This window comes from Helianthus annuus, chromosome 13 (genome assembly GCF_002127325.2).
Source record: "Helianthus annuus cultivar XRQ/B chromosome 13, HanXRQr2.0-SUNRISE, whole genome shotgun sequence".
NCBI lineage: Eukaryota > Viridiplantae > Streptophyta > Magnoliopsida > Asterales > Asteraceae > Helianthus > Helianthus annuus.
In genome coordinates, this window is record NC_035445.2 from 111,653,804 (window position 1) to 111,725,892 (window position 72,089).

The following is a 72,089-nucleotide window of genomic DNA, read 5'->3' on the forward strand; positions in this document are numbered from 1 at the left end:
CCGTGGTAATTTCGCTGTGGAAAATTACACGGTCACCAAAGTCGCCTTTGGATTTAATTTCGCAGATCAGTCAATTTCGCCAGTCAGTCAATTTCGCCAGTCAATTTCGCCAGTAACTAAGGAAACTCAATCTGTTCGAAATTTTTGATGATTTTCTGATTTTCCTAACAACTTTCTGCAAAATCAAAACAAGCAAATTATCAGTGATTTTCGAAAATCAACAAGAAACAGAACGAAGAACGCGAAGAACAATCTTCGAATCTTCAAGTGTTTCCAGCCAAAATCCTTCAAACAATCAACCAAAAACAGTCCTGCAAACCCTAAAACCTTCAAAATTTTCGAAAATCTCCAAAAGAACCCGAAAATCCACCCTTTTCTGCAGCAACAAATTCTGAACCGAGCTTCTTCAAGAGCCTAATGCTCTGATACCAATTGTAGGTCCCCTTGATGTGTATGGATCTTCACTGAATCGTCTTTCCAATAAAGAGTGGGGAATCCTCTTGATCAGAATTAGCAGAAAACGTGTAGAAACTGAAACAGCAATTCACTTTCAAACTGGGTTTTCTATTGATTATCAAACTCAAAGTATTACAATCAATCAAAACCCTAACCACCAGAATTTCGTCCAAACCCTAGAGCAATCACGAAATTCTATCTCTCCAAAATACTGTTTTGGCTGATTAACTGATTAACCTTAAACCCTAATGTCTAACCTTGTTTATATAACACAAGGTTTACAACTAACTATTACAAAGCTAAACCCGCTAACCGTTTATCGTTTAACTAATTACAAGATATCCAAAGACCAAATCTAAGCTGTTGTCACAAACATGCACCAACAAGTGTGTCTTGCGCCCGCTCATGCGCGCATGGACCTGAGTGAGTATGGTGCACGCGCGCATGGCAGTGAGCCAAGTGGACGCACCGCGCGTGAGGTTGCAGACCTGCGCGCGTGGCAGTGTGTCTTGCGCGTGCGCGCACGCGGAAGCTTCCTGCTGCAGTTAATGCTAGTGCAGTTACATTCAGCATTTGAAACTGACGAAGTTAATGCGTTTGACTGAGAATTAAATGACGAATTAAAGTGCATTAAAGACGTTTAATGCAGTTTAATTCCCCCATTTAATTCATTTTCAGTTTCTTCAAGACTTGCAAATATAAATAGGAGCATCCTATGAAAGACAAAAACACACCGAAATTCTCAAGCTCTCTACAATCTTCTAACAGCAGATCTCTTCACCTTTCTTCAAACTTTCGAGGTACACCTTCGGGTTGGAGTCAAGACCGGCAGTGCAACTGCTTACGGCTGTTGTATCCTGGAAACAAACGTGTTCTCCTGGGAGACACGAAATTTGTTTTAAGGGACCCGTGTCTAACACGATCCTCAGCCAAGAACAGTTTCGTCTGTTCGAGTTTTCTGTCTTTGTTTTTCGCTTTTTCAGTTGTAATTGTATTTACTTTTCAGTTGTAATTCTGTTATTGTTCTTGTATTTCAAGTTAATAAATTATTTTATTTATTTTACACGAACGGATTCCTACAATCTTAAAACAAATTTTAAAACACCGTTCGTGTAGAATCACAAACTTCTCTGCTGTGAATTCAATTTTTTTTTTCTCACAGCGGGTTGTGTTTTAAAAGGTTTTTCTCTGTTTTGATTCAAAGTAGCGACTTTGTCAAAACAGAACTCTGTTCTTCTACTCCTTCTTCGTCTTTGGGTTCTAAGATCTTCTCTTGTAGTCTTCAAAGTTGGACTTAGAAGCTACGAGGCTGATTTTGTTACTCATCGATCTTGTTAGTAAATAATAAATCAGCACATTTATTATTCTAACAGTTTTATTAACTTGGTTTTGTGGAATTTTTCAGAATGTCGACTGAAAATACCAACGTCAACGTTGTTGTCGGTACCCCAGCCAACACTGTGGGAGCGTCCACAGTGGCGAATCATGCTGAACGACCCGAGAAGTTCTCGGGTCTCCACTTCAAAAGGTGGCAACAGAAGATGTTCTTCTACTTGACCACCATGAACCTTGCGAGGTTCTTGACGGAGACCGTTCCCCAACCTGCGGAAGGGGAGACCGATGCTCAGGCTCTGAGCGCGGTAGAGGCGTGGAAGCACTCGGACTTTATATGTCGAGGCTATGTACTCAACGGTCTCTCGGATGCGCTGTATAATGTGTACCATAATATCAAGACTTCCAAAGAATTATGGGAGTCTTTGGAGAAAAAGTACAAAACGGAGGATGCGGGAACAAAGAAATTTGTTGTCGCCCGTTTCTTGGACTTCAAAACGGTTGATAACAAGAGTGTTATGAACCAAGTCCAAGAGTTGCAAATTATACTAAATGACATCCACGCTGAGGGAATGGTACTTAGCGAAACATTTCAAGTGGCAGCCATGATCGAAAAATTCCCTCCTGCTTGGTTGGATTTTAAGAATTATCTTAAACACAAGCGAAAGGAAATGTCGATCGAGGACCTTGTTCTTCGTCTTCGTATAGAAGAAGAAAACAGGGTGGCCCAAAAAGGCACCATTTTGCAAGCTTCGGCTAAGGCAAACATGGTGGAAGTTGGGGAGTCCTCAAAGGGCAAGAAAGGCAAGGGTAAAAAGGACAGCAAATGGAAAGCAAAGGTTACCTAAAAAGGGGGCTGTGAAAAAGAAGTCTGCGCCTTTCCAAGGTACTTGTTACAATTGTAACGAGACGGGGCACCGTGCTAACCAATGCAAGAAACCCTAAGCGTGAGCGTGCGCACATGGTTGATGAGGATGGTATGCCTATGATTGAAGAAGTGAATGCAATGGGTGAAAACCCAAAAGGATGGTTCGTTGACACGGGTGCAACCCGCCATGTTTGTGGAGATAAGGCTCTTTTCTCTACATTCAAGGAAGATTCAGGTGAAGAAAAGCTTTATATGGGAAATAAAGCTACCGCAAGCATCAAGGGGGAAGGCACGGTCGTCTTGAAGATGACTTCGGGCAAGGAGCTTACCTTGACAAATGTGCTTTATGTCCCAGAGATAAGGAAGAATCTCGTGTCGGGATGGATGCTCAACAAGTTTGGATTTCGTCTAGTGTTTGAATCGGACAATTTTGTTCTTTCTAGACGTGGAATGTTTGTTGGAAAGGGCTATACCTTAAATGGGATGTTTAAAATGAATGTAATGGCTGTGAACCAAAACAAGAAAATGAATGAAAGTTCTTCTTCTACTTACATGATTGAGTCTTCTAATGTTTGGCATGGTAGACTAGGACATGTAAATTTTAATTCATTACGACGTTTAATTAAATTAAACTTGATACCAACATTCCATATCGAGTCCAATCACAAATGCGAGACATGTGTTGAATCCAAACTTACGAGATCATCGTTTAAATCGGTTGAACGAATAACCGAACCCCTTGATTTAATTCATACCGACGTGTGTGATTTAAAAGCGGTTTCCACGCGTGGAGGAAATAAGTACTTCATCACGTTTATTGATGATTGTACTAAATATTGCTACGTGTATTTACTTAAGAGTAAAGACGAAGCAATAGAGAAGTTTATCTTGTACAAAAATGAAGTTGAGAATCAACTTAAAAAGAAGATAAAAGCTTTGAGAAGCGATCGAGGAGGTGAATATGTTGCACCTTTTGCCGATTTGTGCGCAAAAAGTGGCATTATACATGAGTGTACACCTCCTTATTCTCCACAATCAAATGGCGTGGCGGAACGAAAGAACCGCACATTGAAAGAAATGATGAACGCCATGTTGATAAGCTCGGGAGTGAACCGAGAAATGTGGGGGGACGCCATTCTCTCAGCAAAATATCTTTTGAACAAGATACCCTTGAAAAATAGGGACGAAACTCTATATGAGTTATGGAGGTAAAAGAAGCCATCGTACAAATACTTGAAAGTGTGGGGGTGCCTAGCTAAGGTGATTGTACCACCTCCTAAGGCTCTTAGGATAGGACCCAAAACTGTTGATTGCATTTTCATTGGATATGCACATCAAAGTAGTGCACATCGTTTTCTTGTATATGAATCCAAGAATCCCGATGTACACAAACACACTATCATGGAGGCAAATTCTAATATCGTCTCATATTTTGAGAATCTGTTTCCTATGTTAGGACAAACACATGAACCTTTATCAAGAGCGGTTGATGAAGCCGGTCCAAGTTCGTCTACATGGTTAGATGAACCAGGACCAAGTTCATCTACTAGGATAGATGAAACACATGAACAACCTGATGTCGAGGAGGGTGAGCTTAGACGAAGTAAACGACAAAGGGTTGAAAAATCCTTTGGTCCTGACTTCATGAGCTACATGGTTGAGGGTGAGCCCAATACCTACCGCGAGGCGGTTACCTCCGCAGAAGGACCTCAATGGCAAGAAGCAATTAAGAATGAAATTGATTCTATATTGCAAAATCATACTTGGGAGTTAGTAGATCTTCCACCTGGTTGTAAACCACTTGGATATCGTTGGATATTCAAAAGGAAGATGAAAGCTGACGGGAGTATTGATAAATACAAGGCAAGGTTAGTAATCAAAGGATTTAGACAAAAGGAGGGTCTAGACTACTTTGATCCTTACTCGCCTGTGATGCGAATAACCTCTATACGATTGATTCTTGCAATTGCGACTCTAAGAAATTTGGAAGTTCACCAAATGGATGTAAAGACCGCATTTATAAATGGCGATTTAGAAGAAGAAATTTACATGGAACAACCTGAGGGTTTTTCCGCCCCTGGAAACAAGGGTAAAGTATGTAAATTGGTCAAGTCTTTGTATGGCTTGAAGCAAGCTCCAAAACAATGGCACCAAAAGTTTGATCATGTCATGATTGACAATAGTTTCAAAATAAATGAGTGCGACAAGTGTGTTTATTTTAAAGACACACCAAGAGGTTATGTGATTTTATGTCTTTATGTAGATGATATGCTTATCATTGGGAGTGATGATAAGATGATCAACTCAACGAAAGCCATGTTGAAAGCGAGGTTTGACATGAAAGACATGGGTCTCGCGGATGTGATTCTTGGAGTTAAAATCACTAGAACCCAAAATGGTCTTGTGTTGAGTCAATCTCACTACGTGGACAAGATCCTTGGGAAATTCAATTCAGATGATACGAGTGTAGCTCGATCTCCAATTGATAATACCCAACGCCTAAGGAAGAATAGAGGCGAGAGTGTTTCTCAGTTAGAGTACTCAAGGATCATTGGTAGTCTAATGTATCTAATGACATGTACTAGACCCGACTTAGCGTATGCTGTGAGCAGGCTAAGTAGATACACCAGTAATCCGAGCGAGGATCATTGGAAAGCTATCACGAGGGTGCTCAGATACATAAGATACACGAGAGACTATGGATTGCATTATACCCGTGATCCAGCAGTGATCGAAGGATACACTGACGCGAACTGGATATCGGATATAAAAGATCATAGATCGACAAGTGGATATGTGTTTACACTTGCTGGCGCAGCTATAGCTTGGAAGTCTTCCAAGCAAACGGTTATAGCTAGATCTACGATGGAATCCGAATTCGTCGCTTTAGATAAAAGCGGGGAAGAGGCGGAGTGGCTACGTCAATTTGTGGAAGATATTCCAAGATGGCCAAAGCCGTTGACGGCGATCTGCATACATTGTGACAATCAGTCTGCTCTTGCTAGAGCACAAAGCATGATGTACAATGGCAGATCAAGGCACATTCGACGTAGATACAACACGGTACGACAACTTATCTCAACGGGTGTTATCTCAGTTGACTATGTGAGGTCAAATGAGAACATTGCGGACCCGTTAACAAAAGGCTTAAGCACAGATAAGGTGTATAGGTTGTCAAGAGGAATGGGACTAAAGCCCATAGATGAAGGGAATATGAGGGAAACCTAACCTAGTTGACTGGAGATCCCAAGATCTAGGTTCAATAGGCAAACTTAATCATAAACCCAAAAGGAGTCACTGTGGGGGGGTGCCCCAAAAATCAATAAAGGGAGTTTGTATACTTCCTAGTCCATTCCAATCAGTGACATGAAGGAAAGGTTAAGCATTTTGAGGTTAAGGATTTTGAGGAAATCCAAATTAACCATGATGCTTTTAATGATTCAGAGGAATCACCTATGTTAGAGAGAAGTGGGGTCGCTTCGAACGGATTTGTGGGGAGGCGCAAATCCTAGAGCTCTCGCAGAACCAGGAACATGTTCCATGACCATAAACGGACACAACCATGAGGTCTTGACTCGACTAGGGAGAGTATTGTGTGAATGTATATTGTCGCCTACATAAATGGGGGATTGTTCAAGGACACCGCGTCTACAAGACCCTAGGAGGCTAAGTATGCTTCACAAAAGGAGGTTCAAAGGTTACACCTACCTATCTTGCAATGCTCAACTGTTGAACGTGTATCGTTGAAACTTGATAGATCGATTTCTATTCATGTGGGGGATTGTTGGAAATTTTGTTAGGAAAATGATTTTTTCCTAATTTTGGACTAAAAATAAATATAATAAAATGAGCGGGTTTTATGTATTTATTTGTGGGTTTGTGTTCTACGTTGGAAGGGCTTCGCAACGAACTAAACCACGTCCAAAACGGAGCTAAGATGAATGAGATATCGATGATCAAAGTTTGGTGTTTGAAACTTGAATGCTGAAATAAGTGGGAAAGTGGCACCTTGTCCCACATAGGAAGAGAGATGGAACTTAAAGGGGTATTTAAGTAAGATCTCTCCATCCTTATTGTTTCATGGAAGCACACACTAGTGTCCTCGCGAAGGGTGCGGAGCACCCTAACTCGCACTCGCACACGCTCGCGCGCGCGTGGCGTGGGCGATGTGGCGCACTTTGCACTTTGCACTTTGCACTTTGCACTTTGCACTTTGCACTTTGCACTTTGCACTTTGCACTTTGCACTTCGCACTTCGCACGCTCGCATCGCCGCGAGCCGCTTGAGAGCCGCCTTTGTATTTTTGATCGCGCGCGCGTGGTGGAGCGCACAAGGGTTGCAAGGACCAAGTGGTAGGTGATGCGGCGCATGACGTGGCAGTCATGCGCATGCGCGCGCGAGTACACATGGCACGGAGGCGCGCGGTTGCGCGCATGGTGCATGGGTCCTGCTGTGTCGTGCGCCGCGCACCAGAGTGAGCCAATACGGCGCGACTGTGTGGCGCGCTCGTATAGGCTCACAGGTGACGTGGCGCACGCGCGCATGGACTTGAGCCAAGTGGACGCACCGAGCATGCGGGTGCAAACCTGCGCGCGCACCAGTGTGTCTTGCGCGCGCTCATGCGCGCATGGACCTGAGTGAGTATGGCGCACGCGCGCATGGCAGTGAGCCAAGTGGACGCACCGCGCGTGAGGTTGCAGACCTGCGTGCGCGGCAGTGCATCTTGCGCGCGCGCGCACGCGGAAGCTTCCTGCTGCAGTTAATGCTAGTGCAGTTACATTCAGCATTTGAAACTGACGAAGTTAATGCGTTTGACTGAGAATTAAATGACGAATTAAAGTGCATTAAAGACGTTTAATGCAGTTTAATTCACCCATTTAATTCATTTTCAGTTTCTTCAAGACTTGCAACTATGAATAGGAGCATCCAATTGAAGACAAAAACACACCGAAATTCTCAAGCTCTCTACAATCTTCTAACAGCAGATCTCTTCACCTTTCTTCAAACTTTCGAGGTACACCTTCGGGTTGGAGTCAAGACCGGCAGTGCAACTGCTTGCGGCTGTTGTATCCTGGAAACAAACGTGTTCTCCTGGGAGACACGAAATTTGTTTTAAGGGACCCGTGTCTAACACGATCCTCAGCCAAGAACAGTTTCGTCTGTTCGAGTTTTCTGTCTTTGTTTTTCGCTTTTTCAGTTGTAATTGTATTTACTTTTCAGTTGTAATTCTGTTATTGTTCTTGTATTTCAAGTTAATAAATTATTTTATTTATTTTACACGAACAGATTCCTACAATTTTTTAGTTAGCATGCAGTTTTTTTTTTGTCTTTTTCTTCCCTTTTAATGAATGGCAAAATGGTCATATTTTTTAATTTCTTATAATAAAACGTTAAATGACCATTTTGCCTTTCATTAAAAGGGAGGAAAATGACAAATAGTTGAATGCGAACTAAAAAATCTAACTATATTTTGATTTTAGATGAAAATGACAACAAAACAAAATTGAAACCAAAGGGACCCAGATTCAAAAAGTTTGAGTTTTGGACTAAAATAACTAAACCACAGGGACCATTTTGACAATTTACTCTATTATTAATTAGTTATCTAATTTAGAATTTCGAAGAAATAAATAAAGTTGTAGTATCATTAGCTTATCTTTGAAGTTTTTTTTTAAAAAATAAACTTCATTAAAACATGCCAAACCTCAAACTGAGGCGGCCGCAAACAACGGAAGTTACATAATTACAAATTTACATCATTCCTTCCAAGAAACCCTCAACGATTTCGATCTGCTATTTAACCATAAAAAGCCCACCGTCTTTATTTCACTAATAATCCCTCCTAAACTTATAGTCTTATTGTGTTAAACTTCGCATCTTTTCTTGCTCTCCATAAGCCCCAACACACGATTCTTATAATTCCTTTGACAACTTTTTTCATCCCACCTTTAATCCCATTGTGCTCATGAAAATGCAGCAAGTCTTTAACAGAAAACACAAGAATATTAGGTATTGAACACCAATTGCTAACATGCTGCCACATAACAGAAGAGATATCATAGGCTGTGAACAAGTGTTCCATCGTTTCATCTTCATCGCCACACAAAATACACCTTGAATCATTCACCACGATATTCCTCCTTTTCAGAGCATCAAGAGTAGCAATTCTGCCCCAAGCGAGCCTCCAGATGAAAACATTACATTTTCTCGGAAGCCATTTATACCACTCGCACATACTCAACTGTGGAAATGTAGCCATCATCAAGGAGTCTTTTGATTCCTCCCACACTGAACTCTTTATCCGCAGCCCCTATCGAGTAGGGGTGAGCATAAGTAGGTCTGACCCGACTAGAACCCGATAACCGAACCGATTAATACCCGAAACCGACCCTAACCGAGTAATTTGGGTATTTGTTCGGTTCCTATAATTCTAGTTTATCGGGTATCGGGTCGATTCCGGGTCGGGAACTAATAAAAACTTATATAAATTGCTTGGACCAATAAACAACTGTACAAACTAAACTAAACTGGGCCGAAGCCCAACAATATAAGTTAACCTAAACAACGATTAATAACAAACATATATAATGCACAGTTCGATCAAAACATGTGATTCTTCAATAAATCTTCAATGATTTTCATCACTTTTGCAAGTTTTGCTACTTCACGGGTGCATGGTTTCCTGAAACTCTACATTAGTGAATAACGAATAGTTTATAAAACAATACAATGATCAATGTCGAATACAACAAACAAAATAGCATGTTTTTATGCGAATTATATTCGTTTTTTTTAATGTTGAGTAAACTTGTCCAATTTAGTATACACGACACAAAGAATCGAAAACCATTAAAGATACAAGATTCACATACCTTCTAGTTTAAACATGGTGTAATTTGGTAGATAGAAGTGAAATGGGAACTAGAGATTGTAGATGAAATACATTGTTGCAGCCTGCAGGATTGAATTCGATGCTGAAAAACACTTGCTTGAAGATTAAACTGTGCTTCACTGCAATGGAATTTTGATAGCTTATTAGGTTCGGGTAATGACCCGATGTTTACTTGAAACCGAGTTTAAAAGGAACCGGAACCAACCCTATATACCATGGAGCAAGCTGCACAGACTGACCATCTCGTTTACCTCCTGCCCAGCCATTATCTTTGAAGTTTGAATTAATATAGACGCTAGAAGACTTTCACCCGGAATTTGTGGCAGATAATGTCATTAGTGAGGTGAAGTCGGTTGGGTATTTTTGTGCTAGAAATAGAACTAAGTTCAAGAATTTATCTTGAGAAAATTGGTGTAAATTTGTAATTATGTAGTTCCGTTGTTGTGCTTAACCTCCTGGTTTTCGGATAGGTTGTTTTTTTTTGAAGTTTACGCTTTTTTTTTAAAAAAAGCCGTCGATAACAATATTGGTAAGAATGCTAACCGTCGGTGAAAGTTTCACTGGCATGGGTAATATCATTGCTGAGGAATCAATGGCAGATTTTAGCGAAGAAAGTTTCATAAAGCCATGGGATATGGGGTTTAGGTTGGGGCGTGGGTTGGGGGAAAACGCCCAAGCCACCATCCCGGGTGGGCCTGGGTTGGGGCGTGGCCCTTGGGGCTTGGCTTTCAAGCCGGGTGTGGGGCAGTATGGCCATGCTAGCTGGCTGCCTTCCATTCGCTCACCCGCCACGTCATAGCGGACATTCAAAATTTGAATTTAAAATTCAAACGGTTTGGGGACACCAAACCGCCACCCGGTCACCCAACCACCCCCTATATATTGTAACCCCAACCCACTGGTCCCCCCATCCCACGAACCCAACCCCACCGGCTACCCACTTCTCTCGAATCCGCTAACCCACTGGTCCCCCCCATCCCACGAACCCAACCCCACCGGCCAACCCATGCCCCGCCATACCCCGCGGACACGTAACCAGGCGGTGGGGGGCTCCCATTCCACGTGTCAACAAATGCCCAAACCCAACCTAAGCCCCATCATACCCTACGGTCTAAATCGATGTTAAACAAATCAAAATGATGAATTGTAGATAGGTAACCAACATATTTTACTGATAGATTTTTGTAAGAATAAAATATTTTTTTTCGGGCTTACAAATAGGGGTGTTCAAGATCGGATAATCCGCTTTTCGGATATCCGAAAATCGGATATCCGAAATTTCGGATAGTGAAATATTGACATCCGAACCCGAATCCGAAATTTCGGATATCCGATTTTCGGATATCCGAAATTTCGGATTCGGGTTCGGATATCTAATCGGATATCCGAATATCCAATTTTTTATTTAATTTTTATTTTTTTATTATTTTTTAATATTTGGAACCAGAATTTTCGGATAGTTTCGGATATCCGAATATAAATTTCGGATATTTTCGGATATTTCGGATATTTTTTTCGGATATTTTTCGGATACTTCGGATATTTTTCGGATATTTCGGATATTTTTTCGGATATTTCGGATATTTTTCGGATACTTCGGATATTTTTCGGATACTTCGGATATTCGGATATCCGAAAAAAATAAAAATTAAATTTTCGGATATTTTCGGATAATCCGATTATCCGAAAATTCTCAAAATCACTATCCGAATCCGAATCCGAATTTTCGGATTATCCGATTTTCGGATATCCGAAAATTCGGATATCCGAAAATTCGGATATTTCGGATACGGGTTTTCGGATATTTCGGATTCGGTTTCGGATTCGGATTTTTTTGAACACCCCTACTTACAAATATATGCAGATTTCCAAAACGCCAATACACACACAAAAAATACAAATCAAACTAAAGCTTCATAAATTTTTAAATTTGTATGATTTTATAAAATATAATACAGTAAAATATCTAAAACTACATTTGATAGAACTATTAGACTATCTTCAATGGGTTTTTGGAGATCTAACCCTTAGAGATCCTTATTATTGGAGTTCATCCATCATGTCATGCCCTTAGGTGAAATGTCCATACATAAGGGCATGGGTTTGCCTCGGTTCATACTATGAGATGGGCTCAAAGTAAAAAAAAAAGGAATATTTTATTTAAATATTGTGTGTAATAGATAGGTGATGAGGTTGAAATTAAAAAGGGTAAGGATATTTGTAGAGTTGGAGATGAAATTGAGGTTTTTAAGGATTTGTAAGGATATTATATGGCAGATAATGTAGCAGCTAAGAGCGCATCTAGCATTGGAGACAGTCTTAGGGGGCGTTTAGTTCGCGTAATGATTTGGAATTGGAATTGAAATTGGAATTTGTAAAGAAATTAGAATGTGAAGGAATTAGATTTGAAATTTAAACATTTCACATGGAATTGGAAATTGTTGGAACTGGAATCTCAATTCCATTTTTGTTGTGTTTGGTTGTCAAATGAATTGGAATCCACCCCGGCACCCACAACCACCAGTTTGGGTCGAAACGATACGGGTTGAAACGGTTCGCGTCGAAACGGTACTGGTCGAAACAGTACGGGTCAAAACAGTTCGCGTCGAAACGGTTCGATTCGAAAGAGTACCGCTTGAAATGGTTCGCATCGAAACGGTTTGGGTTGAAACGGTTCGCGTCAAAACGGTTCGATTCGAAAAGGTACAGGTCGAAATGGTTTGCGTCGAGACGCGAACGCGTCAAAACTGTTCAATTCGAAAAGGTACGGGTCGAAACGGTACGAGTCGAAACGGTTCGCGTCGAAACGGTACGGGTCGAAACGGTACGGGTCGAAACGGTTCGCGTCAAAACGGTTCGCGTCGAAACGGTACGGGTCGAAACGATACAGGTCGAAACGGTTCGCGTCAAAACGGTACAGGTCGAAACGGTACGGGTCGAAACCGTTCGTGTCGAAACGGTACGAGTCGAAACTCTTTGCGTCGAAACAGCACGGGTCGAAACGCTTCGGATCGAAACCAGTATGGGTCGAAACGGTCCAAGATTCCAATGAATTTACTTTAATTCCTTCACATATTGGAAGGATTTTGAATTCCTTTAGTTAAAGGAATTTGAAAGAATTCTTGCTTAATTCCAATTCCAATACCATTATCAACCAAACACACGAAGATTGGAATTGGGATTCCAATTCCATCAAATTATGTGAACCAAATATCTTAAGACACGGAATTCAAATTCCAATTCCCTTAAATCCATTGAATTCCTTCGAACCAAACGACCTCTTAGTTTATAAACTTACATAACTTTGTCTAGTGAGGTGCCAAGAAATCCGTTTCACGTACTAATTTGTAAGCCGTTATAAAAGAAGCTATAAGGGGCGTTTGGTTTGCGGAATGATTTGGAATTGGAGTTGAAATTTGTATAGGAATTAGAATTTGAAGGAATTGGATTTGAAATTCAAACATTCGAATTGGAATTGGAAATTGTTGGAATTGGAATCTCAAACCATTTTTTGTTGTGTTGTCAAATGAATTGGAATCCATCACCCCGGCATCGACAACCACCAGTTCGGGTCGAAACGGTTTGCGTCGAAACGGTACGAGTCAAAACTGTAACACCCCGTGTTACGAAAGTCAAAGTCAAAGTCAAAGTCAAGATTGAAGTCAAAGGAAGAAAAGATTGCTAATTGCGATATGTCACTCCTTGCTTAATTATTGATTTGACTTCTTTGACTTGTAATCGAATCTTTTATTTTAATCGCATTAGTTGTATTATGTGGAGTATCTATTAATAATCAAGGTTTAATCGATGTTTGTCGCATGTCTTATTGCTTTATCGCTAATCGCATCGCAATCGCATTCGCGCTTTAATTGGTAGATTCTGAATATTTTTTTACGTGTGTGTGTGTTACTTATGTGTTACTTGTGCATGTTTACTTTATGTTTGTGGTGATTAAACGAAACGCAATCGAAACTCTATCGCAACGCAATTTAATCGCAAACGCTAAACGCAATTTATTTAGGATGATTGTATGTTAGATATAGCGAGTTTCGATTAAGCTAATCATAATTATTGTCTAATTCTATTGCATCACAAACTCAATTAAACGCATCGCAACGCTCAACACGCGAAACGAAACGTCGAAACACAACTCGTTGGAGCCACTCGATCGAATCGCCATCTGATCGGATCGCCATCCGATCGAGGTGCATCATGTTCAACACTTACCCTCCTTTCCCTTTTTGGCAACCTATAAATACCCCTCCTGTCACATCACTTGATGTGACAGCTCCCTCACTCGACCAGCAGCGTTCCAAGCCTTCTTTCTCTCGATTTCTCGTGATTCTTGTAAGTTTTTAACTCAAATCTTGTACTTCTATGATCTACACACACTTCTTCATCATTTTCACCTTTGAATCTTAACTTTTAACCGTGAAATCAGTGGATTTGGGGTGTTCTAGGATGATGCCATCATGGAGTTCTTATGAACTTCAAGTTTTGGCCTCATTCCACCTAGAACAACTCAGATCTGAAGGATTTTCACATGATTAAACAATGTTTTCACATAGATCTACACATATTCATGGAAAAAAAAGGATTGAAAGATGGTTTTCTTACTTTCTTTCAACTCTTTTACACTCAATGCACTCAAAATCGATAGAATCGAGCTTGTACAGACCTTCTACTCTTTCTTAGTGATGTGTTGGTTCAGGATCTGGTTTCTATCAAAGAGACAACCGACTTCGGGTTAGACATGAACAACCATCACGAACCAGTAAACTGATCGGATTTGGGTGATTCCTGTTCGATCAGATAACTTGGGTCATGATGGGGTTTCTGTTGTCTAGCACGTCGTCATACCGTCTCAAGCAAACTGCAAAACGTTTCAAAATAATCAAGTCAAGACGATCAGATTCGTTGGGATAGATTGCCGTCTGATCGGATAGCCATCCGATCGGATTTCTATCCGATCGGATCGAACTGCAATCCGATCGGATTGCACTTAAGCTCCCATACTTAGTCAACTTTTGAAACCAATTGAATGCCGAACGGATTGCCGTCCGATCGAACTTCCATCCGATCGAATGACCATCCGGTTGGTTAACATTGGACTTCAACACTTAACCATTTTCACAATTTTCAAAGATCATCGGTAACTAACGGGTTGCTATCCGATCAGATTGCTATTCGATCGAGTGATAATGCTGCTGTGAACTTGTTCTCACTAAGTGTCCTGCCAATCGGATCGCTATCCGATAGGACGACCGTTTGATCGACGACTTGAAAGGTAGAGATACTTCTATGTTTTCAAAATGCTACAACGATAACTTCAAAGCCATCATACACAAACGCATCCTTACCAAACGAATGTCAACCCAATCGAATGGCTATCCTATCGGATGACCATCCGAACGGATTGACATCCGATCGACTGGCTATCCGATCGGATTGCCATCCGATTGCCATCCGATCGGATTACCGTTCGACGCTTGGTCAGTTTGCACTGTTTTACGCGCCGTTCTTCGCTTATGCTATCGTTAACTATTCAGGCAAATCTCTCAGCGCTCCCTTTAATCCAAGACAGTTTTTACTTGTTAAACGCTATCTGTGAGTATAGTCGATCCCTTTTTTCTTTACGCACTTTTGGGTGTTACATACGTTACTTATTCAAATCACAATCGACACACAACGCAAACACTATTTATACGCTGAACCGTGATTGCATGCTACGTGTTATTCGCTGAATGCTTGTATGTTATGTTAACATAGTGATTGTTGCCTGACACCTTAGCAACGATAGAACTATAGTTTGGACTCAGCACCTGTCGTGGACAGGGGTTGTTAAGGGCTTTACTTCACGTGTCCCAGTGGGGATATGTGTTGCGCATTCTACAAATCGCAGTAACGTCTGTGCATATTTCTCTGTCGATAACCTACTTGCCTTCACTTTGTACATGTTACATGCTGGTTATGCGTAAACGATTTCGAACTCTAATATACTATTAAAGTTGTATGCTCACCTTTACACTATGTGCATTGACATTATTTTAACGTATGTGACAGGTGTTTGAGATGCTAGGAAGTTGCTTGCTTTTAAGGAAATCGAGTAGGAGAGTCTAGAAATAAAGACAATTTATTTATTTAAATCTGAGTTGTCAGAACATGTTTTGTTTTAAGGATATCTATGTCTGTAATAACTTAATTGCTTGATAGGTTATGGTATGGGACATAATATTAACTATCCGGTGATATAGTTGTTATGGAATTTCTCTTGACAATCTGTTTCGCTCAGTGCCGCGCCTCGATGTTTCCGCCATCGGTTGGGGTGTGACAGATTGGTATCAGAGCCATAACTATAGGGAATTAGGCAAGACTCGACCTAGTCCGGGTCGATGTCCTGGAAACGACCTAGTCTATAGTCTAAGCACCAACAGACCGACTTGTGCGAACCAAGTAGGGGTTCCGTATGTGCTTATTTGCTATACTCGCTCGCACACACTTTACACTATCACTGCACTATTTTCGAAAATGAACGAGTGATTAGGTCGAGATTAGGTGTGAAAACCGTAAACTCTCGACCGAATCGCTTGTTCGGCCCGCATTTTATCTATAAATAAGAGAACTTGCGTTGAATCAGGAGTGAAATCCGCACTTCGACGCAAATTTCCCTCTTTATTTTCTCAAAACAGGAACAAAGTTGTTAAGTCAGGGGTGAAACCCGGACCTTGAAGACTTGTTCCTTCCTCTATTTTGGCTTTACAAAACTCTCACCAAAGTCTCGACGGACTCCAACGACTTGAAGTCACACTGTAATTAGAAGGATACGTGCTGTTCGTCCAAATCAAGGCAAGAGCACAGTCCCGAAAGCCAAAAGTGTGTACCAAAAGTCCTTGTGAATAGTCGAACCACTCTGGGTAGTCGACATCTATCAAGCCTTAGACAATCTACTCTCAATTTCTTGCTCACAACCGCTAATTTTATGTGCTTTCGATTCTGAGCCTGCAACTGCTGACTCTGATATTTGTCATTTTATACGTAATTTTGTGTGTTTTATGTGGTTTTACCTGTTTGTGTGTTTTGATTTTTTGTGAGTTATACGCTTTTCGCTGTTCGCATTGATCGACACGCACTGTTCGCACTGCACATCTATCTCAAAACATTAACGAATCGCTACGACTTGTGGATAATCGCATGCTATGTTACTCACTTATGCTATGCTACTCGCTATGTATTCGCTAATCGCAATCTCTATTCTTGAACTCGCGGACTTCGAATGATAGGTGAATACGTGCAATATATGTAGGTGAATACGTGAAAATATAATGTGATTTCTGTGTTCTATGTGCCTTATGTGCTTTTGAGCTCTACATACTTATGTGTTTCTGTGATTATGTGCCTATGTGTTTATATGGTTGAATGTGTTCCTGAGCTTTAGTAGTAGTACGTGTGAGGTGAGATTCGATTTTATAGCATTTTGAATCCTATGGCGCTGTCTATTGCAGACAATGTCGTCATTCGGATCATTCCATAGCTCACCGCAATCATGATGACAAACGCATCACCGCTCTCGTTGCTAAGCAAATGGCGAAAGTTATCCCCCAGAGTGTTAGCGAGTTGAATGAAAACGCTAGCAAGTCTTCTGAAGAGTGTTGGTGCACGATGTCTAAAGCCTACGTCTTAAGTCTAGGTCATAATGTATAGAGGTCTAAAGTGTCAAATCTGTAAAGTTTAAGGGTTATTTTGTAATTTCGCATGTAATGTCCTTGCTTAATTCCGCGCGAAATTACATTATGTAATTTCGCTTGAACTGACACGTTTAGTTTCGTGCGGAATTAAGAGGTCTATATATAGTTGTGTTGTCTTCTCATTTGGCACGGAATTAGTTGCTGAGTCACGAAGTGCTGCCAAAATTCCACTGTGTAATCACGTTAATATTTGAATGAGAAGACTGTTTTAAAGTGAACTCTCTGTTTTCTACTCCATTCTTCACTGATTCTACTCTGTTTGTTAGTTACCACCTTTCAAACAGTGTGTATTGTCTCTTATTGACTCACTTGGTCAGTAAAACGATCCTACAAAGAGTTCCGGACTGATTCGCCAAAGTCTGCTTTTAGCTTCAAGCAGTTCAAAGCTTGCGGTCCGAAAGAATTTACCGGCGAAGATGGACCTACGGCCATGTTTCAATGGTTTGATTCAATCGAAGTCACCCTGCGCTAGAGCAATTGTCCGGAAAACCTTCGCACTGTTAACGCCACCGGCGTCTTCCAATCTCGCGCTCTAGATTGGTGGACGACCGAGAGAAACAAACGAGGGAATGATGCAGCTTACGGGCTGACATGGGATGAGTTGAAGGACTTGATGATGAAAGAGTTCTGCCCTCCTCACGAGCTTCAAAAGTTGGAGGATGAGTTCTGGCATATCAAACAGAAGGATGGCGACAACACTGGTTTGACTGCTCGCTTTAAGCAGTTGAGTATAATCTGTCCAGGCCAAGTTTGTATGCACAAAATCACCATCAAAAAGTATATCCGTTCTCTTCCGGATTGCGTGACTGATTTCGTTCAAGCTGCGAAGACGTCAACCATCGAGGAAACTTTCTTACTCGCTGCTGAGATCAACGATAAGCGAGTCAAGGCTGGTTACTGGGATAAAGCCTCCAAGAATCTGCATCAAGTCACCACTGCTTCAACCGCTGAAACCGCTGCCGCCCCGCATTCTTCAAAGTCCTCTCGTCGCAAGAGGAAGAACAACAACAACAGTAGCAAAAATTGTCGTGTCACCACTGTCGCCCCGCTCCAAACAGTTCCTGCCCAACCGCAGCCTCAACACCGCCAAGTAGCGGCACCGGTTACCCATGCACCGCCGACAAAGCGTGCATATACTGGATCCTGCACCCGCAATCCACACTAGATCTTGCTTTGCATGTGGTGATCCCAACCACTTCGCAAACATGTGCCCGAATCGAGTGGTGAAGCAAGAGTCACAACAGCAGCAGCCCCAGCAATAGCAACAGCAGCCAGCAGCCCGTGGACGTACATTCAACATCAATGTCCGTCAAGCTCAAGCCGACAACAACGTGGTCAATGGTACGTTCCTTGTGAATGGTATATATGCTTCGTGTTTATTTGATACTGGAGCCGATAACTGTTTTGTATCATTTGAATTCGAAAAGCTCCTTAATCGTAAGCGCGCCCATCTCGCCTCGTCATTCGATGTTGAAGTTTCCACCGGAAGAACCGTCGTTGTCCATTATGTTCTTCGTGATTGTACTCTCGAACTCAACAATCACATCTTCCCTATCGACCTTATTTCGATGCAACTCGGTAGTTTCGATATCATAGTAGGCATGGATTTTCTTCGTGAGAATCGTGCTGAAGTTGTTTGTTTCGATAAGATGATTCGCTTCTCGCTCGCTAATGGTGATCTATTGTGTCTTTATGGTGAAACTCCTTCGAAAAGTCTCAAACTCATGTCGTATATCCAAGCGAGCAAGTATCTCCGCAAAGAATACAGAGCTTTCTTGGCAAACATTGTAGTAACGGAGGAGGAAAAGAAAGACAAGACGCTAGCAAAAGATGTCCCTGTTGTTTGCGAGTTTCTAAACGTCTTTCCTGATGAGTTACCTGGTTTACCCCGGAGTTGTGACATTGATTTTCGTATTGACCTCATTCCTGGAGCCAACCCTGTTGCTAAATCTCCTTATCGTCTCGCTCCATCCGAAATGCGCAAACTATCGAGTCAACTCCAGGAATTACTTGACAAAGGCTTTATTCGCCCTAGCAACTCTCCTTGGGGCACACCAGTCCTTTTCGTCAAAAAGAAGGAAGGGTCGTTCCGGATGTGCATCGACTATAGGGAGTTGAACAAGCTAACAATCAAGAATCGCTATCCCCTGCCTCGAATCGATGATTTGTTTCATCAATTGCAAGGTGCCTCATGTTTTTCGAAGATCGATTTACGCTCAGGTTATCACCAGTTACGCATTCAGGAGGAAGATATTCCGAAGACCGCTTTCCGAACCCGCTATGGTCATTATGAATTCGTCGTAATGCCCTTTGGATTAACCAATGCTCCTGCGGTTTTCATGGATTTAATGAACCGTCTGTGCAAACCATTTCTTGACCGCTTCATCATCGTGTTCATCGATGATATCCTTATCTATTTGAAGTCGAAAACCGAACACGCGCAGCATCTACGTTTGGTTCTCGAGCTACTCCAGGGGAATCGACTCTATGCCAAGTTCTCCAAGTGCGAATTTTGGCTAGAGGAGGTTCAATTCCTCGGTCACATCAATAGTCAAGGTATTCACGTCGACCCCGCGAAGATCGAAGCTGTTAAGAGTTGGGTTACTCCAAAATCACCATCCGATGTACGTTCATTCCTCGGATTGGCGGGCTATTACCGTCGATTCATCGCTGACTTCTCGAAAATCGCTGTCCCGCTTACTTCCTTAACGCATAAAGACAAGTCTTGGACTTAGTTGTGTTCTCATGCAACGGGACAAGGTTATCGCTTACACGTCTTGTTAGCTCAAGATCCACGAGAAGAACTATACAACCCACGACCTCGAGCTAGGCGTAGTTATTTTTGCGTTGAAAATCTGGCGACACTGCCTTTACGGTTCCAAGTGTACGGTCTTCACCGACCATAGGAGCCTACAACACATCTTCAGCCAAAAAGAACTGAATATGCGCCAACGCCGATGGGTAGAACTTCTCAACGATTATGACTGTGAGATCCATTATCATCCTGGAAAAGCAAATGTCGTTGCCGACGCCCTCAGCAGACGAAGCTATTTGCATAGCATTCGTAATGTTCACGCCCAACATCATCTCGAAACCCTTATCCGTGACGCTCAACATGCTTGTTTACCGAACACACTTTGAAGAAGGAAATGATTTACCATAACGGCGAGCAGTTAGTGAATAAGTCGAATAGGATATTCCATTATTTGGACCGAATTTGGAATCCCAAACACACTAACTTGCGACAAATCCTGTTGGATGAAGCCCACAAGTCTCGATATTCTATTCATCCTGGTGCTGACAAGATGTACCACGACCTTCCTGAATGGTATTGGTGGCCTGGAATGAAGAAGGATATCGCAATCTATGTTTCGAAATGCCTGACTTGCTCGAAAGTCAAGGCCGAACAACAAAGACCCTCTAGCTTGCTTGTGCAACCTGAGATCCCGATGTGGAAATGGGAAAGCATAGCCATGGACTTTATCACGAAACTCCCGCGTACGACGTTAGGTCACGATAGTATTTGGGTTATCGTTGACCGATTGACTAAATCCGCTCACTTCTTGCCGATACGAGAAGACTTTAAGATAGAAAAATTAGCCCGAATCTACACCGACGAAATTATCTGTCGACACGGTACACCTCGTGACATCATCTTTGACCGCGATGGTCGGTTTACCTCGCGTCTTTGGGAAACGTTTCAATCTGCTCTCGGTACTACGCTTAATCTAAGTACCACTTTCCATCCCCAAACTGACGGTCAGACTGAAAGAACGATTCATACTCTTGAAGACATGCTTCGCTCGTGTGTCATAGATTTCGGTGGTAATTGGGACGCACACTTACCTTTAGTCGAATTCTCGTACAATAACAGTTATCATTCTAGCATACAAATGGCACCATTTGAGGTGTTATACGGAAGAAGATGTTGATCGCCGATTGTGTGGCATGAGATCGGAGATGTGCAACTAACCGGTCCTGAGCTACTGCAAGAAACAACTGACAAAATCCTCCAAATTCGAGACAATCTGCTGAAAGCTCGGAGTCGTCAGAAGAGTTACGCCGCTGACAAAATCCCTTTAAGATTCTTGAAAGGATCAGAAAAGTGGCCTACAGACTCGAACTACCGGAGGAACTTAACAATGTCCGCTCGACTTTCCATGTTTCGAACCTCAGAAAGTGCCTGGCCGAGCAGGATTTACAAGTTCCATTAGAGGATCTACAAGTGGATGAAACATTACACTTCGTGGAGAAGCCTGTCGAGATCATTGATCGAGAGACCAAGAAGCTCAGGCGCTCACGCATTCCCATTGTGAAGGTTCGCTGGGAAGGCAAACGAGGCGCAGAGTTCACCTGGGAACTCGAAAGTGACATGAAGGGGAAGTACCCACAGTTGTTTGTTACGGCTTCAGCCTAATTTCGGGACGAAATTCCCTTAAGTGGGGGAGGCTGTAACACCCCGTGTTACGAAAGTCAAAGTCAAAGTCAAGATTGAAGTCAAAGGAAGAAAAGATTGCTAATTGTGATCTGTCACTCCTTGCTTAATTATTGATTTGACTTCTTTGACTTGTAATCGAATCTTTTTTTAATCGCTTTAGTTTTATTATGTGGAGTATCTATTAATAATCGTGGTTTAATCGATGTTTATCGCATGGATTTTCTCTTTATCGCTAATCGCATCGCAATCGCATTTGCATTCGCGCTTTGATTGGTAGATTCTGAATATTGTTTTATGTGTGTGTGTTACTTATGTGTTACTTGTGCATGTTTACTTTATGTTTGTGGTGATTAAACGAAATGCAATCGCAACGCAATTTAATCGCAAACGCTAAACACAATTTATTTAGGATGATTGTATGTTAGATATAGTGAGTTTTGATTAAGCTAATCATATTTATTGTCTAATTCTATCGCATCACAAACTTGCTTAAACGCATCGCAACGCTCAACATGCGAAACGAAACGTCGAAACGCAACTCGTCGGAGCCACTCGATCGAGTGACCACTCGGTCGAATGGCCATCCGATCGAGGTGCATTGTGTTCGACACTTACCCTCCTTTCCCTTTTTTGGCAACCTATAAATACCCCTCCTGTCACATCACTTGATGTGACAGCTCCCTCACTGGACCAGCAACGTTCCAAGCCTTCTTTCTCTCGATTTCTCGCGATTCTTGTTAGTTTTCAACTCAAATCTTGTACTTCTATGATCTACACACACTTCTTCATCATTTTCACCTTTGAATCTTAACTTTTAACCATGAAATCAGTGGATTTGGTGTGTTCTAGGATGATGTCATCATGGAGTTCTTATGAACTTCAAGTTTTGGCCTCATTCCACCAAGAACAACTCAGATCTGAAGGATTTCCACATGATTAAACAATGTTTTCACATAGATCTACACATATTCATGGAAAAAAAGGATTGAAAGTTGGTTTTCTAAGTTTCTTTCAACTCTTTTAGACACAATGCACTCAAAACCGATAGAATCGGAGCTTGTACAGACCTTATACTCTTTCTTAGTAATGTGTTGGTTCAAGATCTGGTTTCTATCAAAGAGACAACCGACTTCGGGTTAGACATGAACAACCATCACGAACCAGTAAACTGATCGGATTTGGGTGATTTCTGTTTGATCGGATAACTTGGGTTATGATGGGGTTTCTGTTGTCTAGCACGTTGTCATACCATCTCAAGCAAACTGTAAACTTTTCAAAATAATCAAGTCAAGACGATTAGATTCGTCCAATTGGATTGTCGTCCGATCGGATTGCTATTCGATCGGATGGCAATTCGATCGAACTGCAATCCGATCGGATTGCACTTGAGCTCCCATACTTAGTCAACTTTTCGAAACCAATTGAATTCCGAACGGATTGCCGTCTGATCGGATTGCCATCCGATCGAACGAGCATCCGGTTGGTTGACATTGGACTTCAACACTTAATCATTTTCACAATTTTCAAAGATCATCGGTAATTAATGGGTTGCCATCCAATCGAATTGCTATCCGATCGAGTGACAATCCTGCTGTGAACTTGTTCTCACTAAGCGTCCTGCCAATCGGATTGCTATCCGATCGAACGACCTGAAAGGTAGAGATACTTCTCTGTTTTCAAAATGCTACAACGAAAACTTCAAAGCCATCATACACAAACACATCCTTACCAAACGAATGTCAACCCAATCGAATGGCCATCCTATCGGATGATCATCTGAACGGATTGACATCCGATCGACTTGCCATCCGATCGGATTGCCATTCGATCGGATTACCGTTCTACACTTGGTCACTTTGCACCGTTTTACGCGCCGTTCTTCGCTTTTGCTATCGTTAACTGTTCAGGCTAATCTCTCAGCGCTCCCTTCAATCCAAGACAGTGTTTAGTTGTTAAACGCTATATGTGAGTATACTCGATCCCTGAAATCTGTATTTTTCTCTTTACAATCTGTTTCGCTCAGTGTCGCGCCTCGATGTTTCCGCCATCGGTTGGGGTGTGACAAAAACCGTTCTTGTCGAGACGTTACGGGTCGAAATTGTTCGCGTCGAAACGGTACGAGTCGAAACTCTTTGTGTCAAAACAACACGGGTCAAAACGGTTCGGATCGAAACTAGTATGGGTCGAAATGATCAAAGATTTCAATGAATTTACTTTAATTCCTTCACATATAGGAAGGATTTTGAATTCCTTTAGTTAAAGGAATTTGAAGAAATTCTTGCCTAATTCCAATTCCAATACTATTGTCAACCAAACACATGAAGATTGGAATTGGGATTCCAATTCCATCAAATTTTGTGAACCAAACATCTTAAGAGATGGAATTCAAATTCTAATTCCCTTAAATCCATTGTATTCATGCGAACCAAATACCCTCTTAGTTTATAAACTTACAAAATTTTGTCTAGTGAGGTGCCAAGAAATCCGTTTCACGTATTAATTTGTAAGTCGTTATAAAATAAGCTATAAGGGGCGTTTGGTTCGCGGAATGATTTGGAATTGGAGTTGAAATTTGTATAGGAATTAGAATTTGAAGGAATTGGATTTGAAATTCAAACATTCCAATTGGAATTGGAAATTTTTGGAATTGGAAATTGTTGGAATTGGAATCTCAATTCCATTTTTGTTGTGTTGTCAAATGTATTGGAATCCATCACCCCGGCACCGGCAACCCCCAGTTCGGGTCGAAACGGTTCGCGTCGAAACGGTACGGGTCGAAATGCTTCGCGTCAAAATGGTCCGATTCGAAATGTTTCGGGTCGAAACCGTTCGCATAGAAACAGTACGAGTCGAAACTGTTCACGTCGAAATGGTTCGGATCGAAACCAGAATCGGTTGAAATGGTTCGGATCGAGATGACACGGGTTGAAATCGTGCGGTTCGAAACGGTCGAAGATTCCAATGAATTTACTTTAATTCCTTCACATATAGGAAGGATTTTGAATTCCTTTAGTTAAAGGAATTTGAAGGAATTCATGCCTAATTCCAATTCCAATTCCATTGTCAACCAAACACATGAAGATTGGAGTTGGGATTCCAGTTCCATCAAATTCTGTGAACAAAACATCTTAAGAGACGGAATTCAAATTCCAATTCCCTTAAATTCCATTGAATTCATGCGAACCAAATGCCCCTAAGTTTATACACAACTATAGTTAAAAATGAAATGGAAAAAAGCAACATAAAGTGGCGTTGGAATTGGCCAGATGGCCCGTAATAGGGTTTGGACACAACCCTGAAAGATAGTCAGTTGTGTATTAGAAACACGAGATCAAGAGAACTTAGTGCAAGAACATGATATAAAGACAAACAAAAGGTAATTTTGGAGTGGAAAGGGAGAAGTGGGAAGGAAAAGGGTTAATGGGACAAAGAAATATAAAGTTTGAATGGAAGTGGTAATTTTTGGAAAGTATAGAAGTGGGAAATTCATAAAAAAGGACAAAAAAAATTGAATGATGACTTTTTTGTGTTTGGCCACCATACTTCTCAAATTTGGAGGGCCTCGTTATCCTACTTTTGCCAGACTATGTTGTCTTAACTGGGCGCACACTGGTTTCAGAGTTTGGCTTGGGCCTTTCCTCGGGAAACCACATCGCCGACTGCCACTTGACAGTTGTTGTGGCACCACAAGAGCAGAACTCTCTAGCGTAACACACGGTGGGACGAAACCCAGGTGGGCTCGAGATTCTAATCGACAACCTCGCACAAGGCTTAGCTCAAATCGTTCATTGCCTTAATCCACTAAAAGTGACACAAGTGAGGATCGAACTTGGGTCTCCATTAGAGAATACAAGCCTACTACCACTAGGCCACGCGTCTTTGTTTGTCAAATTGTGTTTTAGGACACATAACAATGCTTAATGGGTTGTGATGAGAGTGTGGGTCTTAAAAGGTTATATTGTCTTATAATAAGCCATATGGATTCTCATTTGTAAGGACCAAAAAAAAAATGATTGATGCTTATTAAAGAGTTTTCGCAAAGTGGATTTTCGCATAAACATATACGAAAACATAGATTACGCGAAAAGTTATGTATTCACACAAGATGATTTGCGAATAGTTGGAATCCATTTTCGAAAAGTTGGAAGCAGGATGCAAATAGTTGTGGAAGGTCAAATTTGAGTTGATAACTTAGGGACTTTTGTGGAAGATCAGATTTGAGTTGATAACTTAGGGGCTTATTTGTAATTTCCTATTATCTTGTATTAGGATATAAATAGGGAGAATTAGCTTGTGATGTATGGATGTCATTCAATTGTCTAGATTTGGAGGTTATTGTTCAACATTGTAAATCTTGGGTTTGATTAAATATAAGATTAGGATTGATATTTACATTTTAATGGTTCTTGTTTGGTTCATCACACAAAAGATTCCACATCTTGATTTGTGATTTGGAGAAACCGTTTAAAAGAATCAGTCCTTCCATTTGGTATGAGGGCTTGAAGCTCTTTGTAGAAGTTGTTTGGATCAAATTTAGGCAACTTGGGTAAGAATTTGCATCGGTTTGGTTCGAAAATGGTTTAGAAAGTTGTTTGAGTGGTGTTTTGTAGGTTTTAGATCAATTTGTGTTGTGATTGATCAAATTGTTGATTTCGAAGTTCGACAGGTTGTGCAGAATTGGTTTTTAAAGAAACTTATTAGTTGATTAGAGGTATTTTGAAAATCTGATGATGAAGTTTAAGTCTGTGGTTATGTTCGACATTGTAGACATTTGAAGTTTTTCACTCAAAATCTTCAACATGTTGAGGATTTTCTTTTGCAAATAGTTTGAGTATTCACAAATGGTTATTTGAGTATTCATGAAGGTTAGAGCGGATACTTGAAGTTTACGCAATCAGTTTGGTGATTTTTCATATACTTTAGTTGTAGTTTTCACGATTATACTTTGTGAAACCTATAGTGTTCGTTTGTGAGTATTCACATGAAGTACTTTACGAAAACTAAGTTTTTATGTTGTTACTTTGCCCATTTGGTGATTGCCAAGCGAATACTTTTTCGATCAAATACTTTGGTCTGTGAAGGGGTAAGGTCCCAAAAACCCTACGCAAGCGCATAGGACCATACCATAACTTCATTCCAAAAGCATCTTGAATAAGACTCTGCGCGGCCGCGCAGCAGTTCTAAACAAGATTTGGGAAAGAACAGTCTTCGATGACTATGCACCAGAGAAAAGAAAGACAAATATTCATCTAACACCCTTGTGCGGGCTCGCGCAAGGGTACAGTTAGGCTTGAAGATAAAGTCCTAAACATTTCTGCGCGCATAAAATCAGGACTTGAACAAAAGGAATCTTTTCTGTTGCAACAGAATGGACACGTGGCAATATGTAATGGTTTACAGTTGTAGATCTTCTAGGAGGCCTTAAATGCTCATCGTGCATGGCTTCATTCGGTTATAACCGAATGTGACGTGGCACGATCCTGAGCCCTTATCTAAGTCACGATGATGGCACTAACTTGAAGAACGATCTACACAAAGCCACTTTCCACGTAGCATCTCCCCAGCCGTCGATCAGATCCACGATCCGTGTGCATGGATGTGGAGTTAACTAATTGACAGAAAGAGATAACTGTCAACGGAAAACTAATTTCCATCACTCCTCCATCACCTTTTTGGCGCCAAAATCCGGTTATAAATATGGGACTTTGGGTATGATCTCACAAGCTACTCACGCATACTTTCACGCTTACTACTTCATCTTTACCTTTGAGATCCCTGTACTTATTCTAATGCCGGAGGGTGGTCACGGAGAGAACCCCCATTCTCCCCTGGCGAGTCTAACGGCTTTTTGTTTTGCAGTGTTCTCTGGTGAAGTAGTCCTCAACCAGCAATCGACGAGAAGATTAACCTTTTTATGCAGAGAATAAACCCCAGATCTGATTGATTCCGGTCAATTTAGATCACTGTTTCTTCATTGGTGCCCACCGATTTTTCTACTTTCATTTTTCACCTCATCATAGACAGCGATTCGTTAGATATGATAAATCAGTTGAAGAATTCAATGAAGAGAGAATTTGAAATGACCGATCTTGGAATTCTGCATTATTTTCTTGGCATGGAAGTGAATTATGATAATGGGAACATCATGCTATCACAACAAAAGTATGCAAGGAATCTGCTGGACAAATTCAAGATGGGAAACTGTAATGCAATTTCAACCCCATTGGAATATGGACTGCGATTGTCTAAGGAAGATCCAGAAGATGAAGTAGATCAAAATTTATATAGAAGTCTGGCCGGATGTCTTGTGTATCTAACTAATACCAGACCTGACACTATGTTTGAAGTTAGCAAAATAAGTCGGTTCATGGAAAGACCAAAGAAAAGTCACTGGGAAACTGGAAAAAGAATTTTAAGATACATAAAAGGAACATTAAATCACGGAGTCGTGTACTCAAAAGGTAGCAAAGGAAAACTGGTCGGGTTTAGTGATAACAATTATGCTGGAAACATAGACGACAGCAAAAGCACTTCTGGGTATGTATTTCATCTAGGTTCCGGTGCTATTGCATGTCAATCTAAGAAACAAAAGGTGGTAGCTTTGTCCTTAATAGAGGTAGAATATATTGCACTATCCATAACCGGTTGTCAAGCACTTTGGATAAAGGGAATTCTAAATGACCATATGTTTAGCCAAGGATCCAGTCTACCACGGGAAAAGCAAACACATAAGGGTCAAGTATCATTTTATTCGAGATTTAATTTGATCAAGAATGATGAAGTCGAAATTCGTTTCTGCACAACAAAGGATCAAGTAGCAGGTATACTTACAAAAGCTCTGCAGCCGAGAGACTTCATTCGTATTAAGGAACTTCTGCATGTTGCTCCAATCTAGCTTACGGGAGGGTATTAGAAGAAGAAGAAATATAAGCTAGATATAATATATAGTTTAATTATGTCTTATGTGATATTATTGTTATTATTATGTTATTATAGATAGAGGCGGTTACCAATCTAATCCGTCGAGTATATATGTTATCTTTCTATCAACATTTACGATTACCAATTCTATTCAAGAATATTTTATCTCTTTCATTTGAAACCCTAAACCTACGATCTTAATCTCAATAATACATAGGATCAAGTTGCTGATATCATGACAAAGCCAATCAAGTTGGAAGCTTTTATCAAGTTACGAGGTCTGTTTGGGGTCACAGAGATAAACTGACTATGAAACACAGTTCAGTTTAGGGGAGGATGTGTTAGGGTGAAATAAACGGTCATGTTGACCGGGTTTTAGGTATTTTCTGGTGCCGCGAGTATTAGTAGCATAACAAAAACGCGTTCCTCGTCATTAATATGTTTGCTCGCGACAATTGTGGCCTCTCGGTAGAATCGATGACTGCATCTTTGATGCATTGCTAGTACTAGTACATCTGAGAATTCTTAATTGGATAGTTGTAAATAGCCCTAGGGCTATGGAACAAAGGAGTATCCCGAACCTACACCGGGGTGTTGACGGTGATTTTCAAATCGCTCATTAAAGCGGTACGTGAGCTGGGTTCAGAACGCCGTGAGACAGTTCGGTCCATATCTGGTGTGGGCGTTAGAGCATTGAGATGACCTTTCCCTAGTACGAGAGGACCGGGAAGGACGCACCTCTGGTGTACCAGTTATCGTGCCCGCGGTAAACGCTGGGTAGCCAAGTGCAGAGTGGATAACTGCTGAAAGCATCTAAGTAGTAAGCCCACCCCAAGATGAGTGTTATCCTCTTCCAACTTCCCCAGAGCCTCCGGTAGCATAGCCGAGACAACGACGGGTTCTCTGCCCCTGCGGGGATGGAGCGACAGAAGTTTTGAGAATTCAAGAGAAGGTCACGGCGAGACGAGCCGTTTATCATTACGATAGGTGTCAAGTGGAAATGCAGTTATGTATGCAGCTGAGGCATCCTAACAGACCGGTAGACTTGAACCTTGTTCCTACATGAACCGATCAATTCGATCGGGCACTCGCCATCTATTTTCATTGTTCAACTCTTTAACAACACGAAAAAACCATTGTTCAACTCTTTGACAACGCTGTTAACCGATTGGTTGTAGGTTCGAATCCTACTTGGGGAGATTTGAAAATCACCGTCAACACCCCGGTGTAGGTCCGGGATACTCCTTTGTTCCATAGCCCCGGGGTTATTTACAACTATCCAATTAAGAATTCTCAGATGTACTAGTACTAGCAGTGCATCAAAGACGCAGTCATCGATTCTAAAGATGTAGTCATCGATTCTACCGAGAGGCCACAATTGCCGCGAGCAAACATATTAATGACGAGGAACGCGTTTTTGTTATGCTACTAATACTTGTACTTGCTCTGCTATTCTGCCCCATCCTGGCTGAGAAAGAGTTACGGGCGCGTAAAACAAAAAAATACGCTGATGGGTGATGGGGGACGGGCATACTATGTGTAATGCTTCATTCATTTACGATAAATAATAAAGAAAAAGGCCATTCCATTTCGACAAAAGACCCACACCCAAGTTCCATAGCTTTTGGTCCGCTATCCCGATCATGATTTTCCTACCCCAGAGGGAAAGGAGGTCTAGTTTGTTTCCTATTTTTGTGCTAGACGTTGGAGTCTTTTATTGGCTGTTTGTTGAGTCTGTAAAGCTATAAAAGGCCAATCTTTGTTCATGAATAATACCACAAAGCATCAGTGAGTTTCCTTGGGTACTACTTGGTTACTACAGGTTCAGCTTGTTTTACTAACATAATTTCTCTCTGATAAACTAAATTCAAGTTAAAATTATTACCCTTGACATGCCTTATGAGTTACAAAACACATGCAATCAGCAGAAACATTTTCAATTACAAAATAACTGATATATGGTTTATTAAAAGCAATAAATTAAAATAAGATATCTATCCTGCCGCCAATTAGCTATAGCTTAATTGACATTTGAGAGGAAGTGAAGATTTGGGTTTGATGCCATAGGTCTCAAGTTCAAATCCAATCCCAACCAGGTTTAACTGCAGTGGGCGTTTTCCCCGGAACTGAAGATGGTAGACTTGGGCTACCCAGTGCTATCATTGGGTTACCCGCGTAGCCGAACTTTTATTTCCTTAAACATTAATAAAAATAAACAGACGTACCCTTCAGATTGACAGTTGACATAATTACATATTTGGAGTTTGGACCATGTCTAGCTTGGATTTTATTGTATGCCTTCGTGTTTAAGTCAACTGCTTGACTTCTTCAATGATTTATATTAACATGTGAAAGTCAACGTGTGGTACAAGTTTATACATTCATGTGGCGTTTTTTCTTTTTTGAACGGCATTCATGTGGCGTTTTAATCCTACAAAGTCAAGGTCTTTGCAATTAGGAAATATTTAATCATATAAGTAGAAAAGAATATTGTAATGATAATATAAAAAGTAAAACGTAAAACAAAATAAATAAATAACAATTTGTTAGGTGTTAATGATATGATGTTCAAATCACTACAAGAGGCGACACCTTTAACGACGACACATGGCATTAGCAGCGACTACATCGTGTGTCGCTGCTAATGCCCTGTGTCGCGGCTAAAGGTGTCACCGCTAATGGTGACGATCTGTGTGAGCCAGCAGCAGCTTCTCCTGGCCATTGATTAGGTGACCATCCAATGGTGGACATCTCTCCTGCTCTTCTTCTCCATCTTAAACAAACACACACCTCCCCTTCATCCTCCTCATACACGTCACACTCTAACCTTCAACCACACACCACCACCTCCATCATCAAGCTCTACCACCGCCTGACCACAACGACCGTGAAGCTCCACCACCATTACCACCACCGTGAAGCTCCACCACCGTAAAGCCGGAGCACCACCACCATTGTCACCGTAAAGCCGGAGCACCACCACTGTCACCGTCAAGCCGGAACACCACCACTGTCACCGTCAAGCCGGACCACCACCACCACTGTCACTGTCAAGCTGGAACACCACCACTGTCACCGTCAAGTCGGACCACCACCACCACTGTCAAGCTGCACCACCACAACCACCGTCAAGCTCTGTCGTCAAGCTCCGACCACTAGCTAGTTTTTATCTCTTGTAAATCAAGTAGTGTTTGTCTTAGAAATCATGTTATAAATCTAATTTTAATGAGAAAATATGTAGTGTTTTGCTTCATTATTGAGTTCAAGCAAGTTTAGTAACAAATTAGTCGTGTTTTGTTGGTATGAAAATTGATAAAGCCGTCTCCAGTGAATTTTCAGGCGAAACTTGGGCGAAGCATTAGTGACGACACAATAACGGCGATTACTGAGCATTAGCGGTTGAGTATTAGTGGCGCCATCAATAGCGGCGACATGTTACCACTAAAAGTTTTAGTGGCGACAAAAGGGGTCTTTAGCAGCGAGTCATGTCGCCGCTATTGGTGACCATTTCTTGTAGTGAATAAATTTTGAGAAAAATGATAGTTTAAAATTTCTTTAAGTAGATGAGAAAATTTTTGAATGGATACTAGTAAAATTTGAATTAAGCACGGAATTAAACTTTGGTTCATATTAGAATTTGTGCAACTTTACAAATAAAATAATAGTTTAAATACACTTTTATAATGCATATATACAATATAATAAAATAGTATAAGAGAAACGTGTGATGGATTGATGGTTTCATAACTGTATGGCATATCACATTTTAAAGTGTTACAAGTGTTATATATGGTTTTTATAGTATAATTGGTTCTGAAATAAATGTCTCTTGTTAGCGTAACAGAGGTAAACGACCAGTAGTGAAGGCCATAATAATATCGTGGTATATTTGAAACTTGAGTTAGGAGGGACAAGAATCTTTCAAATTAAATAGGTTTTTGTTTTTGTTACAGAAAAATCTATTTGCATTGTGAATAAATGTATAAATAAAACATTACTTAAACAAACACATTCTTTTATTTGCATTGTGAATAGATGTATAAATAAAACATTATTTAAACTAACACAATCTTTTAATATTCTTGTAACCAGTTAAGACTTTTGATCATCCTCTTAAAACAAGCTACAACTCTTCAACCATTTCAAGTGACGCATTCTTGACCTTCTTCCTCACCGAGCTTGTCAAAGCAGCAGCATCAACCCCATCTCCGATCACCACCATCTGGTTCTTGTTTTCCCCTTGTAGCTCCACTGAATTCACACCTGAACAGAAACTCAAATTGTGTCACATATAATTTCACTTGGGAAAAAAAATTCATTTGCAAAACAAAATATAACACGATTACACCAAATGACAGAACCCGTCACTAACTACCGACGAATTACCAAAAGATTAAGTGAAATTTTAAAAATAGTTTGCCACAATTTCAGATATCTCAGTTTGTGGTTGGAATTCATTTCCAACGGAGTATACCTTAGTAATCCGTCGGGAATCTAATTACCCAAGGCTATATTTTCTGACGACAGATTATCGACGAAATCAATACTCATTGTAATTATCTGTTTAGTTACTTGAAACACCGTCCTTGTGGTAACTTAAAAACAAACAGAAAGATGGAGAATAAGATAATAAAGCATAACTAACAGATACTTGTATTACCTAATGCTTTGGCAGCTGCCATCATGGCCTTCGTTCGGCATTTTCCACACTTGGGCTGCATCTGTATAACAATCTTTTGCTGCAATCATACATTTGTATGATAATTAACAAAAAAATATACCTAAAATTACAAATATTAACTAAGTAATTGTCCAAGGTTCATTTGGTTTTGATGAAAGATTTGGATCAAATCGCTAACTATGATTTCAGAAAACGACAAACCAAACCGTCCATCTTGACCAGCCACTTTTGGGGCTTTGGCATTTTGATTTTGGCCATTTAGCACCATATTTCTTTTTCAAAATCCTTAGTTTATAACAAGTATAATATAATAATATACATATAGATACACACAAAACTGCATATTGGAAACAATGAAAAAAAGGTTAAATGACCGGTTCCACGTTCCAAAGCCGTTCAACCAAAACCAAACCATTTCAATCTCAAGCAACCCGAACCAGCTGACTTGCTTCAGTTTGGGTTGTTTCTAGGGTTTATGAACACCATAGGGTTTATCATGTCACAACAAACCGATCAGAAACAAACATAGTCCTTCTGATCGGTTTGTTGTATCCACGAAAAGAGGTGAGTGCTACAAATATGTGGATGCAAATACCATCATTTTAAGAATAGCTAAGGGGGATGAAAATTAAGAAGTAGAAATGTACAATAGCACACACATATGTATATGTTTATATATACATCTTTGCGTCTTTGCTTACGTTTCAAGATCTCCTGTCAGCAATACGTTGTTAATATTATAAGGTATATACGTCATGGAGAATCATAATATGCTTGCATGCATTGCCACGATTTTGCTTTTGGGTGGAACAAGTTGTTTTTAGGGTTTAGGTCAATTTTAAATATATTTTAGGAAAGGTTATTATTTATTTATTATCTACTACAACAAAAACCAACGCCGACAATAGTGGTTTCATTTGATTGGTTGAGTTGGGCGGTCACCTGCCACCCAATTTTTTTTTTTCATTTGATAGGTTGAGCTGGGCACTCCCCTACTAGCCTAACAAATTTACGATTTTATCCCGTTTTAAAATTACGATTTTACCATCAGTTAAAAATTATGCTTTTACCCTCATTTAACAATATATTTACGTTTTTGCTCCCAGCTCAAAATTTTCAATTTTTCCCTCGGTTCAACATTATGATTTTGCCCCGTTTAAATTTACAGTTTTGCCATTAGGTTTTTTTCCCTTATAATAACGATTTTGTCATCTGTTCAAAATTATGTTTTTACCCCCATTTAAAATAAATTTACGCTTTTGTTCCCAGCTAAAAAATATTCAATTTTGCCCTCGATTCAAAATTACGATTTTGCCCCGTTTAAATTTACAGTTTTGCCATTAGTTTTTTTTTCTTACGCAGCCAAGTTACGATTTTGCCCTCAACCCCATTGGTCCATTTAATTTCCGATTTTATCACTGAAACAAAATTATGATTTCCCCCTCGGTTCAAAGTTACGTTTTCCCCATCGTTTTAATTTTTCTAGCAAAACTATAAAAGTTTTTTGTTTTAATTGGTTGACTCGATTTAATTTTTTTTCGTCTAAAGGAGCTGCCTAACACTCGCTCATTAGTCCTGAAAAATGACAGTTTTGCACTGAGCCCAAAATTACAGTCTTATCATCGTTTTTATTTTTTCCTAGCAAAATTATAGCAATGTTTTTTTAATTGATTGAGAACTATTCGGCAATCGTCCCGCAACACGGGCGAGACATCAAGTAGTTCTTATATATTAATTCACACAACTTGAGTAATGGTAATTGGGTTTTTTTTTTCTTTTTGGTTTTTCGCATTTTCTGTGCTTTGCTTTTTACCGTCTTTTTTTTTACCTTAGCCTTTCAATTTTCAGCAATGAAACTTATGTTCTCTTAATTTTTTTTTAAAATGTTATTTTTACCAGTTAAGTTTTACGTTGCTTATTTTAATATATGTGTCGGTATAAATTAAAGTTGTTTACATTTCAATGTAATTTTTTCTCGTAAAATAAGTCGAGTCAAATATAATACGTTTTTATGCGTATTTTTTACATAAGTTTTCGGAGATGAGTAGGATCAAATATAGTCTGTTTTTGTGTTTATTTTTATATATGTTTTCAATTGGTTTACACGGTTTTATATTATGATATTTTAATATACGATGTAATGTGTTTTTATTTACCTTCTGGTGTGCATAATCGAATGTCTACAATAAACCAAAAACATTTACATATTATTTTGGCCATATGACAACTTTATTTTTAAGTTTTCTTTTCCAGATGTTATAACATTCTTCAATACAATAACTAACTGCACCGATCTAAACTGAATTTCCGTCATGACGCCGCCTCTCTAATAATGTTATACAACATGCGAATAACACAATTCAAACCTATTGAGAGGCGTGTTTGACAGTCAACCAATCGTACATTTAGATATACTTGTAAAAAAATAACAGAAAAAAAATAATTTGGTATATATGCTGATTAACAATATTAAACTCTATTAGTAAAGTATGGTGAGATATGGCTACAAAGTCCATCTTTTTTACAAAGTGTAAAAAGTCATAAAACATCATAGTGTCAACCATAAAATACATTCAAAACCCACAAATAGCAAAGTGAAGATTATTAAAATGCCGTATTTGTGGGTTTTGTGTTGTGTTTTAGATGATAAGACTTTGATTATCGAATGAGTAACATTAGTGTGTTTTATGTTGATTATCATGTTGTCTTTTATATTCATAGTTCTACAATGGTGTGTGAAGTTTTTATGGACCGTTAGGATTTGTATATTGTGTTTTAGTGATCTTCACTCTGTTATTTGTGGGTTCTGAGTGTGTTTTATGGCTGAAATTATGGTGTTTTATAACTTTGTACACTTTGTATAAAAATATGAACTTTGTAGCCGAACCCCATCCAAGTAAAGTATAATATTTCACTTTTGACTTATATAAAATCTTTCGTCCATTTTTTGAAAGATTTTATCATGTTCATGGTGTATATACTAGTTGTCCTCAATACTCCCGAATAATGCTCCCTAATATAAGGCTTTGTTTCTGTGTCAACTGCTTCAACATGTGCAAAGGGTTACAAGTCTACGTCCATACATGTGATATTTTGGATTAAAAAAAACATACATCGATGCATACATTCATACATGCATACATTCATACGCATTTATGTTTGTATATCACGGATGTTCAATTCTTATGTTTGAAGCTTAATGGAACATGTAACAAGAGTACAAGACATGCAATCATACACATGGATGACATAGTTTGGGATTCCATTGGTCCATTTAATATTACCACATCTTATATGATAATAAGGTTAAGCAAAGCAAATGAATTGGTCATGAGGCCTTACGGAGTGGAGCGGCTCCTTCGGCACCGCCATTTGCTGATCGGTGAACCAATGCCAACACTTTTGTTTACCGAATATTGGGGTGAAATCGGTGAACCTTCACCGATTCGGTGAAGGTGAAGGAAAGGGGGAGAGAGGCGGTGTGTGGTGGGGTCAAATTCTTCTCAACCAAGCACAAATTTTTCTTTTTTTTTTTTAACTAGGGTTAACACCCGCCCGCGTTGCGGCGCGGGTACATCGTAAACATGAAATGAATTAGTCCAAACGTTATATGATGTATTAACCATATGAAAATACATATTTCGACGTATCCAGTTGAATTCAGTGTAACCTGTATAAGCATTGTGATTGGATCAAACGTAAAGTAAATGGAATTCATATCGAACAATCATAACGTATTATATGTGACTCAACTCATACATAGAAAACGTAACGGGTATGAAGGAAAATATGCACATGTAATCGAAAGGGATTAATTAGAGCTTTCGGAAAAATGGGAGAAAAAGAAACCATAGTTTGACTCAAGTTGGTTCGAAGAAAACTTTACGAAACATACATAAAATAAACACGAAAACATATTATATTTGACCTAAATCATTTCTCAAAAAAGTTTACGTCGAAACGTAGAACAACTTGAATTTATACCAAAACGTACATAAAAATATGCACTTAAAAATTGTTTCTTTAAACGAAAACGTATTATATTTTACCTAACTCGTCTATAAAAAAAGTTTACGTCGGAATGTAGAACAAATCATATTTATACATACTCGTACATAAATATGCACGTAAAAAATAGTTTTTAAGTAAAGGAAATATAGGGGTAAACCGAAACAAAATATTAGTAAAAAATTAATAGGTTAAAAACGTTCGTAAAACCGTGCCAAGTAGCACCAATGCCACAACGACATCGACTCTCAACATCGTAAAAATAAAATAGATAAAATGGTAAAAATTAAACTGAACGAAAAGGAGACTACAATCGTTGAACCACGTACACCCGTTACAGTGTCTTGATGCGAAGAAATTAACCAGAAACGTAAAACGTACAAAATAATAACTTAGTCGATCTAGGACCCGCCCATTGCGGGGAAGTTTTCAAAAGGGAAAAAATGGACGCGTTGCGACGGGTCTGTCAAATATGAAAAAATAGAGCAAAAACGTTGAACTTCACATGCACGCTATGACATGTTAACTCACAAAATTTAGAACGAAACGTAAAACGAAAAACTTGCGAAAGATAATAATAAAGTGTTGTGTTAAATTACAAAATATGAAAAACTTTGAGTTAAAAGTGAAAATTCAAATGGATTAAAATGTAAACGAAAAAACTTTAAGGTTGAAAGTGAGAAATCAAGTTTTTTCAAATGGGTTAAAATGTAAAAGAAAAAACTTGAAGGTTGAAAGTGAAAAATCAAAATTGTTTTTGAAACACTCCTTAAGCATGGAGTACAAGTCTTGATGCACTAAAAAGTTGCTAATTAATATATGGAATAATAGTTTACCAATTCATGAAGTGTTTAACCATTGCCAACACTTTTGAGCATAGTTTAAACACTTTTCATTAAATGACATGACACGCTCTCATTGGTTGATTTTTAAGTTTACCACTTTTAAGTGTCAAACCACTCGCTGCACCCTGAGGGATGGATTTAATTAAGTTGGAATTATTCCTGTTACGTGATATAATATGAATAAGTTTTTCATATGTTATATTTGTATTTGACAGTCGATTGATATAATATAATTATTATTGTTATTAGTGGTATTCTAATAAAAGACGTTAATTGTAGTATAGTGAAATAGTGAAAATGTAGAATCTCATCCTTGTGATTCATTGATTAAATTTTCTTTAAGTCTCGTCATGAGCCAGGCAGATGATAGTCGGACATGTATATATGCGTTGTATTTCGGTATATTATTTCTAGTTCCAAGATTATTTTGTAGTTAACGTGTTCACACATGTTCACACACTTTAGAAAATGTTTATCAAAATAGAAATTTCATGTGGGACCCTTTTATACACATGGGTTCGACCTTCAGACCAGGGCTGAAAAGGGTAACGTCCAGGGCTGAAAAGGGTAACGTATAAATTACATGGTTTAAAGTAGGGATGAGTTTGTTACCGTCCGGTACCGGTAACGAAAGGATCGGTACTAAAAATCCTTAAAAATGGGTACCGGTATCGGTACCGAATATACCTGGTTTGGTACGGTTCGCTATCGATGGTATTTGAGGGTAAAAACCGGTACCAAACTGGTACCAAAAATACTAAAAGTCGGTACCGAATCGGTACCGAAAAAGTACCCGTTTCGATAAATTTGGTACCGGTACCGATTCAGTACCGGTACCGGTTCAGTACCGGTACCGTGAACGTTTTGCTCATCCCTAGTTTAAAGCCATAATTTTCTTTTGCACACTAGTTAAATACCATTTGTAAGAGTATCGCTATATATACATGATTATTTGAATTGTAAGAGTATCACTATATATAATGACGAATTAGAAGGAGAAGCTTCAAATGAAAACCACTAATTATTGTGAAAACTCGTAAATTAATTAAAAAAGTCAAAAAAACATACCAATTTTTTTTTTTGCATACCAATTTTCGTCATTTTTTTATATATAAAAAAATTCAAAAAAAAAAGAATTTGTCGTGCACATGTGTATTATTACACATGTGTACTACAAAATTTGTTTTTTTTTGAAAAAAAGTTTTTTTTTTATATAAAAAAACATGCGACTTTTATAAAAAATTGAAAAAAAAAATTTTGGTGTGTTTTTAGGTTTTTTTTAGTTAGTTTTCGAGTTGTCACAATAAAAGTGCTTTTCATTTGAACCATCCCATATATATATATATATATATATATATATATATATATATATATATATATATATATATATATATATATATATATATATATATATATATATATATATATATATATATATATATATATATATATATATATATATATATATATATATATATATATATATATATATAGGGTAGGGTTCATGCGAGAACCACCCTTATTGCGAGAACCGCGAGAACCAATATGAACAGTGTGCAATTTTGTAAATACCAAACAACTTTTAAATTATTGGACTTCAAGCACAAACTAATACAAACTTTCATGTCCACTCTCTCTAACTTCTGTTAGATCCAAATCTCTCAACAATTTCTCAACCTTCAACCTGAATCTCTCAACAATTCTCAACAGCTCGTCCCTGAATCTCTCAACAATACTCAACAGTTCATCGATTACATCATCGTCTCGAATACATCATCACTTCACCGTCATCAGTTCGGGATATTGAAGCATCTGGATTGAGATTTTATCTCAGATCTGAGATTTGACCAGCAAATAGTCATATAATCGAGGTTAGTTCCCAAAGTTCGTCCAAAATTAGTCGTATAATATAAATTATGAACTTAATCATCGATCGTACATTCTTCATCCATTCGTAATTAGGGCAACGTGATTATAAGCATTGTGGATTTTTAATCCGTTTGTAATTAGGGCAACGTGATTAGAAGAATAGATGATTCAATGAGTGTGTCATAGTGAATTTGAGCAAATAAAGTTAATAATATCATTCAAGTGCATAGTGAATTTGAGCAGATTTGTTTAGGATATGTGTAGATGATTTTGTGTAATTAGAATATGCTGGTGTTGTTGTTTTAGGTAATGCACATGTGCATAGTGAACTTGGGCAGTTTTGTGTAAGATACGTGATTTTGTGTAATTAGAATATGATGGTGTTATTATGATTTTGTGTAATTAGAATATGATGATGTTATTGTTTCATGTGATGCACATGTGCATAACGAACATGAGCAGTTTTGTTTAATATACGTGTTTATGATTTTGTGTAATTAGATTCTGTTGATGTTGTTGTTTAAAGTGATGCATATGTGCATATTGAATTTGAGCACATAACATTGAACTTTACATATGGATTGATTTTAAATATCTTTATAAGAATATGTGATACACATGTGCATATTGATTCACAAGTGCATAATGACAATGACATGTGATGCACATGTGCATATTAATGCACAAAGTGCATATAGATGCACAAATGCATATCGTTTACGGTGATGAAAAAAGGTGTTTAATGCACATACTAATTGAAATTGCATTTTGGTTATATTATGTTTCAATTATTACTGTAGGTGAAAAAACGAAAAAAAAAGCGAAGAAAATAACATTTGTGTTGAGATAGAATTTCGAAGAGGCAACAAAACTACCAGATGATAAGGAAGGTGAATACAAAAGTGTTAAACATATGATAAGGAAGGTGAATACAAAAGTGTTAAACGAAAAGCCAAAACAGGTTGGTTATTAGTCGATGATGCAGTTGGTAGTATATGCACATGTGCATCCAATTGTTACTTTCATGTTAAACGATGTTGTTTGATGTCATGTGCAGTTATTGCAGGAGAAAGAAATACAAGGAATAGGACAAGTGAAAAGCACGATGTGATGGGTGACAAGGGCGACGATACGGTGAAAACTTCCACCATTAATGAAAGAAAGTTGCATAGAACGTGTTATATTGAAAATTATGATTGTTTTTGTATGGTGGTTTATATGTTAGTTATTTTTTTATTGATAATTTATATTTGTTTATTGGACGGTAACAACTATACGATCGTTAATTCAGTAATTTGATGTAATATGGTATAGTATATGTTGGAAATGCACATGTGCATAAGGTGAATTAGTATGCATAGTGGTGATATATGGTGTGTTTCCGGATGATTATAATCAGTTTACAATGTTTTCAAATGTTATATGGTGGTTAGTATAGTATATGCTAGAAATACACAAGTGTTTATTGTTGTGAGATAAATGATTATGTTGCCAATGCACATGTGCATATTTATATATTATTATGCATAGTGTTAATGTATGATGGTGTTTGGTATAGGATATGTAGTTTACAATGTTGTATGGTGTATGGTATAGTATATGTTGGAAATGCACAGTTACCTATTGATGTGATATGATGAGTGGCATAGTTTATGTTGGCATTGCACATGTGCATAAGTTAGAGCTAGTAATGTATAATTTTGTTGACATATTATATGGTGGGAATGCACATGTGCATAATGTATACATTGCAATGTATAATAGGTGGGCTGAAAATGGAGTACATGTAGTTAAAACATAATGGCATTAAAAACCGTGCATCGATAAGTTTAGATGGTATGATTTCAATGTTGAAAATGCACGCGTTGGGTAATGCACATGTGCATGATGTTGAAACAGTGGACATGTTGGTAATTTATGTTAATTGGTCATGAATACAACAATGAATACTACACCGCTAAGTAGATAAAAAAAATAAGTCTAAACAAGTGTAAACAAAAAAACAAGTGATAATCAATTTATAAGTAGTTCAAGTATTTTTTGGTTGTCCTTCTTTTGAACATAATATGTACCATTCTTTTGAACATAATATGTACCGATGTGTACAATGCTCAATGTAGGATTGTTCCTATATATAAACAAAAAACAAAATGAATAAAAAGAGGATATAAATATCATAATTAATAAAACATATGGAATGCGTACGCACAATAATTAAACGGTCAACGATGTATACATGGTCAACAGTTTATCGGTCAACCATGTATACATGGTCAACAGTTTATCGGTGATGATTATAGTAGGTCAACAGTTTATCAGTGATGATTATAGTGGGTCAATAGTTTATTAGTGATAATTATAGGGTGTTAGAGTGATAATTATAGGGTGTTAGCGTTCCGATGCACATGTGCATGGAAAATGTGCTGGTGGTTAACATATGATTATAGGGAGATGATTAAAGGGTGTTGGCAATGTGATGCGCATGTGCACGGTTATGTATTAATGGTTAACAGTATGACTAGTTATGATTATTGGGTGTTGTTAACATGATGCACATGTGCATGTTCATGTTAATGATGGTTAACAGTTTACGAATGATGAGTATGGGTGTTATCAACATAATGCACATGTGCACGATCGTTGTATTGATCAATCAGATAAACAAAAAAATGAACAATGTTAAATAAACAATGATACAGGAACATAGAGTAATCAAGCAAATGTTAATTTTTTTTTAACATCAGCAAAACTTCTCATACCGCAAAACTTCTCATACCACAAAAGAAATACTAGCGATTACTTGGTAAAACAACAACAAGGGGTAAAAATCTAAACAAGACAAAAAAGTGCAGAACATACTCTGCACATACACAGCCATACAAAACATGAAATAACAAAAAAAAAAAAAAAACAAATAACCCAGCCTTCCCAGCTATCAACACAGAACTTGGAACGATATTTTACCCATCTGAACGAGAGGTTAATAACATCCTCGGAAGGTGACTCCAAAGAACACTTGCCCCCCCTTAAAGAGCCTGTTGTTACTATCCTTCCAAATTACCCATAAACTAAAGTAAATTATACCCAAAAGCAAAGTACTATTGACATAAGAAACTAGTCGCGTATACTCCTGAACAAGCTGCTCCAGGGATGAGAGGCCTGTAAGGTCCTAGTTACACCAAACAGATATCTTCATCCACACCGCCTTGGCTATCGGGCACTCAATAAAAACATGCGTGACCGACTCCGAAACCCCCGCACACTTTATGCAGCAACTAGTAATGGTACTAACTCCTCTCGCACATAGATTTTCCCCAACCATAACCCAATTCTGCAGCAACCTCTATATGAAACCATTAGCTTTAATAGGGACCCAGTTAAACCACTCGGACACCTTAAAATCCAACCCAAAGCAAGCTTCTTCCAGGACTTTTCTAGCAGCAACCACTCGGACAAAAAAGTGCATAACATACTCTGTACATACACAACCATACAAAACATAAAATAACAAAAAAAAAAAAACAAATTAAACCAGCCTTCCCAGCTATCAACACAGAACTTTGAATGATATTTTACCCATCCAAACGAGAGGTTAATAACATCCTCGGAAGCCAACTCCAAAGAACGCTTACCCCCTTAAAGAGCCTGTTGTTACTATCCTTCCAAATTACCCATAAAGTGGAGTAAATTATACCCAAAAGCAATGTACTATTGAAATAAGAATCTAGTCGCGTATACTCGTGAACAAGCTGTCCAGGGATGAGAGGCTTGTAAGGTCCCAGTTACACCAAACAGAGTACTTCATCCACACCGCCTTGGCTATCGGGTACTCAATAAAAACATGCGTGACCGACTCCGTAACCCCCGCACATTTTATGCAGCAACCAGTAATGGTACTAACTCCTCTCGCACGTAGATTTTCCCCAACTAGAACCCAATTCTGCAGCAACCTCTATATGAAACCATTAACTTTAATAGGGACCCAGTTAAGCCACTCGGACACCTTAAAATCCGACCCAAAGCAAGCTTCTTCCAGGACTTTTCTAGCCGCTTGAACCGTGAACCTATCATATTGACGAGGAGGGTATATATGTGATGAATCAGAAGATGCCATATGTATCACAAAGGGGTTACAAGTGAAATCATGTTTATTTGTAAGTAGATGACAAATAGCAATATAATCGGACTGAGTAATCGTATAAGGACACTTACAGTGGGAATTGGTAACAACATAAAACTGGTAACAGAATGGATGTAATAAAAAAGTATGTAATTTGTTGTAATTACCGGATAAATGATGTATTCAACCGAGTAATCGTAGTAGGACGAGCCAAATTAGTTATTGCAGTGGTGACTTATGAGCAGATGTATGAATGTCACTGGATGAGTTGTCGTCGGAGGCCTTGTCAGCGAAGGAGTTATCACGGTGGTGATGTGGTGGAGTCGGTGGTGTCGCGGTGGTGCCAGAGATGATGTGTCGACGGCGGCGGCGGTTGTCAGGGGAGTGGTAGCAGTGAGGGATGATTTCAATGAGGATGTAAACCCTAACTATTTTAACAGAACGAAGATGGAAGATGTAAACCTTGTTAGATGGAATTTCACTTTAATTACAAAAATGCCATGTGTTCACACTGGTTCTCACGGTTCTCGCAATAAAGGGTGGTTGCTAACGGATCCTTATCCTATATATATATATATATATATATATATATATATATATATATCTATGGAAAACCCATTTAATCTAGAAAACATGGGAAACCTGGATTTTGTGGACAAGATTAATCCACATCATCTATTAAAAACTAATGATCAAAGGGCAATTTAGTCATTTTGTTTAAACCATCACATCACCCTTCCCCATCCAATCATTTTCTTTGTCACATCTCTCTCTCTCTCTCATATATCACTTTTCATCTAACCATTTTCAAAATAATTCATTAGATATTAAAGAGAGAAATATCACCTTTTCATCAAAGCCACCATCAAAAGCTACGTGATCTGAATATTGAAGATCAAAGCCACCAGATCTGAAGATCGAAGATCGAAGACACCGTGTGTTCATGTACTCATCCCTTTCTTTTGAAGCCACAAGATCTGAAGATCGATGTTGATGCATTTATTGTCTATCGCATTCGTCAATTCGAGTCGTAGTGAAAAGCCGGAAGAAATCAAGCACATAATGTCACAAGTAGTTAGAAATAGCAAGGTGGCGTTTTGGTAACTAATGAGAAGTCTCATTAATTCCAAGGCCTATAAATAGGATTGTGATGTCATAACTTAGAAGGTTTTTGGAAGAATTTCCTCCATTTTAGAGATCTTGGAGATTCAAGTTTAGAGAGAGAAAGTCTAGAGAGAGAAAGTAGTTGTAAACGTGATTTTTGTACCGGATTTGTCATATCTTTCAATAGATTCACGTTACTAGTACGTTATTGTGTGTTCGGTCATGCACGTTCATGGATTCCGCACGTGAAACGTTCGTTACGCAATCGAACGGTGTCAAAACCGGTCCTACAAGTGGTATCAGAGCTAGGAGCTCGATTGCACGATCAAACACATCGTTTTCGTACCAGATTTCAGCGATTTCAGAGCCGAATCAGATCCGATTTCATCGATTTCTTCATCTTCTACTCATTTCTCACGGTTTTTACAGAAATTTGTCAAATTGAACGTGTTTTCATGGTCCGATTTGTCTGAATTTTTGATATATTGTGCGAACAACATTAAATTACAACCCTACCAAGTTTCAGATCGAAACTCCAAGCCGTTTAGGAGAAATCGCAGTTTTTCGGTTCGTTTTTGCGTGAAATTTCAGGTAGGTCCGCTCGTGAGGAATTGAACAGGTCCGCTTATTTGGTTTAACTGGTCCGCTCCAAACATCATTGATCCGCTTATGTGACATAATGGGTCCGCTCCAAATGTAAAAATGTTGGTTCGCTTATTCAAACCTTTTATTAGGTCCGCTCATAATTGCTTGTTATTGAGGTTCGCTCCAAATGCTTAATAAGTGGTCTGCTCAAAAGGTTTGAATTTAGTTCGCTTTTATGTCATCATTGTCAGCGGAACAGGTAAATTGCAGGTTCTTGTTTCACTGCCCCATTGATAAACAGGCCAATCATTTGACTAAAAGTGTTTTGTAGGTCCATGTGCTAAGGCTTGCCGCCCATTTAATAAAAGGATGTCTGTACATTTGGTTTAACGGCCCAATCAGCTTGCTTGTTGCCGTCCATTGTTACATATCTTTTACAGCCCAATCCAAGTTCTTTAGTTCACCGCCCCATTACTCAAATTTGGCCCAGTCACAGATTTTTGTTACACAGCCCACTTGTTTAGATAAATCCAATTACAAACTTGCTGTCAGGTTGTTGTTTATATTTGTTGTTTTGTGCCGCCAATTAATTCAAATCGGCCCAATCCCAGCCTTTTAGGTGCCGCCGACTAAGTTTTAGAGGCCCAATCACAGCCATTGGTTCCAAATTAAGATTGATATAATTTGTTTGGCTATTTGTTGCACCTACCCATTATACAAATTTGGCCCACTTGTTCACCGCACATTAAGACACCCGCCCAATTATCAATCTGCTATTGTTGTTATAAAAAATAAAAAAATAAAAAATTAAAAAATAAAAACCATTATTATTCTATAAAGAATTGGGGTGCATTTGAATTAACAGTGTGCATTCATTGGAACGGGTTCACGAATCTTCGACAACGAGTCTTAGATTGGGATTATCAACAAACTGTTACGTATTCAATCAGTTTTGATTTGATCGTTTACTTGTGTGTTTGCAGGTAATCCAAGGTGATTTGTCAAGAATAGGATCCTCACTCGATTTGTTGTTGCCTAATCTTTGATATTCAATCGAATAGTCTTTTGTTTGTCCGAATTTTATTATTGATTGAGAATTCGTCATTGTGAATCTTTTGATACCGAAGATGGATTCTGAAATTTATATTGCAATGAACAAGTTCAATAATTTTTCAGGTATCAATGGAGAATCAATTGAAGAATTGATCAAAAGATATGTCGAGTTGTATTGGGAGATGGTGAGATTGAAGATAACCAAGACCAATGAGGAATGGGTTAACAAGTTAGGAAACGTTTTACCGGGTGATGGGTGGAGAACGTATTTGTCAGATTTGAGGAAGATATACTTAGACGTGAATTTGAGCGTGTTTATCGAAAAGATTCATGCTCGTGAACTTGAACTCCAAAAGAAGAGTAAAGCAGCAACTGATGAAGTAAAATTCAAATATGAGGAAATCGTTCGAGAGGAAGAGGAGCAGGTTAAAGAAATTTCAGCTATCAAGGTGGAGAAGAAGGCTGAAGCTGAAAAGATGATTGAGAAGTGCTTAAATTGTGAAAATCTGAAATCCGAAAATGCCAAACTCTTGAGGGATTTAGAGAGTTTGACATTAGAAAACAAAAATCTTAAAAATTCAGAAAATGTTTTGAAAATTCAAATAAAAAATTCAGAAATTGAAAAAAAAATTGAAAAAGATTTTCAAAGTAAAATAAAGATTCTTGAAGATGGGAGGAATGTGTTTAGTAAGAATAACATCGAAAAGCAAAAAATGATAAATTCTCATCTTCAGAAGATTATCCAACTTGAAAAAGATGGAGAACAAGCTCGAAAGAAAATCAACGAGCTTGAAAATAAATTGAAAGGTTTTGTGATTTCTTCAACGTACGTGAATATTCCATGTCCAAAACCGATCAATTCAATTCTTATAAGTGACTGTGTCACAAACTTTGACAATGTCAAAGTTGAAGATTGTGATGAGAAATCTGATGATGTAAATGGAAAAATTGAAAAACAAAAATTGTTTTTAGAATTAGAAGAAAAATTCAAAAATACTTACTGAAATAGGCGAATGCTCAAAGCAAAAACCTGTTAAGAAGATTGTTGAACAAAAACAAATTGTTAAAACATCGAAAAATGTTCAAAAAGAAAATAAAAGCTCATCAGATCGATCATCCAGTCGCAATCAAAAAGTACAAAAGTTGAAAAACGAAAACTCAAAAATTGTTGGTAATAAGTGGTGCAGGTCAGACCACAGTGCTCAAAAGACAAATCCAACAATCAAGAAGAGGAAAGAGTATCACCAAGCCAAACAGTGCTTTGATCTGAGCGTTTGGTATGAAAATGGTGATTAGTATGATAACAGAGTGTGTTACAATTGTGGCTATCAAGGACACATTGCTGTTAACTGCCAGAGACAGAGATTTGAGACGAGAAGATGCTATAATTGCCAAATCCAAGGACACATTGCCAGAGATTGCCCAAGGAGATCAAATGGGAGATCGAGGGATGTATCTCAGAAATTGGCGAAGAAACCAGTCACTGTCAAGCCCAAGGAACTGAAAGTCAAAGAACAGAAGGTTCAACAACCTAAAGTTCAAGAAATGAAAGTGAAGCTTTCTCAGGGGCAGAAAGACAAACTGCGAAAGAAGATGAAGAAGGCCAGAGAATATCTGGAGAAGATTTTGTCCTCGGGTTCACCCGACAAATCAAATAAGAGTGCTAGTGCTTGCCGGAAATGTGGCGGAAACACATTTCAGACATGATACAAAGCAAAATGTAAAAGAATGGAGTAGAAACAGAAGGAATCACACTTTAAACACTTTTCTTCACTTGTATATCACTTGCCGTACGGACAGCAGTTCGACGTGAAATCTCAGACAAGGTTACAAATGAAGACAACACAGGGGGTATATATAGGCACTATGGTCCGCTCATGTGACATGTCCACAAGAGCGAACCAGACAACTAAGTTGGTTCGCTTTTGTGGACAAGTGCCACAAAAGCGGACCTACAACTTGGAAATCATAAAATTACATTCTGACCCCCTGAACATATACAAAATGACCTATCTGGACCCTATACATTAATCTAGCATTACAAAGACACAGAAAACCGAATTCGCCAGATGCAAATCTGAGGACAAAAGAGGAGTTAAAGAAGAAGGTAACATTTGGTGGCGATGAATCTGTTTCTTCGGAAACAAAGGAGCCACATGTCGGCGATGAATCTGACTCAATAAAGTCAGACAAGCCACATTCAGGAAATGATTCTGGTTCGGTAAAACCAGAAGAGCCAGTTGTTGAGATAAAATCTGAGAATTCAGGTTTAACAATGGATGATACAAACTTTCCACCATTGTTGAATAAGAATTCAAAATCACCCTAGGACAGTCAGGCTTGGGTGAAACTTTTCAAATAGAAAAACCTGACTTGCCGGAGTTCCCAGGTTGGTAAGTGTGGAACATGAATCGGCACATTTCTTGAGAAATTTCACTCTGGTGATTTTTCGTCTTTCAAATGATAAATCAGGGACATTAAGTTGTACTTGATTCATCTTTCCTACAAGTGGTATTTTGAAAAACAAAATGATGAAACCCCGAGTTTATGAAATGTCACACAAAACTAATTTTCCGGAAAAACCATTTTGATTAAAACAAACTTAAGTGTTTTGAAATCATAATGGGAAAATAGTTTGTTGTGAGGGGGAGTTCTGATTGTTTACGCCAAAGTGGATGGAGAATTGAAGTGATTCTCATCAAGTTGTCAAGTTTGTACAGTTTGTTTCAAATTTTCTCAGAAAATCAAAATTGAAACATATTTTGATTTTAGGGGGAGTAAAATTTTAAAAAAATTAGAAAATTTGAAAATGTCAAAAACATCGAAAAATTTAAAAACGAGTTTTGTTGCGAAAAAGAGGAAATGATAGTAAATCAGTGGACTATCACAGCATGCTAAAGAAATGTAATGTCAAATGTGATAAACGGTGTCACTAAAGATGTGACGATAGGCTCAACTAGACTAGTAGATTTGCGATAACGATACAAACTTAAATGTAAAAGCCTAGTTCTAGTGGGAAACATGGTTGAAAGCATAGTACTTAGTTTTGTCCTTCTTGACTGTGTGCCTACTCAGTAATCGCTGAATGCCAAAAGACATAAAACTGTTTCACTACTTTGCTGAAAAATCGCTGTGATTGTGCATTTCATTTTGCAAAGATTTAAACTTGTTTGATTTCTTTATTTTGTTTAAGCATCGGACATCCTCTGCGTATACGGGAGTATCGACCTGGATGTTGTTGCCTAAACGTTCTGCTTTATTTTCTTTGGTGTTTCGTTTAAGCTTTGGACCTCCTCTGCGTATACAGAAGTATCGACCTGGTGGTTAAAGCCTAAACAACTTCAACTTGTTTTATTTTCTTATTTTGTTTAAACATTGGACTTTCTCTGCGTATACGGAAGTATCGACCTGATTGTTAATGTTTAAACATTCTGCTTTGTTTTCGCACATATCACAGTTGATGAAAGTTTAAAGGCATTACTCGAGTTAGTTTATTGCATGATGAGGGGATATGCTGAGATCGTGGGGTCCATAAGAATTTTAGTGCAAAATTAATATACCTTAACGTATCTATAAGCATTTCGAAAGTTTTTAGATTGAGCTTAAGTGGACAACAATATCGTCAATCAACGTGAATCGTTTTGAACTTAAAACGATTAAAAGCTTAACGGTGCTTGTGATATGTCTCAAAAACTGATATGATCCTCTTACACAAACTCACAAAAATATGTTTGTACATATTTCATTTCTGCATTTAATTTCTGTTATTGCATTTATGTTTCTTATTTTGAAAAATCCAAAAAGATTTTCGATAACTGATGTTGGAGAGCTGATATTCAAAATCTCAAAGGCTAAACATGATGAACAGACAGGTTGGTTAAATGGTTTGAAATGTTTAGATGATTCATTAAGTTGAATCAGAATTTGGAATGTTTCAAATTTTGATAAATTTTAAATGTGAAAATTCTCAAATGTTTAGTTGATTCATTAAGTTGAATCACAACTTTATTGGTTTGTAATAGAGAGGTTGAGATGTGCAGGTTGCTAAATCTGTTGATACGGAAAGCCAGGCGTCGATCCCAAAAGCACGGAAGCTTGACGAAAGGGGGAGCCTGAAGAGTCTGAAGAAAAAGAGCAACGGAAGCTGAAGACAGATCCACTGGGATTCTGTTCAAGCAAGAAGACTCAAGAGAGAGAGAAAGACAAGTCGCTACGAGTTTCACTACGGATTGACTGCGGCAATATCCAAGGGGGAGTTTGTTGATGCATTTATTGTCTATCGCCTTCGTCAATTCGAGTCGTAGTGAAAAGCCGGAAGAAATCAAGCACATAATGTCACAAGTAGTTAGAAATAGCAAGGTGGCGTTTTGGTAATTAATGAGAAGTCTCATTAATTCCAAGGCCTATAAATAGGATTGTGATGTCATAACTTAGAAGGGTTTTGGAAGACTTTCCTCCATTTTAGAGATCTTGGAGATTCAAGTTTAGAGAGAGAAAGTCTAGAGAGACAAAGTAGTTGTAAACGTGATTTTTGTACCGGATTTGTCATATCTTTCAATAGATTCACGTTACTAGTACGTTATTGTGTGTTCGGTCACGCACGTTCACGGATTCCGCACGTGAAACGTTCGTTACGCAATCGAACGGCGTCAAAACCGGTCCTACAATCGAAGCAGGCTGAAATCGTTTGGTTGCATGAGTTTCTAGAGAGGGAAAATTATTAACACCAAGACCTGTTGGACCGTTTTGCGACCCGAAAAGTCAGCCGAGACAGTTCATCTTCGTATATAAAGGCGGAATCAGTATATATGAAGTTACACAGCTTGTCCTATTAATTCCACTACTTTTTATTGCTTTCTGAAAAAATTTTGACAGAGTTCCGTTCCACAAGCACACACATACGTCCGCTCAAATGAACCTAAACATCAGGTATATATAGGTGAGTGTGGTTCGCTCATATGGACAACCATATGAGTGGACCTACAACATTGACGCATAAGCGAACCCACCTGATTGCCTAATAAGCGAACCTAACATACCCTATGAGCGGACCTACTCTCAAATGTACATAAAAGCGAACCTTCAACCTAAAATACATATTTTGACTATATAGACCCTCTGTTAACCTATCTTGACCTAAGACTTCACGTAGACGTAGTCAACAGACATTCTATGCATCAACAGACTCCCCCTTGGATGTTGACGTAGTCTTCAGTAGTCTTCAGCTCCAGAGTCTTCGGTCTTGGACTTTTCTCCAACTCTGTCCTCTCCTTTATAAGCATTCTTCACAGGCTTTAGGATCATTACCTAACTCTGACTTCCATCTTCCCTTTGACTGTTGATCCAGACTCCCCCTTTCATTGACTCCCCCTCTCAGTATGCTGGGATCTGAGATATCTGGTTCAAGCTTTGACAATTTGCCTCCATTGGGAATAATGAAGTCTCCAAACCTGTTACTCAACCAATAACGTTACGATCTATCTTTTCTAACAATAAACACAAATTCAATCAGCTCTAGAAATCCACTCAAGTGTTCAAGTTCAAGTTAATGACCCTGATTACTTGATTAATCTACCAAGTTCAATTTAATGACCCTGGTTGATCTTTTGACGAATCAAACTGATTTAGTAAAAATATTTTCAACTTTTCTGAAAATAACAAGTATCAAATTAATGAACTTGTTTTTGACTTTGAAAACAATCAAACTTCCAACAAAGTAAGCTCTCCTCATTCTTCAGCTCAGAATCTCCTGCATCTGCTTCATCTTTCTAGAATCCGACAATTAACTTTCCACCCTGGTTTGTCTAAAATAAAGCAGAAATAAAATCTTATTGGATTTTTAAAGTGATCTAAACTAAGAAATGAAATAACAGAAAACTTAAATTGCAGAAAGTAAACTATTTACAAATTTATTTTTGGCGAGCGTGTCAGGGAATCATATCAGCTTTTCAGACAAATTACTAGTACCGTTAAGCTACATTACATACTCAGACTTAAACAATTCACCTCGATTGTCGATATACTGATCCATCTTAAATTCTCACACAAACTTCAATCTATTCAGGATAAAGTTCAAGTGTCTTAAGAACTTAGTTCAATTCATGTGTCCCACCTCTTGAATATACTCCCGTATCCAGAATCCCAGATATTCAGTCTTACAGGTGAGTATACCACATATGATATCTGTAAGGGGTTAGGTACGAAACCGTGAGAGCTCAGGTCAGAACTTCCGTTCAGCAGAGAGATGACGGCTCGACTTTTGGTGTGTCCCCTTTTGTCACACCCCAATTTTCCACGTGTCACCGGTGGGCCCGGTGGGGAGTATAGTGACGTAGTTGGCATCATCATAGACAAACAACACAATATAATAATGCACAGCGGAAGCAGAAATAGATTCTTTTCAACTTTAATAAAATGTAATATTAAATATCACGAGTAGTTGAAACGGATCCACAGGCGGATCAAATAAAATAAGATAATTGTTCAACAGTTTTATTGTCGTCCAAGCTTGCGAGACTATTGTGGACGCTCTAGAAGACAGCCAGCCTAGTACGTGTAGTAACTGCACTTAACCTTTTGGGAAAACACGTCAGTTTACACTGGTAAATGCAATTTAACTGACTCATTTTGAAAATGATTGAAAATTGATTTAAATGCACATGGCATAAAATATTTTTATAACTTGGGATAATTATGCAATATAAACTTGTGAACGAATTACATGTTACTCGTGCGTTCGGTAGCCCGATTCATAGACCGGGTTAAAGATTAATAGACACACCACAATATAGAGTTATACACTGACGGGTGTATGCCTACACCCCGTGCTCTGGTCGTGGCCATCTCGTAAGATGATGCCAAGGATATCCGGGACTTGGTCATTAATTCCCCCAAAGGCTTTAAGTAAAACAAGACTGTTTAAACGAGCCGATCAAATTATTCAATTGAACACCCAAGGGTGCAAGATTTGTACGCTCGATCAAGCGGTATTCTATATACCGTACCCCAAGCCCGTATAGGGAAAATAAGTTAAAAAGTATTTACCTGAGCTAAATATAAATTCAATCTCAGCCGTATACCACCAAGCAAGTACAGATAGCTTTTACTGGGTCTCCTATTCTGGAACAAAGGTTTATAATAACCTATTAGATTCCTAACGGGTCTTTATTTAAGCCTAAGCCTAGACCGGTTAGTTTTAAGGACGATACGGTTCAAGCGCACGATTAAGCGAAGACCGGATAGAATGTGATTTAGACCCGACAAGTTTGAATATTTGTATAATATGGGTATGCTAAATACATTCTGGATTTTGAGAGAAAAATGATAACGTTTGACCCGTTTCGGTCAATTTATGCAAACTAGTTACATAAACCGAACCGATCGCGAAAAGAGCGTTACGGGTAACCATAAGAGTCAAATGCAAGTTCCCGGGGATAATATGCTTTAAATATATTATAATATCAGCAAGTTATGTTCTATTATGCCCCGAATGAATTTAAACTCAATTTATGCCTTATAAGGGCATTTTGGTCATTTAAAAGATTATAAAAGCGTTAAATTGGAAATCTGAGTTGCAGGTCTGATTTATACAGTAAATATACTTAGTTTGACATATTATAACAGTAGGGTATGACCCATACACAAAACTTATCATTTAAAATCAAACTATGCACCGTAGGGGTATTTTAGTAATTTCACAAGGGCTAAAAATGTTAAAACTGGAAACCTGAGTTTAAAAACTTATACTTACTGTTATTATATAAAAATATGCTAAATACATCAGTAGGTATAATCCTTATATGTTTAATATGGGTATAACGCATACTATGCGTTAAAAACGCTTAGAAAGGCGATTTAGAGCCGTTTCCGGGTTTTCGAAAGAAAGCTGAGATTTTTATATTTCCAGAATGCTCAAAATAATTTATTTAACAAATAAAATCAGTAGAAAAAGGTTTGGGGTCAAAAGGATTTATAAAACTCATTTTATGGCTTAAAAGGTCAAAACCGGTATTAACCGAATCAAACTTAGAGACCTATGATACGATCAGCCAAAAATTAAATAAAAATCTTTAAAAATCCCAAAATATTATATATCATCAGTGGGTAAAAAATTTTATATCAAAAAGTGGCCTTAAATAGGTTATACGCTAAATGCGCCGTTTATTTAACATAAAGCTATAGTTTTACGATATCGGCCATAACTCTAAATCCGGACCTCCAACTGATATCAAATTTTCGGTGCAAGTTTATAAATCAGTAATAAAGGTTTCTACCCTTTCATTTTTCCAAAAATCACGTTTTATAGCAAAAAGGGCAAAATAGTCATATTAAGCATAACCGGTAACATGCATATGAATCGAACAAGCAATTTCACCAATTTGATCAGTTTATCATGTTCTTGAAATAATTACCAAGTTATTTAGGTGACAAAACCTGATCCATAACCTCTGTTATATCAGATTTGATTAATTTAAGAATCTGCCCATTTTGACTTTTAGATCACCAACTTTGACTTATCAAATAGACTAGAATTTGTGGAAATCAGAAAGCATGATCCTAATGGATTATAACCAACTTGATTACCATCATAAAACAAGATTCAATTGAACTTTTTGCTGATCAATTCATGATCAAATCAGAAAGTCAAGCAGAGGTTAAAATATAGTGTTCTTGGCCAAATTAAACTATGAACAAGAATCAAACAAGATTGGAATACTTACAATTACTGAATGAAAGATCAATAACACCAGTAAGACCCAAGAAGGTTGAGCAAATCGGATTTGAAGCATGATTGAGTGTTTGAAGGTTGCCCAAAATTTATAAGGATGAAGGATATGTGGTGTTCTATAGCATTCTTGGAACGAATCGAATCACAACAGGTGTCGGGTGGTTTAAACATACTATGGGCAGCCCCTAGTATCGATCTTGTGGTATTTGAAACTAGTTTGATCTTGAAAACAACCATGAACAGGCTGTAAACAGCTGTTTTCCATTTCTGCAGAACTCATGCGGCCCGCCTGAGAAATCCCAGGCTTGTACGCGGGCCGCCTGCAGGTCTATAACAGCAGCAACAGTTTACAGAATGGCAGAAATGGTCCCTGAAGGTCTTTAAGGTCACTTAAGGCATGTTTAAGGCCCGTTAACCTCAATTTAAGGCTCCATCATGAAGTTTAAACATAGGGGACCTGAAACATGTTCAAAAACATGTCAGATGTCGGTTCGTTTGGCCGTACGGTCACGATATGCGTCGAATTACGACGAAACACGGACGGACGCTAAAAACGAACCAAACGGCGCGACGAAAGGAATTTTATCATGGCGATCACTAAAATAAAATATTTTAGTGCTTACATAAATTTTTGGGTGTCCGAAGATATTCAGAATGTGAGATATGCGCGAAAGTGCAAACTTGTGCCCTTTTTGACACTTTTAGTCCCTGAATGACATAAAAGTTTATTTTTGCGCACCGAACACCTCTAAGCCTATATATAAGCTATATGAATGATAATTAGGTCATGTTTAACTCATGGACACTTTCCGGAATGTCCGTTACCATACGAATCGACATACTTTTACATTTTGACGCTAGTAGCCCTTAAATTGCGCAAAGTAGCGCGAAATGCAGTTTAATGTTATTCAAGCCTTCCATGACCCATATTTATTCTTACCAAGCATATACTTAAATATTAATGCGCTCTCGCTCACTTAGATGGTCACCGAACGGCATAGATTCAAAAGTTGACGCTTTAGGCCCCTCTATTGCGCAAACTTGCGCATTACAACATTTAATAGCATTGAAGCCTCATCTAATCCATATTAGGCATTCTTGAAAGTATTATTAAACATCACGATGCTTCGGGTTCGCTAAAAGGTCATTCAGAGGTATAATTAAACTTATTGACACTTTTAGCCCCTCTAACTTGCAAAGTTGCGCATAACTTTACTTATAGGCATAAAAACCTTAGATGGCCATCATTTGGCATTCCCGAGAGTATAATTAAATATTATTAAGCTCCCGGTTTGTTAGAAGGTCACTCAGAGGTAAGAATTAACATGTTGACGCTTTTAACCCTTTATTGCGCAAACTTTGAATTAATTACGCAAACGACTACACTTATCCATCAAGTGGCACATTTGGGAATATAAACATCGTGAGAGGTTATTTGGAAACTTATTTTAGGTATGCTAACACTTCCAGTCCTTTTCTTATCAAAGTTTTCGATTTTTTGAAAAATTAGTCCCTTAAATTCAACATTGGACTTTATTAGGGTTTATTACACGTGTCAATATATCATTGGACGTGATTTTTACGAGGTGTTACATCCTCACCCCCTTAAAAGAAATCTCGACCTCGAGATTTGCTAAATTGCTGGAAGTACCTTTTTGTCACATATCGGATTTAACTTCCATAGCATATCTGGAGTCTCTCCAAGCTCCCAATTTGACCTCTATATAATAGGTTCATGTATCCTTTTTGAGGTTTCTCATCCTGGCGATCCGCATTCGATACAGGTTTATCATTATATCACAAGTCTGCTAACCGTTATGTGATAGTGCTTCTTGACTTATTGGCGAAACATATCCTTTAATCCTTAGGGTGTAATACATTGCGAGCTCCACCAAGCTCCTTAAATAGGTTTTAGCTTATAAGCTGTTTGATCTTGATACATTCGATTCCTTCGAATGATTTCATATATTCAGAGCTTACTAGCCCGATAATTAACAGATTGGCACACCTTTCCATAGTGATACCTTTTGTTGAACCTTATTCCTTAACAAGGACTTAGGAGGGTTGTTATTTTCATTAATCTTTGATCCTTCTGCCAAAACTGGCAATCTTACAGATGATCATGGATTTGTATGATCCTATTCGTTGTTTCCAAGGAAATTTTCAGATCCTGATGATTGGACGTACCAATCTTCTATTTAACAATAGGTATTCAACCTTCCATCTAAGCAAGGTCTCCAAAGGAGCAGCCTTGATACTTATACACCAACTATTATAGAAAAGCTTATCTCAATGTGAAATGGTTATTCCACCCATTACTTAAAACTAATCTTAAGGGATAGTTAATCCTCACAGTTAGTCGAACAAATCGACGATCTTGGGCATTTGATAGAAATTCTTAAATATTGCTTTAATTAGGGTTGCGGTAATCAATGCATAAGCAAAATGATCCGTCTTTCTTAATTAACTATATCGAATTCTTAGAATATAGGGTTAGGCTATATGAATTCTCTATTTTAAAACTTACTTAATCAGGGTTTCGATTTATCCAATGATGGTACTAGCTACCTTGAAGGTTTCATAATAGAATAACCCTAAATGGGATATAAATCTTAATTCTACCTGCCTCTCAGGAGGTAAACAAGTAATCACGATACAATGAGGCTACAGAGATTTCCCAAATCTCAGGCTCTAGTTCATCCGTCATATTCTGTGTCAGATAAGTGACACATTTATGTCATAAGTCCATGAATTCCTTTATCGGGAACATTTGCATGAAAACTTCCATTCTGGATATCTTCTTTGAATACCATTAGTTGACTTTAGTACCATATGACCATCGGGATATCTTTGTGGTCCCATGCATTAAACCTCCATACTGATCAGGCATGGAATCAATCTATGGAACATATTAAGATACACAAATCCCCATATGGCGCTTTTATCATACCGTCTGGTATTCGCAATCGATTGAGATCAAGGAGATACCAACTGTATATGCCGACGCACTTCCTCTATAGAGAAGGTACTTCAAAATTTTACGGCTGAAGGTTTCTGATGGGGACAGAAGAAATGGTTCTTAAGATTTTGTTTGTAAGTTTTACCTTACACTTAATATCTAGGGTTCTTACGGTAAAATTTTTAAATGTTTGCTAGGCTTAAAATCTTATGAGAGACTTAACAGTTCCTGAATTCAAACGTAACCCTTAACCAAAAGAGTCACAATAAGGGTTTATCTGGCGTCATTATTAATGTGAACTGCCTCTAATTATTCATCAGGAAGGTTAAACGCCTCCATTCTTAATCCTTTTAAACTTAGCTATAGGATCTTTGACAATTTGTAGGGCAGTCTAAGCTTGACTGGTTATTTCTTAATTTATATGATTATAAGTAGCGGAGGTGGATCCATAATGGATTCATAGTAAGCAGGCTTTGAACCCTTAATGTGCCCTTTCGTCGCTGATGCTAAATCATAATATATATATAGTGCATTATGCTTAAATTCTAGGTTAACCGAATAAGAGTACTATCTCAACCAATGAATTAATGTTTGCAACCTACCGCCGATAGTTTCTAGCTCTTATGGGGGTCGGAAAAATTCTTATTCCATCTTTTCCACTTTGCAAAGTGGATACCAAGTTTTTCTAATAAGGTCCTTAAAATTTGGACCATCCCAATACTGTATGAGGGAACTCCATTATTGTCCTCATAATTTAAGGGTATTACCACCGAATGTTTGTGACGCATACCTTACCGCGTGCTTTCCAGCACAACCACTGTTATATCTAATGGTTTCTACTTCTTTCAACAATTCTTTGCAATCAATGGCCCCTTTTTAACTATTGGAGTCTCTTGACTTCCAAGAGACGAAGTACTTTTTAAGTACATCCTAAAAGAATGGGCTCCTTGCCATTTATGGTTTTGCTGGGTTTATTCTTCGCATTTGAAGTGTGAATAAAGTTCTTCTCATGAGCAGCGACATGTGTTTTAGAGCAAACAGCAAACAACATTCAGCTTCTCGATCCTTTTCATGGCTCTTCTCCCAGCCTTTCTAATGGCTGCGCTAATTACCGATTTGGAGATTAACTCCATTAATACTGAGGTTTACTTTTGATGCACCGCTAACATTTGTCGCATCTCTAGCATTGCGACTGTTGTTTTTCTTATATGAATTTTCCATACTCGAATCTTTTGGTATTAAATACCAAATGTAACAATTTGTGTGCATTTCAACAGCTAGTCATTGCTCTGATGACTTATCATACATTAACCATGGTATTATTAAACCATATAAACATTCCTAAGGAGTGTTATTTGATAGCACATCGATCATATTTAGCCTAAGACACAAAAGGATCATTAATGGACTTTAGGGTTTTGATCGAGTCCGTTACCCTTTTAACAGGGGATCAAAATGTCCCAGCTGTCTTTGGCATATAGATGATTTTAGATAGCTTGAAGGCTTGCCATAATGGCTTTCTAAAATATGAAACATTAGTCCGTCAGGGAGGACATAAATAATCATATGGCACGAAGGCCTTGTTGTATACGACGTTATAAGATATGGCAACAAATGCCTGTCATAGAGGACATTAATTTATAATCCGCAATCTTATTAGATTAGGGGTTTTAAGATTTGAATCTAGTTCTTCACCGTTGGACAGGGAGTCATAGGCTACCATTGTCATCGTCTTGAAAGGCGATTTATTTTGGCACATAGGCAAATCCTAGGACATCATTAATGGATGTTTACATATATTCATATATGTATATATATAATTATCATCATTGAGTATATCAGTCATGATCTTATCGATCTTTCAGACTTTAAGGCTTGGGCATTGCCCATCACCTTCGACGATGTACCACAATGGTCATATCTGACAAAGTCTCTAATGGACAATATAATATATAACCCGTGGGTGATTAGATCTTATTGGTGATTCAGGATAACACCACGAAGGGTAGTACAATAAATACACTTATATATAGGAAGTACTAGCAGCGTATCCACCATGTGTTTATTGTATTACTCTAGTTTCGTTATCTAAATCACCGTCAAGATGCATATAATCATAACCATTGAGTCGGATAGTACTTCTTGAAATCTCCTTAAGAAGATAGAAAGGCCCAAGACTGTACTTCAAATATCCTATAAAATAATATGATCATCGTATCAGATGATATTAGTCAGGATCGCACTGATCATATAGACTGTTACGGTTGGGTATAACCCACCACTTTGAACAGGGGTTCATAAAGACCACCACTAGCTTTATCCAATCTCAAATAGAACAAAAATATAGCCCGTAGGCTTTTCATCACTAGGGATGTTAATATTATGGTGACCATACTGATAATACTGGTCAGGATCGTATTGATCATATAGACTATGGGATTTGAGCATAGCTCACCCCCCTTGGGCAAAGAATTATAAAAGATTACGATTGCCTTGTCACTATTGGACAATATGTTATATCCCGTAGGCAAAATATCCCTAAGGGATGTTAAATAATATGATCATCATATTAGATGATATGAGTCATGATCGCATTGATCTTATAGACTATTATGTTTGGACCTAGTCCAATATTTTTAGACAGGGAGTCGTAGACCACAACCGTCGTGTTGTCTTATTGGACAACAGGTTTAGTCCGCAGGCACTTCATCACTAACGGATGTTTATAATATGATCATCTTATAGGATGACATAAGCCATGATTTCTAATTACTAGGTCAGACAAGAGAATTGGAAGAATCCAATATAAGGATGACTGTTGTGATTTTTCGAATCACATTTGTCAAGAGTGCTAGCATGTTCCTAGGTGTTAACAAGGATCTGAATCTCTTGAGTAGATTTCACCATCTTGGCCACGTAGGCTAGGTCTCACCTTTAAGATTCTTTTTAAAATGCATACCGACAGGGAAGGAAGGATATTTATTTTATTCAGGATTTTTGTCATAAACACTAATTTATAAGTTGATAATAGCACAAATGGCCTAGTCGCGTAGGCAAGTTAGATTTATAAGCCATGATTCCAGAGAATTGTGGCATTAAGGTTTGAATCAAAGTTCATTACCTTTTCCTGACCGAGAGCTGTAGGCTACCACTGCCTTTAGTCTTATACGACATCAACTATAGCCCGTAGGCACTTCCCTCATAAGGGGTGTTTATTACGGGATTACCCCTTAGGGAAAATTTATTAATCATGGTAAGCAGAGACCATATTTGGTTAATTTATCAATCATATTTAAGATTTCTTTAATAATTTATCCTAATTATAAAACAATAACAGTTTTATTTATGGCACAAAAGGCCTAGTCACATGGACAATTTAATTTATAAGTCATGATTTCAGAGAATCAAAACATGAAGGTTTGAACCTGGTTCATTACCTTTCTCTGACAGGGAGTCATCGCTACCACTGTCTTTTGGCTCATATGGAAATAAGCAGGGCCCGTAGGCACTATATTACCACGTATGGTAAAAATATGATCATCTTTATTGACGATCTATCCCATGATTTACCAATCATTAATTTGGGCTTTGGAATCCTTAGAAGGGTTCTTATATAAGAATGACGCGTGCGATTTTAACGAATCACACCTGCCATGGATGTTAACATGATCACAGAGGTTAACTGGAATTCTGAATCTTTTAATCAGGTCTTACCATCTTTGCCGGGTCTAAAAAGACACTGGGCTAGGTTTCACTCTTAAGATTCTTAGTTAATGATTTGAATCTTTTTAACAGGTCTTACCATCTTGGCCGGGTCTAAAAGACACTGGGCTAGGTTTCACTCTTAAGATTCTTTAATATTTATCGCAGAGCAATTTCTAAATTGAGGTGTTAAATATGGATTTAAATCTAATTATGGAACTACCATCTTGGCCCGATCTTCAAATGACACGTGGCTAGGTCTTGTCCTTTTTAGGTTTTGCCATTTTATTATAATGGTAGATCTTGCAAAGGAAATGTTATTTTCCGTTTATTTAATGTTTCTTATTTAGAATGAAAGTCTAAACTTAATCATTCCATTATATAAAAGTAAAAGTATAAAGTTGCCCTAAGCGGGACTTGAAAGGGATAATGTTGTCCTCGTAGGGACTGAAGGATAATTATGTCCTTATAAGGACTAATAAGGAGACGATCTTCAGTAAAAGGAGTTTCTTCTTCATCTTATTTCTGAATGCTTTCTCCTTGGATGTTCATTTCATTTTAGCCGTGGTACGAAGCTCAGCATCTCGGGGCTCCGGGTGTGGAGAACTCCTATTACGGCTCCTTCGCTTGGCGACGTATCCAATATATAAAATAATTGGAAGCAATAAATTCCAGATTAGAATCGGGAGTATTCCTAGGTTAAGTCTAGACTCAAGTATGTGCAATTGTGTCACTGAGATTAAACACATTAGGATTGTGTTTAATTCACTCAATGTTGGCTCTGATACCAACCTGTCACACCCCAATTTTCCACGTGTCACCGGTGGGCCCGGTGGGGAGTATAGTGACGTAGTTGGCATCATCATAGACAAACAACACAATATAATAATGCACAGCGGAAGCAAAAATAGATTCTTTTCAACTTTAATAAAATGTAATATTAAATATCACGAGTAGTTGAAACGGATCCACAGGCGGATCAAATAAAATAAGATAATTGTTCAACAGTTTTATTGTCGTCCAAGCTTGCGAGACTATTGTGGACGCTCTAGAAGACAGCCAGCCTAGTACGTGTAGTACCTGCACTTAACCTTTTGGGAAAATACGTCAGTTTACACTGGTAAATACAATTTAACTGACTCATTTTGAAAATGATTGAAAATTGATTTAAATGCACATGGCATAAAATATTTTTATAACTTGGGATAATTATGCAATATAAACTTGTGAACGAATTACATGTTACTCGTGCGTTCGGTAGCCCGATTCACAGACCGGGTTAAAGATTAATAGACACACCACAATATAGAGTTATACACTGACGGGTGTACGCCTACACCCCGTGCTCTGGTCGTGGCCATCTCGTAAGATGATGCCAAGGATATCCGGGACATGGTCATTATTTCCCCCAAAGGCTTTAAGTAAAACAAGACTGTTTAAACGAGCCGATCAAATTATTCAATTGAACACCCAAGGGTGCAAGATTTGTACGCTCGATCAAGCGGTATTCTATATACCGTACCCCAAGCCCGTATAGGGAAAATAAGTTAAAAAGTATTTACCTGAGCTAAATATAAATTCAATCTCAGCCGTATACCACCAAGCAAGTACAGATAGCTTTTACTGGGTCTCCTATCTGGAACAAAGGTTTATAATAACCTATTAGATTCCTAACGGGTCTTTATTTAAGCCTAAGCCTAGACCGGTTAGTTTTAAGGACGATACGGTTCAAGCGCACGATTAAGCGAAGACCGGATAGAATGTGATTTAGACCCGACAAGTTTGAATACTTGTATAATATGGGTATGCTAAATACATTCTGGATTTTGAGACAAAAATGATAACGTTTGACCCGTTTCGGTCAATTTATGCAAACTAGTTACATAAACCGAACCGATCGCGAAAAGAGCGTTACGGGTAACCATAAGAGTCATATGCAAGTTCCCGGGGATAATATGCTTTAAATATATTATAATATCAGCAAGTTATGTTCTATTATGCCCCGAATGAATTTAAACTCAATTTATGCCTTATAAGGGCATTTTGGTCATTTAAAAGATTATAAAAGCGTTAAATTGGAAATCTGAGTTACAGGTCTGATTTATACAGTAAATATACTTAGTTTGACATATTATAACTGTAGGGTATGACCCATACACAAAACTTATCATTTAAAATCAAACTATGCACCGTAGGGGTATTTTAGTAATTTCACAAGGGCTAAAAATGTCAAAACTGGAAACTTGAGTTTAAAAACTTAAACTTACTGTTATTATATAAAAATATGCTAAATACATCAGTAGGTATAATCCTTATATGTTTAATATGGGTATAACGCATACTATGCGTTAAAAACGCTTAGAAAGGCGATTTAGAGCCGTTTCCGGGTTTTCGAAAGAAAGCTGAGATTTTTATATTTCCAGAATTCTCAAAATAATTTATTTAACAAATAAAATCAGTAGAAAAAGGTTTGGGGTCAAAAGGATTTATAAAACTCATTTTATGGCTTAAAAGGTCAAAACCGGTATTAACCGAATCAAACTTAGAGACCTATGATACGATCAGCCAAAAATTAAATAAAAATCTTTAAAAATACCAAAATATTATATATCATCAGTGGGTAAAAAGTTTTATATCAAAAAGTGGCCTTAAATAGGTTATACGCTAAATGCGCCGTTTATTTAACATAAAGCTATAGTTTTACGATATCGGCCATAACTCTAAATCCGGACCTCCAACAGATATCAAATTTTCGGTGCAAGTTTATAAATCAGTAATAAAGGTTTCTACCCTTTCATTTTTCCAAAAATCACGTTTTATAGCAAAAAGGGCAAAATAGTCATATTTAAGCATAACCGGTAACATGCATATGAATCGAACAAGCAATTTCACCAATTTGATCAGTTTATCATGTTCTTGAAACAATTACCAAGTTATTTAGGTGACAAAACCTGATCCATAACCTCTGTTATATCAGATTTGATTAATTTAAGAATCTGCCCATTTTGACTTTTAGATCACCAACTTTGACTTATCAAATAGACTAGAATTTGTGGAAATCAGAAAGCATGATCCTAATGGATTATAACCAACTTGATTACCATCATAAAACAAGATTCAATTGAACTTTTTGCTGATCAATTCATGATCAAATCAGAAAGTCAAGCAGAGGTCAAAATATAGTGTTCTTGGCCAAATTAAACTATGAACAAGAATCAAACAAGATTGGAATACTTACAATTACTGAATGAAAGATCAATAACACCAGTAAGACCCAAGAAGGTTGAGCAAATCGGATTTGAAGCATGATTGAGTGTTTGAAGGTTGCCCAAAATTTATAAGGATGAAGGATATGTGGTGTTCTATAGCATTCTTGGAACGAATCGAATCACAACAGGTGTCGGGTGGTTTAAACATACTACGGGCAGCCCCTAGTATCGATCTTGTGGTATTTGAAACTAGTTTGATCATGAAAACAACCATGAACAGGCTGTAAATAGCTGTTTTCCATTTCTGCAGAACTCATGCGGCCCGCCTGAGAAATCCCAGGCTTGTACGCGGGCCGCCTGCAGGTCTATAACAGCAGCAACAGTTTACAGAATGGCAGAAATGGTCCCTGAAGGTCTTTAAGGTCACTTAAGGCACGTTTAAGGCCCGTTAACCTCAATTTAAGGCTCCATCATGAAGTTTAAAAATAGGGGACCTGAAACATGTTCAAAAACATGTCGGATGTCGGTTCGTTTGGCCGTACGGTCACGATATGCGTCGAATTACGACGAAACACGGACGGACGCTAAAAACAAACCAAACGGTGCGACGAAAGGAATTTTATCATGGCGATCACTAAAATAAAATATTTTAGTGCTTACATAAATTTTTGGGTGTCCGAAGATATTCAGAATGTGAGATATGCGCGAAAGTGCAAACTTGTGCCCTTTTTGACACTTTTAGTCCCTGAATGACATAAAAGTTTATTTTTGCGCACCGAACACCTCTAAGCCTATATATAAGCTATATGAATGATAATTAGGTCATGTTTAACTCATGGACACTTTCCGGAATGTCCGTTACCATACGAATCGACATACTTTTACATTTTGACGCTAGTAGCCCTTAAATTGCGCAAAGTAGCGCGAAATGCAGTTTAATGTTATTCAAGCCTTCCATGACCCATATTTATTCTTACCAAGCATATACTTAAATATTAATGCGCTCTCGCTCACTTAGATGGTCACCGAACGGCATAGATTCAAAAGTTGACGCTTTAGGCCCCTCTATTGCGCAAACTTGCGCATTACAACATTTAATAGCATTGAAGCCTCATCTAATCCATATTAGGCATTCTTGAAAGTATTATTAAACATCACGATGCTTCGGGTTCGCTAAAAGGTCATTCAGAGGTATAATTAAACTTATTGACACTTTTAGCCCCTCTAACTTGCAAAGTTGCGCATAACTTTACTTATAGGCATAAAAACCTTAGATGGCCATCATTTGGCATTCCCGAGAGTATAATTAAATATTATTAAGCTCCCGGTTTGTTAGAAGGTCACTCAGAGGTAAGAATTAACATGTTGACGCTTTTAACCCTTTATTGCGCAAACTTTGAATTAATTACGCAAACGACTACACTTATCCATCAAGTGGCACATTTGGGAATATAAACATCGTGAGAGGTTATTTGGAAACTTATTTTAGGTATGCTAACACTTCCAGTCCTTTTATTATCAAAGTTTTCGATTTTTTGAAAAATTAGTCCCTTAAATTCAACATTGGACTTTATTAGGGTTTATTACACGTGTCAATATATCATTGGACGTGATTTTTACGAGGTGTTACACCTTTAGAGGATCTTTTAGCATTACAACAGCAGCGACTATCAATTTTATTGTTTCATCAGCTTGCTGAGGGCGATGCTATATTTCAAGCATTCTGTAGAAAGTATTATTCGGGGACTAGGTCAGTACTTCCATACAGCAGAAGTCCCGGAATAATACCCCAGATATCACTGAGTATAAAGACCTAGTATCTCAGAATATAGGACCTTTCAAACGAGATTTCAGGGGTTACCTATATATCCAAGTAGTGTTCCCCACGAATTTCACAAGTTTGAAATTTTAGGTTTATATCCCGAATAAATTTACTAAATGTACGAAAACCTATCGACACATCGTTAGTGAGACTGTTTAAATCTTTTTGACTTTCCAAATCTTTAGCATACTGTAATTGTCTAGCTGATGTACTATCATTTTCCCTATATACACAAGCTCTTTTTCAATTTTATCATGTTTTTGTATTTTTCATTTTTTACTGTTTTTGTATTTTCTGAAAATAAACTATGTACAACTATCTATCTCCCGCTAAATACCAAAACACGTAAAAAATCGATAAACCATCGCAGATTGTTTCTCATCTTCATCCGCAATAGTACTCTCATCAACGCTCCCAATTCCATCCGACACTGAAAGCAATTTCATACCATTAAGTTTTAACAAATACTGAAACCGATTTTTATCAAAAGCTTTGGTATGCAAATCAGCTTTTTGTTCGTCAATGTGGATTTTCTCAATTCGTATCAACTTTTTCTCGAAACAATCGCGAATAAAGTGATGACGAATTTCTATATGTTTAGTTTTAGCGTGATGTACTGGATTTTTAGTTATATTTATTGCGGCCTCATTATCAACAAACAGAGGTGTGTTAAGAAACTGCAAACCGTAGTCGCGCATCTGTTGCTGTATCCACAGGATCTGAGAGCAGCAACTGCTAGCAGAAACGTACTCCGCTTCACATGTAGATAGCGCCACAGATGTTTGTTTCTTACACTGCCAGGTAACCAATCTAGGTCCAAAGAACTGGCATCCTGCAGTTGTTGATTTTGTGTTAACTTTGCAGCTTCCGAAATCTGAATCGGAATACCCCTTGAGCATAAAATCGCCTTTTCTAGTATACCACAACCCCAATGTGGGTGTGCCTTTCAAGTAACGAAATATCCTTTTGACAATGATCATGTGCGATGCTCTCGGGTTAGACTGAAATCTTGCTGCGAGGCACGTTGAGTACATGATATCAGGTCGTGAAGCAGTCAGATACATCAAAGAACCTATCATGGAACGGTAAAACGTTTCATCAGCCCTGTTTCCGGTGAGATCTGGGTGAATCCCATGATTAGTCGCAAGTGGGGTAGCAGCTGGAGTAGAACTTGACATTCCAAATTTCTCTAGAATATCATGCACATACTTCGTTTGATGAATGAAAATTCCCTCAGGAAGTTGTTCAACTTGTAGACCCAGAAAGAATTTCATCTCCCCCATTGATGACATTTCGAATTTCTGCTTCATCACCTGTTCGAAATCTTTGCACAATTTCTCATTCGTTGACCCAAAAATTATATCGTCCACATAAATTTGTACTATCAGAAGATGACCATCAACGACTTTAGTGAAGAGAGTGGCATCCACTTTTCCACGTATGAACTGATTAGCGAGTAGGTGTTGAGACAAAGTCTCGTATACAAGGCTCTCGGCGCCTGATGTAGACCATACAACGCTTTGTCCAGCAGATAAACTTTGTTCTTGTGGATTGGGTCAATAAAGCCCGGAGACTGACCAACATAAACCTCCTCTTTGACCTTCCTATAAAGAAACGCTGACTTTACATCCAACTGATATACTTTGAAATTCTTCCAAGACGCAAATGCTAGGAAAATTCTGATAGCCTCTAGTCGAGCTACAGGAGCATAGACTTCGGTAAAATCAATCCCCTCCTGTTGACTAAAGCCCTGAACAACGAGTCGAGCTTTGTTCCTTACAACCACTCCTCTGTCGTCCCTCTTACATTTGAAAACCCATTTTGTATTGATTTTCCTTTGACCATCCGGCAAATCAACTGACTTCCACAGCCCCAATTTTTCAAACTGACTTAACTCTTCTTGCATTGCTATGACCCAAGAGTCTTCAGTAAGCGCCTCTTTGTAAGTTCTCGGTTCGACCTGCGAGATAAAACAACTTAATGAAAATTCAGTTTGTAAAGGTGCTACTGTAGAATAAAAACATGTTAAGCCCTGGTCAATTTGACGTCTCGTGCGGACGCCCGATTGCAATTCTCCTATGATCAATTCCTCTGGATGATAAGAAAGAGTTCGTGGCATCACTTCACTTGGAACTTCTACATTTCCCTCCAGATTAGTAACATTCTACTCTGCATCTTGTTCACCAACTTGGTTTGTTTGACTTGACAACTGGATCTGCTCCCCCTCAAGATCTGAATCACCATGGTCAAATACTGGCATGTTATCAGCTTCTTGATCATCATTCACCTCCGACTGATTACCAGGAGCAACTTCATCATCATGTTCACCAGCATTACTAGCACCTGCTTCATCGTCATTTGAAGTTTCCCGAGGTCTTCCAGAATACTCCGTTGGGAACCTGAGCTGCGATTCATACTCTCGCAAAATATCCAGCTCATCAAAGAAATCTTCATCTTCCTCTGATTCTTCTCTCATGTCAAACGAATCCCAAAGTTTGTCATAATTATATCTCCATGAATCACCAGGATTCTGTGGCGGCATAGTGTAACCTTGACATTCAACATTCGCTGCTTCAATAATCCGCCTTTCACTTGGAACGAAGACACGTCGTGTAGGACTTGAATAGCCAACAAAGATACCCTCAATGGTCTTCGGACCAAACTTTCCATTAGGCTCTATCACCGTACAGGGTGACCCGAACGGTTCTAGATACTTCAAATTCGGCTTGTGGTTATTGATTAGCTCAAAACACGTTTTGTTGAACTTCTTTACAGTAAGAACCCTGTTGAGAGTATAGCATGCAGCAGAAACAGCTTTAGCCCATAAATTAATTGGTAACTTAGAGTTTGCAAGCATCGTTCTGGCTGTCTCGATTAGCGTCCGGTTTTTGCATTCTGCAACTCCATTCTGCTGTGGAGTGTACGGAGCACTAAACTCATGCAGTATACCTCTTTCATCACAAAATTCTTCCATCTTACTGTTTTGAACTCAGTACCATTATCACTTCTAATTCTACAAATCGGCCTCTGGTACAAATTCTCAATTCTCTTAAACAACGCCATCAAGCTGTCAAACGTTTCGTCTTTTGATTTCAAGAATGAAACCCAAGAAAATCTGGAATAATCATCAGTTACGACCAAACAGTAGTAATCTCCTGTTATACTCTTGACATTCACCGGACCAAACAAATCCATGTGAAGTCTTTCCAAAGGTCTTGAAACTGAATTGACTTGCTTTGTAGGGTGTGACTTTTTCTTCTGTTTGCCTTTGACACAACTTATGCACTCCCCTTCCAGATGAAAACCTTTGACATGCACTCCTGTCACCAAATCGTTATGCACCAAGTGATTCATCTTCCTTAGGTGAATATGCCCCATCTTTCGGTGCCATAATCTTGACTCTTTTTCCGTTGCTCTTGACACAAAACAATGAGCCTGACCCGTGGTTGTAGTAGCGACACTCATGTCCAACACGTATAGATCATTGACTCTTGGTGCCCTCATGATGATCCATTCCTCAGGTATCACAAATCCCGGTTTCAAAATCAAACATTCTTTATCAGTGAAATGAGTAGTATACATCCTGTCACAGATCTGGGAGATACTCAGCAGGTTGTTCTCCAGCTCAGTGATGTAGTTAACTCTCTCAAACGTTACAATGCCATTCGATAACGTTCCTTCACCTATGATCTTTCCTCCTTGATTACCCGCAAAACCTACGTAACCACCGTTAATGTTTCTCACATCACACAACAATGCGGTCTTCCCTGTCATATGTCTTGACGCTCCACTATCCATGATCCATCTGGATACAAGTTTTGGAAGATCCTTCACATAACAAATCATCACTTAAACAACTTCAAGAAAGATGCCGATTCATGCTTCGCAATCCAGGAAGCTCTGGCAATTCAAATTGTTTAGTCAAACATGGTGTCCACCCAGGCTTCATCAGCCTTAGGTGTAACCTTGACTCTCGCAATTTGAATTTTGAAATTTTCAGCCTTTAGAGGTGGAAAATTTGCATCATAATCAACCGTAATTGATTCTTCAGCCTTTTTCACCTCAGAAGTTGAAACTTTCTTCTCAACTTTTGATTCAATCTTAGGTTTCCACACCTGTTGAGTTAATGCAACCCGTTTGTAAAATATGTCATTTTTAGTTACCAGCTTCTTTACGGGTTCATTTTTCACTTTGCAGTTGTCAATTTTAACATTCTTCTTCTCAACAACTCTTTTCTCAACAATCATCGGTGCTTTACCCTTCACATCAACCTTCTTCTGTTGAACTTTCACAGCTTCAGTCTTAGGCTTCACAAAAGTACACTTTCGTGCAATATGACCAACCTGAGCACATCTAAAACAAGTACGAGTATCAGCTACTCGACTCGTGCCTTCAGACTGAGCCTGTGAAGCTCTCTTCTCAAAGAACTCTTTATTAGATTTCGAAAAAATTTGTTTCTCTTCATCACCTAGTGAACTCGAACTGTTCACAAACTTTTTCTTCTCGACAAACCTCTCGTTTGGAACATTTCTTTTCTGACACGGTTTACCCCCCTGATAGCCACCCGACCAGTTGTTTCTGTTGTTATTGTAAAAACGTGGTGGATTAACATATTTCTTGTTGTAAACCCTATCTTTCTTTCGACTCAGATTATTCACTGCTGACAACTCGACTTCAACCAGTTTGAAAACATTTGTCAATTTGTTCAAGTTTACATTCTTGATCGGAAACTCTGAATCTGAAAACAACTTA

The 72,089-nt window shown here is 38.3% G+C and overlaps 2 protein-coding genes across 2 annotated transcripts; one reads left to right on the forward strand and one right to left on the reverse strand.

The window, feature by feature from the left end:
* Positions 1–27,768: 27,768 nt before the first annotated feature.
* LOC110901474 (uncharacterized mitochondrial protein AtMg00810-like) lies at positions 27,769–28,959 on the forward strand. Its single transcript, XM_022148301.1, has 3 exons — positions 27,769–28,347; positions 28,728–28,757; positions 28,870–28,959. Exons 1-3 carry the CDS (start codon positions 27,769–27,771, stop codon positions 28,957–28,959), a joined length of 699 nt encoding a protein of 232 aa, XP_022003993.1.
* Positions 28,960–32,631: 3,672 nt separating this feature from the next.
* LOC110903106 (heavy metal-associated isoprenylated plant protein 47) lies at positions 32,632–33,960 on the reverse strand. Its single transcript, XM_022149276.2, has 3 exons — positions 33,929–33,960; positions 33,313–33,391; positions 32,632–32,915 (listed from the first exon to the last, which is right to left on the reverse strand). Exons 1-3 carry the CDS (start codon positions 33,932–33,934, stop codon positions 32,776–32,778), a joined length of 225 nt encoding a protein of 74 aa, XP_022004968.1. The 5' UTR covers positions 33,935–33,960; the 3' UTR covers positions 32,632–32,775.
* Between the last annotated feature and the right edge of the window lie 38,129 nt (positions 33,961–72,089).

Coding starts and splice junctions, on each gene's coding strand:
- LOC110903106 (XM_022149276.2), bottom strand. Junction 32,916..33,312: donor GGCAGCTGCCAAAGCATTAG/GTAATACAAGTA, acceptor GTTTCTGTTCAG/GTGTGAATTCAGTGGAGCTA.
- LOC110901474 (XM_022148301.1), top strand. CDS start 27,769: ATGATAAATCAGTTGAAGAATTCAATGAAGAGAGAATTTGAAATGACC. Junction 28,348..28,727: donor TAGCTTTGTCCTTAATAGAG/GTAGAATATATT, acceptor ATGTTATTATAG/ATAGAGGCGGTTACCAATCT. Junction 28,758..28,869: donor TTACCAATCTAATCCGTCGA/GTATATATGTTA, acceptor AATAATACATAG/GATCAAGTTGCTGATATCAT.